General features: G+C 41.6%; 2 protein-coding genes across 3 annotated transcripts in view; one reads left to right on the forward strand and one right to left on the reverse strand.

Annotated features, from left to right (window-relative positions):
* Positions 1-1830: 1830 nt before the first annotated feature.
* On the forward strand, positions 1831-32313 carry LOC131973161 (scavenger receptor cysteine-rich type 1 protein M130-like). Its single transcript, XM_059335042.1, has 10 exons — positions 1831-2057; positions 3867-4193; positions 9398-9682; positions 16075-16371; positions 17862-18182; positions 23547-23876; positions 24850-25152; positions 27914-28243; positions 28804-29121; positions 31150-32313. Exons 1-10 carry the CDS (start codon positions 1958-1960, stop codon positions 31173-31175), a joined length of 2637 nt encoding a protein of 878 aa, XP_059191025.1. The 5' UTR covers positions 1831-1957; the 3' UTR covers positions 31176-32313.
* Positions 32314-38586: 6273 nt separating this feature from the next.
* patl1 (PAT1 homolog 1, processing body mRNA decay factor) overlaps positions 38587-72089 on the reverse strand; it is a 35836-nt gene continuing 2333 nt past the window's right edge. Inside the window, exons 2-20 of one of the 2 annotated variants that reach the window (XM_059335063.1) lie at positions 71556-71664; positions 69730-69960; positions 65170-65430; positions 63140-63228; positions 61717-61797; positions 60558-60758; positions 60239-60340; positions 58951-59037; positions 58372-58592; positions 50066-50210; positions 48097-48214; positions 47894-47991; positions 46288-46347; positions 46030-46175; positions 45663-45822; positions 43908-44033; positions 40967-41058; positions 40644-40793; positions 38587-38939 (exon numbers count right to left, since the gene is read on the reverse strand). In XM_059335063.1, coding sequence (XP_059191046.1) covers positions 38918-38939; positions 40644-40793; positions 40967-41058; positions 43908-44033; positions 45663-45822; positions 46030-46175; positions 46288-46347; positions 47894-47991; positions 48097-48214; positions 50066-50210; positions 58372-58592; positions 58951-59037; positions 60239-60340; positions 60558-60758; positions 61717-61797; positions 63140-63228; positions 65170-65430; positions 69730-69960; positions 71556-71664 — 2499 coding nt within the window. In that variant the 3' untranslated portion in view covers positions 38587-38917. Of the gene's footprint in view, positions 38940-40643; positions 40794-40966; positions 41059-43907; positions 44034-45662; positions 45823-46029; positions 46176-46287; positions 46348-47893; positions 47992-48096; positions 48215-50065; positions 50211-58371; positions 58593-58950; positions 59038-60238; positions 60341-60557; positions 60759-61716; positions 61798-63139; positions 63232-65169; positions 65431-69729; positions 69961-71555; positions 71665-72089 lie in introns of both variants that reach the window. The other variant, XM_059335054.1, reaches the window with a different exon arrangement.

The raw sequence follows: 72089 nt of genomic DNA on the forward strand, positions 1-72089 counted from the left end.
ACTTTACTTTGCCAAATGTTGAATATGAATTAATTACACAAACAAAAAAGACATTACAATTATTTCCATGTATATAGTCTTCCTTATTATCTTAGCTACTGTTAATTATTAAGCAAAACTTCCGATTAGTGCTGAACAAAGTTTGTTTATATAAAAATACAAACGATAACTCAATTAAACACTGAAATGTCTCATTAATTGAACTGAAGAAACATGGCATGATCAGACTGATGAACCTTAACATCAGGTTACCTACTGATAACATATACTATATTAGGTTTATACTGCATATAGGTTATGCAGATATAGAATACAAATTGCTGCATAATATATTTTCCTTGTCAAAGTAATCCTTTCGCAATACGCCTTTATAGTCCTTTATATCTTTCTCATTGCAACTGAGCTGCATTGTTAAGTGTATTTTAAGGCATATATTTCAATTAAGATTTTGTTTGTCATTGACGAATTACTTCTGATCAAAGCTAATGAATGTCAATGCATGAAGGGCTTGGGATGGATGGAACAAACAAACATGAACATTAAACCAATAGGTTGCTGTTAGCACCTTATGTAGAGTCAAATGTCAGTGTGGAGGGATTTATGAAATCAACCAGCCGAGTAGTTTTGATACTTAAACCTCACCAAATTTGGACTGTTTCTCAACATTAACCACTTGTTTAAACTGCAGTTTTATTCATAATCGCACCATTAACCACCTGTTTGAACAGCTACTAATCCTGGGAGAAAGTACTTTTTCCTAGCCTGGGTATACCCATACTGCCTTGCGCGCTCGATTTAATTTCGAACATTCAGACAGTTTGGTGTCTAAGGCCATTTCTTAGCCCTGTTTTAGGGATCCAATCACAGAACGGGGAGGGACGGCAAGACGGTGAGGCGTACTATTGGACAGACGGAAGCTTGTAGTTTTGTAGTTTTCTTACGGATCCAACATGGCTGCAGCAGACTCCAAGCTCTCTTTGGATCTAGCTGTAGACAGCGTTTTAGATAGTTTAGAGCCAAAGTTGATTTTAAAACAAGAACAGCGTTTGACTTTATACTCCTGTTTCACCTTGAAAAAGGATGTTTTAGCCTTGCTTCCGACAGGATTTGGCAAAAGCCTAATTTACCAACTAGCCCCGCTACCGCTCACTGCTGTAACGCTGGTGATCTCGCTACGAGCCGGGGGACAGCGGAGCCACCAGAGACCCCCAGCAGCTCGTCTATTGACCATAAAATCAGTGGATGTGTGGCTGAATGACATGAGGGGGGAATAAGGCGTAAAAAAAAATGTAACAATCTTGCAGAAAGCAAGAACTGGAGAAGCAAAGCAGCAAGCAACACTCTCTCACAGACACACACACACACACCAACACTGCCAGTAGACTGTGAGCAGCCAGAGCCAGAACATGCTGCAGAAAAACGATGCAGAAGCAGAATTGAGCATTTTAGTCTCAAAGTAGAGATGGGCTAGTCTGGCTATGTAAACATCCATTTCTGTCACTCTACATGCGTCATCTGGTATAACTGATACGATTGGCTAAGAGCTACCTACAGACGCTTATGATAGACATTCGTAGCAAAGAATAAACGGCTCTGGAGGATAGTAAACCACGCCTCCTCTACGGAAAAATGAATAGCTAGTATCCAGACTATATCTCATTTGTGATATAGTCTGGCATTAGCCAGGCTAACTTTTTTCTTGAAATGTAACTGAGGAAGCTGTTTCATGGCATGGGATTGCTGCTGCAGAGCAGTATTGAGCTGAGATGCATGCTGGGGAAAATGTAATTTGAGGCCATAGTTCATGTTGATGAGGCAAAAAGATAGGCTGCAGGGACTATGCAAACAAACTTAAAGGTACAAGAGTGCAGAGTACACCCCTGCTGTATTCACTGAGTCAGCTACTAAAACTGTATGTAGGTTCATTTGTGTTTAGACAAATCGGTACAAATTAAAAATGTTCTCAATACAGCGAAATTTAATTTTCAGATTATTATTATTAGTGTTTTGTTATTTTGTTCTGATAACAACAGAGAGTTCCAGTCTAACAACAAAAGGTAAGTAAGTCAGTTTAACTTTGCAAAAAATAAAAGAAGCATGGGTGAGCCGACATTACAGTATGATGTTGTATTTTGAAATGACTAAAAAGCTAAAACATGTCTTATGAAACGAACAGTACTACAAATACTACAAAACTGTGAAAAAAAAGTAACAAGCTTAAGGAGGAAAAGCACTGCAATGTGATCACTGTAGGCTATGATAACGTTACTGTTTACTGGACAGGAAGGAAACAGACATGCCGTTTGTAAAACAGTATATATCACACTACAAGTTGTCAATTAGGAGTTAGGTCTTAGAGATATGAAGAAGGTTTTGCCAATTCTTCAGTCGGAAAGCATTATATCATTATAGAAGAATAGGTCGCGACAAGATGATATACTTAAAAGAGAGCCAGACTAAGCTGAAATGATGAACAAAAACATATGATAGATATGATAATTGTGTTACATCCTACTTGTTCCACTCTCACCCTCTCTCTGTTTATCAGACAACAAAAGAGACATGAATTAGCCTATTACAGGGGTCGGCAACCTTTACTAACTAAAGTGCCATTGTTGGCCAAAAAAAGAGAAAAATATCATAATTTTGAGCCTTACTATGAAGATGAAACAGCCTACTAAGTCTAAATGAACCTACCCATAATACTAGTAGGTCATAATGTACCGAGTATACAGAAGCTGAACAGCAAAATATATTCCAAGTACCATTTGAGAATGCACTTGCATGCATTTAAATTTTTTGAGGCGATAGACTGTATGAATGTAATAATGAATGTAATACTTGCGATTTTTAATAACTTATTTGAATAATTTCTGATGATTTTTAATGATGTCTACAATGTTTCATTGTTTTTACATGATCATTGTTAAATTTTATTTTTTTTTGGACCCCAGGAAGACTAGCTCGTCCCATTTTAGTGACAGCTAATGGGGATCCTTTTAACAATAAACAATAATGAGCATTTATTAGTATGATTTTGTCAGAAGGCAGCCGGGACCCAAGTGCAAATGAGAGGCTGGACACCAAAAATATCTGAGGAGATTTGGAATTGAAGGAAAAACTCAAAACTAGGCTTGATGTTGGCAAAATTCAGAGGTTAAGATGCCGATGCTCTATGGTGAATATTTAAGTTGACTAAAATGTAAAAAATAACATAAAATGTAAGCAACTTGAATTTATCAGGCACAGACCCCAGGCAGTGCTGGCCATCATAGCGGGCTGGTGGCCAGCAGCAGCAATTTGTCTGACCAGCAGGGGCGGACTTACTTAATAAATAAGTAATCATGTATGGGTTGTGGGCCTAAATTTTAGAAAAAGTCCAGGGCCTTTCTTAGTCCTCTTTTAATCTCCCATAGAAATGTCTTTAAAATTATTTTCAATCAAAATTAGAATCAACAAAATTTGCTTTGCGTCATCTAAAAAACACTACACATACATGCACACACTCAATGATAAAAATGCTACTGTGCTCAAGTCGTTTAAGACACCAAATACGTCAGGTAGAATAATGCCAAGGACATTCAGAATATTTTCCACTAAATATCAGCAGAGATTATATGACCTATGGAAGTTGTATTGCTTACGTTTGACAACTAAACTCTAAAGTAATTATATGTTAAATACACCTTAAATTAGAATTTTTGCCTTTTCCAAATTTGGTTGTGTTTTCTTAATTCAGGTTTTATGTTTCAGAAAAAAGACTGAAGTGTTTGCTGACTCTTGCATAATTTCCACAACCTCAGTACTTTCTTGAATTTGGTGCACTGAAACTAAATCAGAGCTTCTATTTCACATTCCTTGTTCAGTGCCCGAAGATGCTCGGCTGACCAACAGTGGCAGCCTCTGCTCCGGCAGGCTGGAGGTGAAGCATCATGGAGAGTGGAGAGCTATGAACATCAAGGAAGGAGCTAAAGCCGAGGGGTATGCACAACTGGCATGCACACAGATGGGTTGTGCCTCTGTAATTTCTGTAACACACAGCACCAAAATAACTGACCAGCAACCAGCATGGGAAGTTGATTTCACATGCCAAGGCACTGAGTCAACTCTTAAAGAGTGCAGAGGCAGCACAAGACGTAGAAGAGTGCAGGGCATCGCTTCTTCTGCCTCCAGTATGGAAGTCATCTGCTCAGGTAATCGGCTACAGAAAAAGAAAATTGGCATCAGCCAGTATATACATGTTTCATTACTAAGGATCATCGGCATCGTAGTGTGTGTGTGTGTGTGTGTGTGTGTGTGTGTGTATATATATATATATATATTTTTTTTTTTTTTTTTTTTTTTTTATTATCTCTAATTATAACAAAAATAACTACAGTTGCCTGAATAAATAAACAAACATTCAAAATGGTTTAGTCCACCCTGCGCCAGTCAACTTGATTGATCTTGCAGCAGTCAGTCAAGAAAGCTAAGTGAGTAGCACCATATCTAGAAAGAAAGCTGGGGGAAAACAGCTTTTAACTATTTTCAAAAGACAGGTGAGCAACATACACAGTTTAAGAATAATTTAAGCAAATACCAGCAATGTCAGCCAGCAGGAGTCTAGCTGGCTGTATAGCAAGTTTAATATTGTCATAAATTACTCAGCATCATAGGTACAATCTCATATGACATTGTACTACTAAATACACGGTTGCCCATAAAGTTGGAATAATTTTGTTTTCAATCTGTTAATGTCAATTGTGGTTTAATTTGGATTGTGCCGGAAAGAGAGGGGGGTGGTACCTATACGCACACTGGAAGGGGGACAGGCTTGTGGCAGAGCTGGTGAGAGAATTGTGGGAGCATTCCACCCACAGGAGTTGCTGGGACCAGGCCGAAGGGTTCCGCGGCACCAGGCGCAGCGCAGAGCCAGTCTGTCCATTAGTCTGTGGGTGAAACCCAGAGGACAGACTGGCTGTAGCCCCCACCAGGCTGCAGAACTCCCTCCAGAAGACTGAGGTAAACTGGGGACCTCAGTCGGACACCAAGTCAGCTGGAAGGCCATGCAGGCGGAACCAAGGATGATGTGGAAACGGGAGGGGCCAAAGGACTTTTACATTACATTACATTGCATGTCATTAAGCTGACGCTTCTGTCCAAAGTGACTTACAATAAGTGCATTCAACCTGAAGGTACTAGACTTAGACCACAGGAATCAAGTAAGTACATAACTTTAAGAGCCAACTGTCATCTCTACAGGAGTGCTATATGTTGAAGTAGAAAAGAAGAAGAGCATTTTTAAAAAATATATATATATGTTAGGTGACCATGACTTAACTGAGGTATTGTTGGAAAAGGTAGGTCTTCAGCCTGTGGCGGAAGATATACCAGCTGTCTGAGGTCCTGATGTCAGTGGGGAGCTCGTTCCACCAATTCGGTGCTAGGACAAAGAAAAGTCTGGAAGTGGCTTGAGGCGAGTTGACCCATGCAGGGTGGGGGTTGCCAGCTGTTTGGCTGATGCAGAGCGGAGAGGGCGAGCAGGGGTGTAGGGTTTGACAAGGTCCTGGATGTAAGTAGGACCTGAACCATTAGCAGTGGAGTACGCCAGAGATAGAGTCTTGAAGCGTATCCGCGCAGCCACCAGTAGCCAGTGAAGGGAGCGAAGGAGGGGTGTTGTGTGTGAAAATTTGGGAAGATTGAAGACCAATCGAGCAGCTGCAGTGTGGATGAGTTGCAGAGGTCGGATGGCTTTGGCAGTAAGACCTGCCATGAGGGAGTTGCAGTAGTCCAGGCGTGAGATGACCAGTGCCTGGACAAGGACCTGAGCTGCCTTCTGAGTGAGAAACGGGCGGATTCTCCTGATGTTATGCAGCAAGAATCTGCAAGATCTGGTGGAAGCGGTGATGTTTGTGGAGAGGGACAGTTGGTTGTCAAGAGTCACGCCAAGGTTTTTAGCGGTTTCTGTGGAGACAACCACTGTGTTCTGGACAGTGATGTGGAGGTCAGTGGTGGGAGAGCTCTTCCCTGGGAGGTAAAGTAGCTCAGTCTTTCCCAGGTTGAGTTTGAGGTGGTGCGAGGACATCCACTGGGAGATGTCCGCCAGACATGCAGAGATACGTGCTGCTGCCTGTGTTTCAGACTAGGGAAATGAGAGGATTAGCTGGGTGTCGTCGGCATAGCTATGATAGGTTGATGAGGGAGCCAAGGGAGTTGGTGTATACCGAGAAAAGGAGCGGACCAAGGACAGAGCCTTGGGGGGCCCCAGCGGTGAGTGGACAGGGTCCTGATACAGAACCCCTCCAAGTTACATGAAAGGTGCGGTCCTTGAGATAGGATTTGAGCAGAGACAGGGCAGAGCCCGACTCCCAGGTGGTGAATGGTGGAGATGAGGATCTGATGATCAACAGTATCGAAAGCTGCAGAAAGGTCAAGTAGAACCACCACAGATGAGAGAGAGGCCGCTTTCGCCTTGTGGAGCTGTTCAGTCACAGCGAGAAGGGCAGTCTCTGTTGAGTGGCCCTTCTTAAAACCAGACGTAGGGGAGCTCTGTTGGCATGCACAGAGTCTGACAGCCAAGGGGCGGGGGAGGACTTGCGTACTTTCCGAGGAGTGAGAGGGCAGAGCTAGTCAAGACTTAAGGCCTCCGGAACGTAGAGGCAGTTAGGAGGACAGGCACTGGGACCAGCCTGCCCCCCTGTGGCCGCTCTTACCCTCTCCTCAATGTTCCGGGTAAGAGACGCCACCAAACAGGAGGAAGGGAGAATGTTGGCCGGCTCCTTCCCGCTGAGGTGAACCTAAGTTTGAGGGTCTTCAATTCGGCCTCGGCCACGGGGTTCCTGCGGAACGGGACCTTGGAGCTACTGAGAGCCGTGAGGGGAACAGCCACGGAGCTGTAGTTATGGATGAAGTGGCGGTAGAAGTTGGCAAAGCTCAGGAAGCATTGGTACTGTTTACAGGAGTCAGGAATGGGCCAGGAGGTGACTGCAGAGAGCTTTGGCGGGTCCATCTGGAGACTGCCTTTGGCCATGACGTACCCCAGGAATGAGACGGAGGATGCGTGGAACACACATTTCTCTGCCTTCACAAACAGGGAGTTCTCAAGGAGACGTTGGAGCACAGACTGGACATGGCTGATGTGCTCCTCTTGGGACTTGGAGAAGATCAGGATGTCATCGAGGTAGACAAACACAAATTGGTTAAGTATGTCTCGTAGTACGTCATTAACCAGGAATTGGAAGATGGCAGGAGCGTTGGTGAGGCTGAAGGGCATTTCGTGGTATTCGTAATGCCCCGAAGGGGTGTTGAATGCCCTCTTCCAATCATCCCCCTCCCTGATGCGGACCAATTGATAGGCATTGCCAAGGTCAAGCTTGGTGAAGATGGTGGCCCCCTGGAGCAGTGCGAAGGTGGACGAGATGAATGGCAGTGGGTAGCAGTTCTTCATAGTAATGTCATTGAGGCCTCGGTAATCATTGCAGGGCCAAAAGTCTTGTCTTTCTTGTCCACGAAGAAGAACCCGGCCCCCGCAGGCGAAAAAGAAGGACGGATGATGCCAGCTGCCAGGGAGTTGTTGATGTAGGTCTCCATCGCCTTCCTCTCGGGAGCCGACAGCGAGTACAGGCAATGAGCCAGGCTGGCGGTCGATAGAGCAGTCATATGGCCGGTGAGGAGGAAGAGACAGAGCCTTGGCTTAACTGAACACCTGACGAAGGCTGAGGTGGTGTACAGGAAGGGAATGGCTGGAGCGGAGACAAGGCTTGCTTCAGACAGGTGCAATGACAAGAGGTTCCCCACTCACGGATGACTCCCTGCTCCCAGTCGATCTTAGGGTTGTGCCAACAAAGCCTTGGGTAACCCAGTATGAGCGGCTGACAGCAGCATATGTACCTGGGCGGTCTAATGTGTGACGGTGCCTAGGACGTGGCCATTGAGAGCTCGCGCAGAAACTGGGTCAGACAATGGGACCCCCCTGAGCCCCAACTGCTGCACCAGCCCCTCGTCGATGATACTGGCATCAGCCCCAGAGTCAATTAATATGGCCAGGGTCTGGGTACCTTCAGGGAGGATCAGGTGGGCTGGAAGTCGTGGCCGAAAAGGAGTCAAAGTAGTACTAGGGCTCACCAGTATCTGTTCGATTACTGGCGAGCCTGGTCTTTTACTTGACAGGAAAGTCTGTAATGTCCAGCCCTTACACAGTACATGCAGAGATTTCCCTGTCATTCATCGGAGAAGGGTTTTGTGCTGGATCCATTCTTGGCCAGATTGCACTGTCACGAATCGGGCAGGATCCAAATGCAGTACAACCAAGATTGATAGCAAGGTCTCTTTTATTGTTCCACACACAGCAGGAAGCACAGGAAACAATAAACACGAACAGTCTTACAACTAGAGTCTCTGAATGATACAGAAATACCAAAGTCCTGAGCACGGCCCTGAAGCTGGGAAGGCGATGACACAAGAGACAATCTGGCAACTGGTGTTGGGCTGGTGGGGCGTGGCATGCTGTACCAGAGCCCATAACAGGAAGTATATCAGTTTGCTTTTCCACAGGCTCTAGATTCACGTCATTGCATCACTGCTAATGTTTGTACATGTCTCTGCCCTCTCGACAAGTATAATAAGAATGGTAGACTACATGTCTCTCTACAACACATCTGTGCTGCTCATCTTTATCACTATGGATTCCCAATACATTCTTATTAAGACTGAACGTAAGATGTTAACATTGGACTTTGTTGGAAGCTAATGCTCGCGGGCTAGTGCTGGCTCCATAGCCTGTATCAATCACATTGCAGTTAAACAAATCAAATAAATGATACAAGTTTTAGTTGGTCTCTCCCAATGGCACCTAGTTGTTCCTAGTCTTGCTAGCCCGCTAACGCTCGCACGCAATTGATCGCAGATGTGATTCATTATTGACAAATAAAGTGTATATCTTCTCAAAACTTTATTAAACAATCTCTTCCAAACACATCATAATGAAAATCAAACCACAATTGACAGAGGATTGTGTCTGAAAACAAAATTATTCCAACTTTATAGGCAACTATGTACGTAGTAGAAGTGACATAACATAACCCCACAAACTAATATAATTATTTGTTGTGCCTCTTGGTCTGAGATGTATCACTCCAAAATGACCCACAGATTAATCCACGTCTCTCACATTTGCTCTTCTTTTTGTTCTGTTTTTGTGTGTGTTTAAAAAGGCTGAATACCAGCAGCATGCAGAGAAATCCTAAACTTTTTCTGATCCTAAACAACTCTTGTTGTCACACCAAACAGTATGGGGTATATTTAAAATATTACCACATCTCATATCTATATAGTGATAGTGTAGCAATTGCTTGCTGAAAGACAATATTTACCATGTTTTTTAAAAGATGCAGCTTGATCTTTCTGTCTCTATTTTCAGAATTTGTGAAACTTGTTGGGGGATCAGATGTTTGCCGTGGCAAAGTGGAGGTGAAGTTTGAGCACAGTTGGGCCTCGGTGTGTGTAGATGGCTTTGACTCTGAGGCTGAAAAAGTGGTCTGCAGGGAGCTCGGCTGTGGATCATCACAGTACTTGATGGGGTCAATTATGAAAGAAGGGCCAGTCTTATCCAAACAATACCAATGTAAAGGCAACGAGTCTCATCTTCAGGACTGTGCCAGTTTAACCCGCAATGACTGCAGATCATCTGCGAGAATTTCATGCAGTAAGTATACATTTTATATCTTTCTTAACCCTTTTTAGCTTAATGTCAATTGATTTCTATGGTGTAGGTGTTTATCTACATAGTGTGTTTCATTGTTTGTACGAAAAATTTTGTCACTTTTACTTAGCCGTTGAGCTTTATAGGCTAACATGCTACCAGGCAGACAGAGCCTCAGTCATGGCAGGTAAAACGTGCAGTGGGGGAGTATGTGCGATGTCAAAATGCTGTGTTTAGGCGCATTTCCTAGTTCCCTAGTTGAATACCCGGAATGAGGCGGGTATCCTTCGCCATATCAATCCCAACTAATTTTTTCAAGAAACTAGAAGGTGCAATAACCAGGTTCATATGGAGGGGGAAAGTACCCAGAATTAAAATCAAAACGCTGTATAACACCTCCTATTACGGTGGTTTGAAACTCCCTAATTTCAAATTTTTTTACTGGGCTGCTCAGCTAAGAGCTATCTGGTTCTGGCAGACAGAGATGCCCAACCCTCCAGCTTGGAGGCAAATAGAGCAATTCCATGCAGCGGATGTGCCATTGGCTGGTATCCCCTTTATTAAATCCTATCATACTTTGAAGGATGGCACAGATAATCCATTTATCAACCATACGTCTAAATTATGGTCAATTATACAACTACGTACCCGTAGTGTGAAACTACTGCATAGCAACACCCCCTTTCATAATAACCCAGCACTCCCACCTGTACTAAGAGATGGTCTCACTAAGAGGTGGCACAGCATGGGGATTAAAACATTTGGCGACCTCTATGATAATAATATACTCAAATCCTTTGAACAGTTAGAAGATTCCTTCAATCTTCCTGCTGTACATTTCTTTAAATATCTGCAGGTCAGGCACTTTATTTGCTCTCAACAGGGTGGGCATCCAACCCCTCTAGAATCTTCTGTGACTGATAACATTCTGAAGGGCATTCAACACCCTAAGGGCATGGTGTCCGAGAAATACAGCAGAATACTGGATCTCCTGACAAATAAAACTCAGAAATCTAGGGCTAAATGGGAACAAGATCTTGATTTCACCTTTAAAGCAGTGGTGGGCCGTCAGGGCCAGCAAGGCCTTCTCTGCTGGCCTAACATAACCAGAAATCATGATCATAATTATGATAAAGGTTAATTTAATTTTTAATTTTCTTTCCCTAAATATCTAAAAGTATTCATATTCTCTTCATTTCACAGAGAGACTTGTTTATTGTGTCGCTGTCGCCAAAGTATAGCCGTCTTGTTAGTGTCTTTCTGAATTAAACTGCGATTTTGCAATGTATTGTACAATCTTGTTAAAGCTTGCATATTCTTTGTGGACTAATTTAATAAAACTTTTTGGAAAGATAATTTTAAAGACCCTTTTATTTTTAAGTTTTGACAGTAGCATACCAGATATGTTTTAATTGCTGATGCGCCGGATAATAGCCCATTTTGTACACAACTGAGGTGATGCAATGCCTAGTAGTGCTTAAGTGTGTTTCTAACTACTCTCCAGTCCTGGTGTTATAAATGCTGGCATAATGAAAGGTATTTATTGACTAAGTTGGACATCACTGAAGGCCTAAGTGTGAAATTCACCGCCCGCCACTGCTTTAAAGACTGTGATTGGGAAGCGCTGTGTAGCTCAGCTCAAAAGTGTTCGTATAATAGCCGTCATAGGCTTCTACAGATTAATCTCATTCATAGAATTTATCTCACACCAGAGAGACTCCATAAAATGTACGGTACTATTTCTGAACTTTGTCCAAGGTGTAAGATCACTACAGGGAGTCTTATCCACATGTTTTGGGATTGTGTAAATTTGAAACACTTTTGGGATCATATTCTGGATGCACTCAAGGGCATCACAGGGATTGAGATTCCTCACTCACCAAGATTGGTTTTGCTAGGGGATTTATCTGTTTTACCCACTAACAAGAAAATGAAAACACGTTTTCTTAGGCTATCCCTAATTGCTGGAAATAAATGTATTGCCATACTGTGGAAAAGTGAAAGTCCACCCACTGTCTCAATGTGGCTTAAGGAAGTTGCATCATACATGGCCTCTGAAAAAATTATGTTCAATGTGAAAAAGAAACCCCATCTTTTTGAAAAATGCTGGAGTGACTTTAAAACATATCTGGAGTTAACTAGTTGAGTACTGTCAATGGTGTAGCGGTAGTTGTTGGTTGTTACCACACCTGTAAGACCAAGCCAATATCATGACCTTTGTTGAATGTAATTTAATGTGCTTTGAACTTTCTTTATATTTTTTATGGTTTTCATTTATTTTTCTATTATTTACTTCTGCATTGTATTTATCTATCATCTACTTTACTATTACTGTTATTATTATCCTTTTTTAGGGACCGAGCACTAACGGTGCGAGGACCCTATTGAAATTGGTCCGTTTATTATTATTCTTCTTGTTGTGATTTTTGAATTGCCTTTTTTTTTACTTTATCATATTCAGAACTTTACAATTTTTGGAATATACGTCAATCTCCCGTGAAATTTACGTATTCTGGTATTCGCGGGAATGGACCTTGCAAAATGACTCACTAGCGCCCCCTTGAAATTTTCAAAAGAGCCTCACAATATAGGATTTTTTCACCTAGAGACACGAAATTTGGTCCATACATATATCATGGCAAGACGCACCAAAAAGTCTCAAGAACCCATACCCTAAAACGTACAGGAAGTCGGCCATCTTGGATCGAAAATGGCGTTTCCTGCTGTTTTGGGCCATTTCCACGTTGCATACTTTAACGAACTCCTCCTACAGATTTCATCCAATTCTCTTCAAACTTGGTCAGTAGCCTCACAAGGCCTTTGGGATCAAAAGTTGTATAAATCTTTACCGTCGGTCACACTATGTGGGCGTGGCATGGCGGCAAAATATGGCGTCTCGCCATAAAACACGAGATTGTTATAACTTTTCCATTCTTTGTCCCATCTGGTCCAAACTCCTCATGCTTCATCAGAGTCTAGCCCTTAACACTTCTACATAATAATATTTCATAAAGCCCCGCCCCTAATGCTTAATCCACGCCCCCTTTCATCAAATGATCACGTTGCATACTTTAACAAACTCCTCCTACAGATTTAATCCCATTGACTTCAAATTTGCTCAGTACCATCACAAGGGCTTTGGGATCAAAAGTTATATAAATCTTTACTGCCTGTCACACTATGTGGGCGTGGCATGTCGGCAAAATATGACGTTTCGCCATAACACAAGACACTGTATAACTTGACCATACATTGTCCAATCTGTCCCAAATTTCACACACGTGATTAGGGTCCAGCCCGGAACACACCCATGTGTCAATATTAACACACAGTCATAGCGCCCCCTGCTGGCTACAGGAAGTCACATGTTTTATACTTAGCCCTCGCAGTAGGCTTCACGTAGAGACACGAAATTTGGTACACACCTGAATCATGTGAAGACATACCAAAAAGCCTCTTGGACCCATATCTCAAACCCAACAGGAAGTCCGCCATCTTGGTTCGAATATCGCACAATTCATAATTTTTACCCATTTCCACGCTGCATACTTTAACGAACTCCTCCTACAGATTTTATCCAATTGACTTCAAACTTGGTCAGTACCATCACAAGGCCTTTGGGATCAAAAGTTGTATAAATCTTTACCGACGATCACACTATGTGGGCGTGGCATGGCGGCCAAATATGGCGTCTCGCCATCTAACACCAGACTGTATAACTTGACCATACATTGTCCAATCTGTCCAAAATTTCACACACATGATTAGGGGCCAGCCCTGGACACACCCACGTGTCAATATTGACACCCAGTCATAGCGCCCCCTGCTGGCTACAGCAAGTATTATGTTTTACACCTACCCCGAGCACAGTGGTAGGAGACACGCCATTTGGGACGCATAGGGACTCCCCCGACGTGCCCTACCCCGACGTGCCCTCCTCCGACGGCTCCACTCTGCGAGAGCCCGTTCAGTACTGCTTGCAGTCCTAGTTATTATTCATCATCTCCCAAATGAATTGCCTTTTTGGGGCCTTTATCATATTCAAAAACTCCTGATATTTGGAATATACATAAATCCCTTGTGAAATTTACGTATTCTAGTGGTCGTGGGAATGGGTGTGGCACAATGGCTCACCAGCGCACACAAACTTTTCTACCGTGAAGGCATTACTCCTACCCATTAAACCCTATCCACTTCTAACTTGGTCAGTTTCATCATGAAGCCTTTGTGATGAAACATACTCAAAATTTTGACGGACCGTCACACTATATGGGCGTGGCATGGCGGCAAAATATGAAAACACGAGACTGTATAACTTGACTATACATTGTCCAATCTGTCCCTAATTTCTCACACGTGATGAGGGTCCACCCCTGAACACACCCACATGTCAATATTGATACACTGTCATAGCGCCCCCCGCTGGCAACAGGATGTAACAACTTTTATGCCTAGCCCCAGCAGCAGGTTTCACGTAGAGACACGAAATTTGGTACACACGTGCGTCATGTGGAGACGCACCAAAAAGCCTCTTGGACCCATACCTCAAACCCAACCGGAAGTCCGCCATCTTGGTTTGAAAATCGCACTTGTCATTGTTTTTGGCCTTTTCCAGGTCGCATACTTTAACGAACTCCTCCTACAGATTTCCCCCGATTTACTTCAAACTTGGTCAGTACCATCACAAGGCCTTTGGGATCAAAAGTTGTACAAATCTTTACCGACGGTCACACTATGTGGGCGTGGCATGGCGGCAAAATATGGCGTCTCGCCACAACACACGAGACTGTATAACTTGACCATACATTGTCCAATCTGTCCCAAATTTCACACACGTGATTAGGGTCCAGCCAGGAACACACCCACGTGTCCATCTTCACAGACAATCATAGCGCCCCCTGCTGGCTACAGGAAGTAACATGTTTTACACCTACCACAAGCACAGTGGTAGGAGACACACAATTTGGTACGCATAGGGACTGAGCCAAAAGCGCTGCGTCCGATGTGCCCTCCCCTGACGGCGCCTCCCCCGACGGCTCCACTCTGCGAGGGCCCGTTCAGTACTGCGCGCAGTCCTAGTATTGTTATTATTATTTTATTTATTTATTTTTCATTATTATTATTATTAGGGATTAAGGCAAGAGTTGGCCTTTGGGGCCTGATTTGGGAGGGGGTGGGTTTGGGTGGAATTTGAAGTTCTACTGCCATTACTGATGCTGTAAACTGTATGAAAAAATGTTAATAAATAAATTGTTTTTTAAAAAAAAGAAAGCGACTGGAGACAAATCTCCTTCTTACTCTTCTTAAGGAGTCGCTAACGAGCCGGAGGCCGGCTTATTAAGAAGAGCTGCAGTTATTGGCAGTTAGCTACAGCTAGCTCTGTAGCCACTCTGTAGACTTTTCTCTGTCCTGGCACCCAAATGGTGGAACGAGCTCCCCACCGACATCAGGACCTCAGACAGCCTGTACATCTTCTGCCGCAGGCTGAAGACCTACCTCTTCCAACAATACCTCGGTTAAGTCATGGTCACCTAATATATATATCATATATATATATATATATATATATATATATATATTTTTTTTTTTAATGCTCTTCTTTTCTCTTCTTTTCTTCTTTAACATATAGCACTCCTGTAACTATGACAGTTGGCTCTTAAAGTTATGTATTTACTTGATTCCTGTGGTCTAAGTCTAGTACCCTCAGGTTGAATGCACTGATTGTAAGTTGCTTTGGACAAAAGCGTCTGCTAAATTACATGTAAGCTGCAGAGCCGGAGGGGATGTTTACCCCTCAGCATCCAGTCTGCAAATTGCTAATAGGCTAACAGTTAGCTCTGTAGCAGTACAGTGTGTATGTGCTGCTGCTGCAGGAGGTGTTCACTTCGCGATCTCTGTTTATTTACAACAAGCACCGGACACTCTGTGCACAGTTAGTGATGCCGTTAATTCACAATCACTATGTTTATGATCAGCGGAGACTCTGTGCATAATTAGCCATGCTGCTTTCAGCTGCTGACGTTGTGCACAGTTAGCGACGGCGAAAACCATACGTCACCTCCGGAGTCTCTAAATCCCTCTGGGGGCTAACTTGTAGTGGAGACATGCAGAGTGAGCGGACTTTTGAGAGGGTGTGGCCTGAGACTTTCCCAGTGGCCACTTCCCCCCCCTGCTGGAAATACGGCTATGTTCACTATTTTAACGTGTAAGAAGATTATTTTGTTACTGTGAAATGACCACAGTTTATAATCAAGGCATTTATTTTGATACATTTTTGACAAGTTATTTGTTTGTTTGTTTTCTTCTTACTGTTGTGTATCAAAATAAAAAGATTTGAGTAAAATTAGAAAACATTCATGTATGAGGTTTGCAATGACCCTCTTGTCTCTGTCCAGGGCCTTATGATGTGAGACTGGTGGGAGGAGAAAATCATTGTAAAGGCACACTGGAGGGAAAGAATCATGGAGAGTGGAGGCCCCTGATTGATTCGTGGAATTTCTGGAGATCAGAATACTCTGCCGAGGTTTGTAAGCAGCTAGACTGCGGAAACTTAATCTCAACATCAAGGAGCCGTCTTCCGAAAAGTCAACATGTGTGGCGGCTTACAACTGACTGTGATCTCGGTGGTTCCTCATTTTGTAAATCATGGATCGCGGATGGCTCAGCCGAAGTTTTAATGTTGTCCTGTTCAGGTAATTGTAAAATATAGGTGAATATCTTTTTGTTTATTCTTTTGTCCACTATTCTCCTTTGTTATGACAACTAGTTCGGATTACAAAACTCAAAATTCATAGAAGTTACCTAGAGACTCCAGTTCCATGCTATTGGGTTATGTATTAGGCAGAATAAGAATAATGATTGGAAAATTTGTACCAGTATTTATCACAGATAATATTCAATCAATAAAAATCATTTGACTTTGATTTGGCCAAAAACTATAGTGATTTCCATTTATCCTTCCTTTTGGGACTCGATCAGACCTTAAGCCAGTTCTTTAATACTACTTTTAAATCAGCTGCATCAACTTTAATGTGTAAGTGCTGCAAAATGTGCAGCTATGATGTTAGGTAGACACAGAGCGCATCAAGTGGTAAAATAAAAATATTCACCTTTGGGATTTTCTGCCAGCATTCGGTGTTCACCCTATTTGCAGTATCAGTGTTACTTTTTGCTGTAATGTTTTTCATATTTTCAATAGAAGACGGTGGACCTAAAGTACAAAACACAATGGCAAATTAGAAAACACAACAACAAATCAGAAAACACAACAAAACAGAAAACACAACGACAAATCACAAAACACAAGAACAAATCAGAAAACACAACAACAAATCAGAAAAAACAACAACAAATCAGAAATGCGACAACAAAACAGAAAACACAACAATAAATAAAAAACACAACAACAAATCAAAAAACACAACAACAAACCAAAAAAGACGGCAAATCAAAAAACATGTTTTCTGTATTGTCGTTATGTTTTTTGATTTGTTGTGTTTTTTGATTTGCACTTCAGGGCCACCGTACATAAAGGTTTTGTGTAGCGGATGATCTGGGTATTTCCAGATGGCCTGCAACATCTTGACAGTGCATCTCTCCACCACCTCAGGATGTCATAATTACGAGATCTTTTCTTGTAATTACAAGATAAGCTGTCCAATTTTTTATTTATTCTGTGAATGCAATGTGCTGCTGTAGGAGAGGCTCCAGTGTGAAATACATTAAAGTAATAGTAAAAGAACATTAGTGTCAGCTTGTCAGTACTACATTCTAAATACATTAGGCCCGGGGCCCATCTAATAGCACATTTCAGTAATGATCCTACACAATGAATGGCCTATTTTAGAAAAGAAAATTAATCTGCTGACTTCAAAGTGGAGTCAAAATATGTCACTTCAATGTAGTGGAGTAAAAGTAATACATTTACCAAGAAAGGGGTCTGGTCATACAAACTGAATCATTGAACTTCTGTAAAATAACTTACCACTTAGAAAATGTAAGGATTCTTTATTTAAAGAACAATCAGGCTGAAAAAAGTTGTTGTGTGTAACTGGCTTTTCTTCTTAGCATATACATGTAATGAACTGATTGAGAGCTGCTCTCAATGTTTCTGGATTTATTAAGATTTGTTGTGCTTTACAATCTGAAAATACTGTTATATACTGTATCTCTGTTTCTGTAGAGGCTGTGAGACTTGTAAAAGGGCCCAGCAGATGCTTAGGTGAGCTGCAGGTGAAGACTAGTCAGTCATGGATGTCAGTGCGGTCGTCTGACTTAAACCCAGAGACTGCACTAGTTGCCTGTAGAGATCTTGGCTGTGGGTTTCCTGATGTATACTATGGAAAGCTGTATTCGGACCATTTTCAAAATCCAGAACATATATTGAATCGGACCTTTAAGTGTGAAGGTAATGAGAAGCATCTTGCGGATTGTCCCTCCACTACGTTCAACGCCACAAAAGAGGAACTACAAGAATGTCTTCATACCTACCTGACCTGCATAGGTAATAGCCAAGGTTATTTTAGTTATGTTTCTAGAGGATAAGAGCTGGGGGTTTTGTGTGTCACAGGAATACAACAATGCTTTGGATAAAATAAAATGTGTATTCTTTTACACTGTCTTTGTCAGACAACAGTCAACAGATACAGTTTTTTACAACCGCTATGACCCGTTGTTCGATACTTTTAATGCTTTTTCAAAACTCTTCACACAGTTACCACAACATCACCCCCACACATTTTACACATTGAAAATTAGTTTTAACTCCTTTTACACACAAGCTCAATCAAGACCAAAACAGTAGTTGTTACCTGGTGAATTTTCAATTGCTTTCACATGGTTTGTCAAAACAGAAAACCTCATGTTCAAAACTAATGGATTGAAGATTACATTGATCACAGCTTCCGCTCCTTTTTCTTTTTGTGTATTTGACAATACTGTCACAGTTTCAGCTCTGTCTCCCTGTAATTTTCCACTGAGCCTGCCTCCTCCTCACTCCACCTGTCAGCCACTCCCTCCTCATCAGCCAGACTCTCTCCACCTGTTTACACAGCTGCCCTTTATCACTAATCAAGCCACTATAAAGACTCCTGCCTCACACACATTCACTGCCAGATTGTAAGTGCACCATGTCTCCAGTGTTTTTTCTAGTGTGCCTTTTGGTTTTGATTCTTGCCTCTGCCTCTGCCTTATCCCTTTGGATTGTTTGCCTGGCTTGCCTGACTGAACTCCCGTGTACAGAACCTTTGCTTGTGATTAGTGATGGCTGATCGAGGCTTTGTTGAAGCTTCGACACTTTATACAAAACATGGTTCATTACTCGAAGCTTCAATGACACACAGTGCTCCAGTAGGACATCTAGTGGTCAATAAAATGAAGTGCAATCGAGACGTGTCATTGATTGGTTCATGGATTTGTTTTCAACTACACTAGTTGACTGTATGTTTCGGGTCGATACAACAACAATATTGCTAGTAACGGGGCATCCCGGTGGCTCACACTGGTAGAGCGCGCAGCATTAAGGCAGAGTCCTTGCTGCGGCGGACCCGGGTTCAAATCCAGCCTGCGGTCCTTTTGCCGCATGTCCTCCCCTCTGTCTCCCCCTTTCTATCTATTACTGCATGAAAAATGCCAAAAAAAATAAGCTTAAAAAAATCAAATAATAATATTGCTAGTAATAATGAAGACATTAACTATTGAAGACCATGTTTCTTACTTGACCTGTCTGTTACCCTATATAGATTTAACTTTTGTGTTATGAAACATTTAAATGGTGCTGCTACATTCATACATTTTCACATGGGGCTGGTGCAAATACAGATTATATTATGGATTTTTGCAAAGAATGTTTTGGGGTTCATTGGTAAAGATGTTCATGGGTGGGTGGGGAAAGAGATCAGCGAGGTAGCGGTTCACTTCCACAATAGTGTTGGTGATTCGGTCACGTGACTCCTGACATTCGAAGCAGCAAAGTGCTTCGAACGTCACAAGTCACGTGACCAAACCGCGCTTCGGGACGTTTGCTTCATGAGCTACCGCGCATGTGTCGGAGCTTCAAGTGTCAGCGGACCATCACTACTTGTGATTAAACACTGGTTACCTCCTGTTTCTGCCTCCTGTGTGCTGCAATTGGGTCCATACACAACCCGTTACAGTACAATCTGGCCAATCATGGACCCAGCGCACACCTCTTCACCATCGTCCCGTTTCGAGAGGATCGAGGGAATTCTCCAGCAGCATGAGGCAACGATGGCCAACACCGCTGCTGAGGCACGTCAGTCGGCAGCTGTTCACGAACAGGCGCTGGCTACGCTAGCTGCTCAGGTCCAACAGCTAACAGCAGTCCTGACCCAGCAGGCAGTTTCAGCTCCCCCTCCTGCTCCTCTGCCGCCACCCCGAGCGCTACGCTGGAGAACCTGAAGGCTGCAACCCATTCATCACAAACTGTTCCATCCTGTTTTCCCTGCAGCCCTACACATTTGCCTCTCAGGAGGCTGAGGTGGCCTTTACCATCAACCACCTGACGGGCAGCGCATGACTGTGGGGCACCGCCGAATGGGAAAGACGCACGCCAGCCTGCTCTTCCTTCCTGGCATTTTCTGCAGAGCTTCGCAAGGTGTTTGGGGTGATCTCCATGGGACCTGATGCTACCGGAGGACTTAAGGGTCTACGTCAGGAAGACCGGAGTGTTTCTGACTATGCCATAGAGTTTTGCACTAGAGCACGCCTAAGTGACTGGAACTATGCAGCTCAGTGTGATGTTTTCCTGGCTGGGCTAGCGGAATATATAAAAGATGAACTGGTCTCCTTTGATTTGCCGTCCTCCCTTGATGGTTTAATTGAACTGACTTGCAGAGTGGATAGGCGCTTCCAGGCAAGGAGACGGGAGCGACGCAAGGGGGAGACCGATTGCGGCTCTTCCACCCGGCCTCGAGGTACTCCAGCAGCTACCAGCATCACGTCAGGGCCACAACCTGGGGGAGTGGAACCCATGCAGGTGGGGCGTACCAGCCTCACTCCTGAGGAGCATGAGCGCCGCCAGGGAAATCTCTGCCTGTACTGTGGCCAGCCTGGTCACTTTATATCCCGGTGCCCAGCAAAAGGCACGGCTCACCAGTAGTGGGGGATGTACTGGTGAGCCGAACCACAAGACTCCCCCACTCAAAGACCCCTGTGCCACGCTCGGCTCCTGCTCGCTAATGGATCCCACACCCTCACTACTTTCATTGACTCTGGTGCTGATGATGGCATCATTGATGAGGACCTAGCCCTTCAGCTGGTTATCGAGAGGGTACCCCTGCCATGTCCTGTTCCTGCCAGTGCCCTGGATGGTCACCTACTGGCGACAGTGACTCACCAGACTATGCCAGTCCGCATGCTCCTGTCTGGTAACCATCATGAGACCATCCAGTTTCTTATCCTGCGGTCACCCCAGCATCCACTTATCCTGGGGTACCCCTGGCTCCGCCGCCACAACCCCCACATAGACTGGGCAACTGGAGCCATCCTGGGATGGAGCTCATCCTGCCACCTGATTTGCCTGACTATCGAGAGGTATTCAGTAAGGTCAAGGCCACATCTCTGCCTCCACATCACCCCTACGATTGTGCCATTGACCTGCAACCAGCCACCACTCCACCCAGGGGTCACCTGTTTTCCTTGTCTACACCTGAAAGAGGCCATGGAAGTGTACATTCTTTCCTGCTCTTTCCAGGCCAGTGCCCCTCGCCTCTGGAATGCACTTCCACTGACCTTACGCAGCATAGAGTCCACTGACAGTTTTAAGAGGGAACTTAAAACATATCTCTTTTAGGCAGACTTTCCCCTGATGTTGATGTTTCCCGGGCATATGTGAAGTTACCTGTTGTTGTGCTATTGTGTGTTTTTTTTTGTTAACTCTATATTCTACTGCATTTTATCCCTGATGTAAAGCACTTTGTGATTGAATCTATGAAAAGTGCTCTATAAATACATTTTACTTTCTTACTTTACTTACTTACTTAAATTCCTCTCTGGCTGCTGGGATCATCCGCCCCTTTTCTTCACCTGCTGGTGCTGGGTTCTTCTTCTTCGTGGAGAAGAAGGACAAGTCACTGAGGCCTTGCATCGACTACAGGGGCCTCAATGACATCGCTATCAAGAACCGCTACCCACTCCCACTCATCTCCTCAGCATTTGAGTTGCTGCAGGGCGCAACCATCTTCACCAAGCTAGACCTCTCAACGCCTATCACTTGGTCCGGATCCGGGAGGGTGATGAGTGGAAGATAGCATTAAACACCCCCACTGGACATTACGAGTACCTGGTGATGCCTTTCGGCCTCACCAATGCCCCGGCCGTCTTCCAGGCCCTGGTGAATGATGTTCTGAGGGACATGTTAAACAGGCATGTGTTCGTTTACCTGGACGACATTCTAATATTCTCCAAGTCTCAGGAGGAGCACATCCACCACGTCCAGGCTGTCCTTCAACGCCTACTTGAGAACTCTCTGTTTGTTATGGCTGAGAAGTGTGAATTCCACTCCTCCTCTGTCTCCTTCCTGGGGTACATCGTGGGACAGGGCAGTGTGGAGATGGATCCTGCCAAGATGTCAGCTGTTTCGTCCTGGCCCGTCCCTGACTCATGAAAACAGCTACAACGGTTCCTGGGGTTCGCTAATTTCTACCGGAGGTTCATCCGTGGCTATAGCACTGTAGCTGCCCCACTCACAGCCATTACCTCTAAAGCCAGTTCGAGAGAGTCCACGGATTCCTGCTGCTCCGCCTCCACCACCGCCTCGAGTCATCGATGGAGGTCCTGCCTACACAGTTCGCCGTCTGCTTAGTTCCCGCCGCCGCGGGAGAGGCCTGCAATACCTGGTCGACTGGGAAGGCTACGGCCCAGAAGAAAGATCCTGGGTCCCAGCTCGACACATTGTGGACGCTCATCTCATCAGAGAGTTTCACCGCCACCATCCTGACCAGCCCTCCAAGACCTCTGTGCACACTGGGGCTGCACAGACAGCTACTGTGTCTCCTCTTCCATCGGTGACTTCTGATGACGAGGGGGATGAAGAAGAGCCGTCTTCTGGTGAGGACAACTCGCTCCCTGATGCTAAGGAAGTCGAGATGGACATGTCTGATGAATTTTTTTCTGACATGACTCGGTCACTTTTTGTACTGAGTGTTGTACAAAAAAAAGGAACAAAATTCATGCCCAACAAATGAAAAATAAAGAACATCATCACAAACATTAATTTACATGTATGATCAATACAATAATCTGTTGATTGTAAAAGAAAAAGGAAAAAAAGTCGATTTGACACATGCTAAGTGATTCAGTTTGTGTTATTCCATCAGTTGTCAGTGTTTTTTATGACCCTGTGCTGTGACTGACTAAATGTTTCTGTTGGAAGACAACGTGTGTCAGTGCTTTGGTGGATTTGGTGAACTGTCTTAGTGTGTTATTGTATTTTGGAAGCGTGATTTTGAGCATGAAATTAACTGTTTGGGGAATTGTGTGTTTCAGGTGTGATGTGCGTTAACAGTTTTGAAAAAGTTTTTAAGGTTCTGACAAACGGGTCATAGCGGTTGTAAAAAAACTGTGAAATTGCATAAACCTGGGGGTCTGAGTGGCTCACTTGTAGAGCACATACCATTAAGGCTGAGTCCTTGTTGTAGCAGACCAGCCTTTGAATCTGAGGTCCCTCTTCCCTCTGTATCCCCCTCCTAGCTACTTTCCAACACAGATGAAAAATGCCCCCCATTTTTTATTCTAAAATCTTTTCCTTTATTACAAGTGGGTATCCAATATCCATGCATATTGACTAATTTGGAAAGAATCTGAGTTGTCCCTTAACCTAACTTTCTCTTTATTCCCTGTTTTGCAGAACGTCCACATGAACCTTTTATTATCATCCACACCCAGCAAAGGGAAATCTCTGGGACTTCGTCAGAAAGCTTCAAGATTTTCAAGGGCCATCGCTTTGCCATCACTTGTGCCTATTCTTCACCTTACAATATACTCTCTATTCGCCTAAGATCTGGCGTTTACAGCCAACACCCCACTGAGCAGACCCAGTCAGCCGTGGATGGGAAAGCCATTTTCATCTTTCCTGCTGCAGAGGATGCCCACAAAGGGACCTATCTGTGCGATTACAACCATGATTTTGATCCGGAAACTTTCTCTAAGCCAAAAAGTTTCTCTCTCACTATAAAAGGTAAACTTATGTTTATCAGTGCAGCAGGGAGAGCATCCAGTTCATTTCCAAGTGATAGCCTGTTTTATCTTGTGACAAAGTTTTAGATTTCAATTTTGCTTTATTTCAGAGAAATAATTATATAAAAACCACAAAATCCAACTCAAAACCACGGTCTGCTTTGGATATATAGACTAATTTAAACATAAAAATAATAGAAATTATACATATATTTGATAGGGAAATTATTATCTAGATAGTGATGAAGTAAAAAAGTGAGAAACACTTTTAAATACATATATAAAATCAATTTGAGAATGTTTATTCACTGAAAACAAAATATAAAAGCTGAAAGAAGACAACAACATTATAGTTACTGCACTCTGTTTATCATTACTGTTAGAACCTTTAACAGCAAAACCAGAGTGCAGTAACTACGTTTTTGGGGTCAAAGGTCAAATAAATCATCATGATTTTTGAGCATAAAAATTACATTGATAATACATGTAGAAATAAGTGTCATATCAGTGACCTACCTATAACCCATTAGGCTGGCCTGTTAAAACACGTTAAAAAACTTTAAAGCAGTTTTTCTTAGTTTAACCTTTTGCGTAGTTACTGCAGTTAGACTTTATAGGGCAGTATTGCTCTACTGAAATTTGGTAGCAATATATTAGAGCTACATTCATTTTACAGGGTCGCCCGTAAAGTTGGAATAATTTTATTTTCACACACAGTCCTCTCTTGTGTTTTTTTATTTTCATTGTGATGTGTTTGGAAGAGATTGATTAATAAAGTTTTGAGAAGACATACACTTTATCTGTCAATGATAAACCACATTGTCACAATTATTTCATGGAAAGCGGTAAAAAGTATTTTATTCCAACTTCACGGGCGACCATGTAGTTAGTTGAACTAATACGTGTATTTTACTGGGACCACTACCCAACAAAGATATTCTGTTCATAGCTTGTAAATGCTAATATAATTGCAGATGCCAATAATGTGAGGTTGGTGAGCGGAGACAGTCATTGTGCTGGCAGACTGGAGGTGGAGCATCAGAAAGAGTGGACCCCAGTGAGCTTCGGGCACTCCTGGAGTCTCAAGGAAGCAGCTGTGGTGTGCAGACAGCTCAACTGTGGCTCCATTGTTACAACCAGTAAAGTAGACCAGCTGACTAAACCTCTACCCATGTTGCGATTTTATTCCGATTGTGACGGCTCTGAGCAAGCACTGATGGACTGTGGGACAGTGAAAAAGTTGCCTTCCTCTTCCACTGTTGAAGTGGTCTGCTCAGGTAAGAATGTAGCTGATTTGAGCTCAAGAACAGAAGTTTTATTTATATATTGTCAATTTTCAAAGTAACATAAAATACATACACGAATAATAATAATGATTATAATAAAAAGGTAAAGAAATAAAAACTTGACGCAAACTATGACATGTCAAAACAAAGTAAACATAATGTCGGAGTTGAATGTCCACTTGAGTGTAGAGTAGGTACTCTTCAAGAACACAATAATAGTTGTAATAAATAAATAGATAAAGAAAGAGAGAAAGAAAGAAACGAGCCAAAAAATTAAATAAATAAAACATACCAAAACAAATTACACACAAAGAGGCACAATATAATGTCAAAGTTGAAAATCCACTTAAGTGTACAGGAGGTACTCTTCAAGAAGACATGATAATAATAATAATAATAATAATTGTAAAAAATAAAATAGAATAAAGAAATAAATAGATAAAGAAATAAAGAAACAAGACAAAAAATAAATAAAAACTTGACACATACCATAACATACCAAAACAAATTACACACAAAGAGGCACAATACAATGTCAAAGTTGAATGTCCACTTGAGTGTGTCAAACATGTCAGAATAGGTACTCTTTAGGGGGCTAACTACAGTTCCAGGTGCTCCAGGATAGCTCTCCATACACCATAGAATTTCTGTAAGTTGCCAGATATCTCATATCTCAGTTTTTCAATGTGGAGGATTCCTACCAGCTCCCTCAGCCAGGCTTCCAACGAAGGTGGTGAGTCAGATTTCCACATTTTCAAAATGCATCTCTTCGCTATGACCATACCATAAGCCACCGACGTAGTAACATTTCCACACATGTTGTCCAAAGTGTTAGAGAAGGCAGCAAAGCGTGTGCTTTAGAGCAGTGATTCCCAACCGGGGGGGGGCCAACCCCCCCCCCAGGGAGGCGCCAAAGATCCATGGGGGGTTGCGAAGCCCGCTTAATTTAAGGGGTGTAATAAATCGAATGGGTTAAATATATACATCTTTGCCTATAAAATTGAAAAAAGCCAATCTACAAGCTCACAACACATGGCAAGGCTTCATGCAAGTTTGAATGTCTGCTTTTTTCAAAAGTAATTTAGCACATGAGTGTAAATTTAGCCTCTTAAAACCGAAAGTCCATACAAATTTGGTGTCCCGTGAAAGCAGAAACTATACTGATTACAAAGATATGTGTCACATCACTGTGCGGCGAAAACTTGGCGAGCTAGCCCCCAAAGGGTGGGGGTTCGCCAAAGTTTACAATGGTAAAAATGTGGGTCCCTCAAGAAAAAGGTTGGGAATAACTGCTTTAGAGCAATACTGGGCTTTATTAGGGCTGTTCCCACTACCGCAAAATACCCGGAATGAGGTGGGTCTCACTCACAGAAACGGCCCTAATTTGAATACGAGCAGTCTGGAGCGGACTTTTGTCTGGACTTTTTTCGTCCCTGTCGAAGAGCAGGGTCTTTTTTTCTGGTACGTCACATACGCGACGGATTAAACATGGGAGACTCAACTGTGGCAGAACGTCAGCAGCTGAAAGCAGCATGGCTAATTATGCAGAGTCTCCACTGATTATAAACATAGTGATTGTGAGTTAACAGCATCGCTAACTGTTCACAGAGTGTCTGGTGCTTGTTGTAAACAAACAGAGATCGCTAAGTGAACACCTCCTGCAGCAGCAGCACATACACACTGTACTGCTACAGAGCTAACTGTTAGCCTATTAGCAATTTGCAGACTGGATGCTGAGGGGTAAACATCCCCTCCGGCTCTGCAGCTGGGAGAGACTGCTGCTGGAGGACTGTGCTGCTTTGACTCGTTCTTACTCTTCGTTCTTACTCCAGCCCCCCGCGGCTCGTTAAGAAGAAAAAAGTCTCCAATAACACCAGAAAAAGTTGCTGGATTTGTCTCCGGTTGCTTTCTTGAAAAATTGTTGCTAAGGGGGTCTGAAAAGTCGCTAAATATACTAACAAAGTCGCTGAGTTGGGAACACTGCTTTGCCGGCTTTTACAAATGACGTGTGTTGCTGTGGTGTAGAGTACTACGTCACATCCTGCTTAGCGATCTATCCAATCAGTAACCAGGCTGTTTTCAGGGGAGAAAAAAAGACCCTGCTCTTCTACAGGGACTAAAAAAGTCCCAACAAAAGTCCGCTCCAGACGGCTCGCATTCAAATTAGGGGCGTTTCAGCGAGTGAGACCCGCCTCATTCCGGGTATTGGGCGGTAGTGGAAACAGCCTTATATGTGTGCTTGTGTGTATCCATCCAGGGCTGACATTTATGACTGTATGCTTAAGAATCTGAAACATCTAAACATCTGGTAGGGGGATTTTCAGTCTGCTAGACTAAAAACAAGCCTTACCTAGGCTATTGCAACAACCAAACCAAACCAAACCAAACCAAACCGTGTTTTAGATTAGATTCATGAGATTCCTTCTTGGGATGATAGAGGAAGACTGTGTTATTAATGTTACACTCAATATTCTCATGTTGTTGGCAGTAGAGCAATAGAATTCATATTAGTTTATCCAATATCTAATCATGTTAGCTATTATCATCCCGTGTTTCAAAGTGACAGAAAAACAGAACAAATGATACTGATTGCCCCCTCAGATAACATTTCATACTTCTACTAGACTACCCAGATAGCAAATATGCTACATTCAACAAAAGCAACTTAATGGACAATTCAACATCAATCAAGACAAAGGTTACATTTGCATCCGCTTTAAGTCACATTTCCAGTTCTTGTCTTTACTTGCAGACATCCTTCTTCAACCGAAAATGGACGTTTTCACTACGAACAGCGAACTCTTTGAGGACCAGCAGCAGGATCTGCTGCTCTACAAGGGCCACAGCTTCACTATCAACTGCTCTGTGAAGCCACAATACCCCGGAGGTCATTTCAGCCTCATCTTTAACGGTTTCAACCAAACCACCAGCCACACCCAACAAGCTGTCAACCACTCTGCCCACTTCATGTTTACTGCAGCAGATGAGAGCCATAAAGGGAACTACAGTTGTGTTTATCACAACTTTCTGTTCAATCATAACTTCTCTTCTGAGAGCCAGAGTCTCTCTGTTATTGTCAACGGTAGGATAATGGAATTCTCTACAATTTCTGCAATGATCATATACACATAACATATATCAAGGATGGGCAACTTAAATGCTGCAGGGGGCCACAATTTTTCATGGACACTACCACAGGGCCACATATAGGACCATGCACTTAACCAGATATGATGAAACTGCTATTTTAAATATGTTTACAGTGCAGTAACTTAACATATTTCATGCTCAAATGCATGTTTAACAGTATAAATATGAATACAAAAGGTTTGAAGCAAATAAAAAATAAACACTTACTGTGATTTCTTTTTTTTTTTTCAATGCAAGAACAGCAGACCAACATTAATTGCAAGTGATAATTTTGTGCATTTTTACACTGCACTTTTAAGATTTCATGCTCATATGCATGTAGTTGTGCTGAGGGCCACTTCAAGTGAGGGTGTGGGCCGTATGCGGCCCCCGGGCCTCCAGTTGCCCATCCCTGACATATATTATAACATACAGAGATGAACAATACATTGTTAGAAATGACTTCCTACTTGTATAAATGTGCCTGTGATTTTCCTGCATATCTCTGACTAGAGGTTGAAAGTGTCATGTTGGACGATGGGACGCTCAGGGACTATGAATTCACAGCCTGTGCTGGCAAGCTCTTTGTGTACGACGAGGAGTGGAGACTTCTGAGCAGCGAGTCCAAAGTGTGGGACTTGAAGCATGCTTCTGTGGTGTGTAGAGAGCTTGGCTGTGGCTCTGCTGTTTCAACCAAAGCAATTGATCTTCATAATAAGACACTTATGTGGCGATTTTTCTCCGACTGTGATGGAAACGAGTCTGCACTCCTGGACTGTGGAACTGTAGAGTCGTGGTTCTTCTCCTCTGCTGTTGAGATGGTCTGTACAGGTAAGACAATAACAAGTCCTTGGTCTTAGAAAATATGATGGACAGACACTCAAATGATAATGATTTATTAATTGATTGATAATTCCATGGCACAGACTTCTGACCTCCTTAACCCTCTGGAGTCTCCAAAAGCTCCAAATCCAGACTTCTTGATGACATCCAGACTAGAAAACAAAGCAGCGTGGAGCCCTACTGTAAATTTACCTCTAAAGTTCTGGCTGTAAACTCCATGAGGCCAGTTTCACTTTGATGATGATATACCAAGTAAAACTGGAGACAAGCTCAAATATATTTAGTATAAAATTATAGAACTGGATGGAACCCTCTTATATATTATATTTGCAACCTTTGATCACATTTGCAATATTTAAATTTTTTTATTGAGCATGATAGTGTTTTGAAAGTAAAAAAAATACATTTTTTTGTCAGACTAAAGGACTAAAAAGACACAAAAAATGTCCAAAAAAAGACACAAAATGACTAAAAAAAGACACAAAATGACCAAAAAAGACAGACACAAAATGACTAAAAAAAATACACAAAATGACCAAAATTGTTACGCTAAACACACAAGACACAAATAAAATAGTCCCACTAGAATAAAATCTTTTTGCTTCAAAATGTTGATCCAGTAAGTCAGAATAAAGAATCAAATATTCCGTCCTGCAACAGAGAGAGAGGAGCCGTCCACTGCTGTTTTTTTGGTCCATAAAGGTTTTGTGTAGCGGATGATCTGGGTATTTCAGGATGGCCTGGAACATGTTGACAGGTCATCTCTCCACCACCTCCTCCAGTGTGTCCAACCTGGCTCCAACCACAGAACCAGCTCTTTAGACCAGTCTGTCCAACCGCCTTCATCTCTGTGTCTGATGCTGCCTCCCCAGCAGACTGCAGCATAAAACAACACACTACCACCACAGACTGATAAAACATCTGCAGCATCTTACTACACATGTCCAGAGATCTGAGCTTCAAGAAGAAAAAGAGGAGGCTCTGCCCCTTTCTGTAGAGAGTGTCTGTGTTTAGGGACCAGTCCAACTTATTATCAAGGTATACATCTAGATACTTAGAACTTGGCACCACCTCCATGTCCACCCCACAGGTATATGGTCTTGAAAGAATATATTGAGTAAGCTTGTAAAAACTGACAGTAGAATTTTACATTTTGTGTATAAAGGTCTTACTGGCCTTAATCCACAAACCATCCACTTCTCCTGGAGGAACCACATTCATGAGAAGCTTCCTCTGGTTGGAGAAGCTTTTTGTTTTTAATGTCCTACCTACTGAAATACCTTGCCAGATTGCATCAAATGTGCTTTACCATTAACTCTGGAGTCTTGGGGTTTTTTTTACTTTCAAAACATGATCATGCTCAATGAAGAATTTGAAATGTTGCAAATGTGAACACAGGTTGCAAATACAGTAGTGTTCAAAATAATAGCAGTCCACAGGATTGCTAAAACCTAGAAACAGAAAAAGAGTTTGTAAAGTCAACGGCAGACACTGCTATTTTTTTGAACACACCCCTTTCAACTAATTGCCCAATTGCACAGCCTTAAGAGCTGCATATCACCAATGCTGGGTCTTGTTGGTTTTCTGAGAATCTACTGCACCTACTGGTACCTTGTTTGCCATGTAGCAATAAAAAATATACTAAAAACCTGGATTAATCTGGTTAGTCACATTGGACTGCTATTATTTCAAACACTACTGTATAACATAAGAGGGTTCCATCCAGTTCTATCATTTTATACTAAATATATTTGAGCTTGTCTCCAGTTTTACTTGGTATATCATCATCAAAGTGAAACTGGCCTCATGGAGTTTACAGCCAGAACTTTAGAGGTAAATTTACAGTAGGGCTCCACGCTGCTTTGTTTTCTAGTCTGGATGTCATGAAGAAGTCATGATTTGGAGCTTTTGCTGACTCCAGAGGGTTAATATGTATTACAGGTACTTTGAGAGAAGACAGAAACCATTCTTTCCTTGTTTCCTGCTGTAAAATAACTCTGTACTGTGTCTCTTCAGGACATAACTGGAATGGCACAACCTGAACATTCCTCACCCTGAAGACAGCCAGAGACAGCTCACAATCTACATTATTTAATCCTAACGATCATAGATTATTGTATTGATTAACCACAGACGGTGGGCAGAGAAGAGGGATTATTACCCAAAAAATGGGATTCAAATGGGACATTTTACATAATTACAGTGGAATAATCTATTCTTACTTTTTTTACACAATTATATCAAAACTTGTTCAGTATTTCATGCCATTAATTCAATCATATTAGCCTTAATGTATCAAATGTAACAAATAAAAGTACCTTGCATTGCCTTGGAGTCTACTCATTACTCAATGTTTCCAGACCACACCTTTCCAGAAAGCAGGTTCAATAAACAATGGGCCTCATTCACGAACCGTTCTTAAGAACAAATTTGTTCTTAAGTCCTACTTACGAAGATTTTTTTTTTTTTAAATTGTATTTTTTTGGGCTTTTTCATGCCTTTAATGGACAGGATAGTTGAAGAGAGACAGGAAACAGGGGGCAGAGAGAGGGGAATGACATGCAGTAAAGGGCCGTCCGACTCGAACCGGGGCCAGCTGCAGCGAGGACTGTAGCCTCTACACATGGGGCGCCTGCATAACCCACTACGCTACCGACCACCCCACTTACGAAGATTTTACGAAGACTGTGCCATTCATGAATTTTTTTCCTATCCCGGATTTTTCTTAGGTAAGAACAAATCCTAGGAACACTCAGGAGTACTCTTAAGCACATTTCAGTGCTGACATGTTGGCACGGTTGTGTTTTCTTCTTTTGTTAAGTTCAATAAAATACATTACAGTGAAATTTCCGTCATATTTATGTATTTATTTATTAATTTCATTTTTTTTTTCATTTTAATTAAATTAAATGTGCCAACACTTCAACATGAATCAAGTAAATTGTGTCACACCGCGGTGAGGTTTGTCTTGTTCGGGGTTTTATTTTGTCTTGTGACTTCCTGTTTTATTTTGAAAATTAACTCTCCTCTCGTTTCAGATCACTTGCCCTTCCCCTGGTGTCACTAGTCTGATTGTCTTCCCTGATTCCTGATTGTGTCCACCTGTTCCCCATTGCCCTCATGTGTCTTATAGTCTGCGTCTCCCTTTGTCTTGTGCCAGAGTGTTTCGTTCCTGTCGATCACCCAAGCCAGTTACCACAGTCCAAGTTTTGTCTCTGATTCTTCGTGAAGTGTTGTTTTCTTTTCCTCCAGGCGAGTGATTTTGTGTTCATAGTTTTCTTAGTTTGTACCTAGTGCCATAGTGTGTTGCAGCCTCCCTTGGAGTGATTTTTTGTTATTGTGTAGCATTTAGTCTTAGCCTCTGTTTTTTAGGAGTGCCTTTTGTTTTGTATCTTTAGCCTTAGCATTTTTTCCTCCCTTTGGAGTGATTTTCTGTTGGTTTATTTTCCTTTTGTGTCTGCTGTTTTGTCCCTCCCTTTTGGAGTGGTTTTTTGTTCTTATTAGACTCATAGGATTTTCATAGCCATTTATTTAATCACCGTGTACTGAGGATAAGAGGGATTAATAAAGTCCACACGAATCTTCGCTCTGCATCTGAGTCCTCCTTCATGTCCTGGCCTGACAAATTGGAAATCATGCCGTCCATTACTGATACCACCCTATTTATAGGTGGCATTTCTCCATCCACGGCCTACAAAACAATGGCATATGTATTGCTGCTGCAGGAGGGCTCTGTCCGTTCTGGTTCTGTTGCAAGTTGGATCTGCAGGGCTTCATGTGTGATAAAAAATAAATAAATAAAATCAAGCCAAGGTTGCAACCCCTCAGTCCAATACTAAAGACATATTTACATATTTTTATATATATCCATCCATCCATCCATTCTCGTCCGCTTATCCGGGGCCGGGTCGCGGGGGCATCAGGCTAAGCAGGGCATTCCAGGCGCCCCTCTCCCGAGCCACAACGTCCAGCTCCTCCTGGGGGACCCCGAGGCATTCCCAGGCCAGGCGAGAGATATAATCCCTCCACCGTGTTCTGGGTCTTCCCCGGGGCCTCCTACCAGTTGGACGTGCCCAAAACACCTCTAACGGGAGGCGCCCGGGAGGCATCCTTACCAGATGCCCAAACCACCTCAACTGGCTCCTTTCGACGCGAAGGAGCAGCGGCTCTACTCCGAGCTCCCTCCAGGTGTCTGAGCTCCTCACCCTATCTCTAAGGCTGAGCCCAGCCACCCTACGGAGGAAGCTCATTTCGGCTGCTTGTACCCGCGATCTCGTTCTTTCGGTCACTACCCAAAGCTCATGACCATAGGTGAGGGTTGGAACATAGATGGACCGGTAAATCGAGAGCTTTGCCTTCAGGCTCAGCTCCTTCTTCACCACAACGGTCCGGTACAACGCCCGCATCACTGCTGACGCCGCACCAAACCGCCTGTCCATCTCACGCTCCGTTCTACCCTCACTCGTGAACAAGACCCCGAGATACTTTAACTCCTTCGCTTGAGGCAGTACCTCTCTCCCCACCCAGAGGGGGCAGTCCACCGTTTTCCAGCAGAGAACCATGGCCTCAGACTTGTGTGCTGTCACATATATATATACACACATATATACATATATATATATATAATATACATATATATATATATATATAATATACATACATATATATATATATACACATATATATATATATATATATATATATATACACAGGTGCTGGTCATAATTAGAATATCATGAAAATGTTGATTTATTTCAGTAATTCCATTCAGAAAGTGAAACTTGTATACTGCATACATTCATTCCACACGGACTGATATATTTCAAGTGTTTATTTCTTTTAATTTTGATTATTATAACTGAAACTAATGAAAATCCCAAATTCTTCTCCTCTCTTCCTCCAGACTCTGGGACCTTGATTTCCAAAGGAAATGCAAAATTTACTTTCATCAGAGAACATAACTTTGGACCACTCAGCAGCAGTCCAGTCCTTTTTGTCTTTAGCCCAGGCAAGACGCTCCTGACGCTGTCTCTTGTTCAAGAGTGGCTTGACTTGAGGGATGCGACAGCTGAAACCCATGTCTTCATTCGTCTGTCTGGTGGTTCTTGAAGCACTGACTCCAGCGCAGTCGCATTGTGAATCTCCCCCACATTTTTGAATGGGTTTTGTTTCACAATCCTCTCCAGGGTGCGGTTATCCCTATTGCTGGTACACTTTTTCTACCACATCTTTTCCTTCTCTACGCCTCTCTATTAATGTGCTTGGACACAGAGCTGTGAACAGCCAGCATCTTTAGCAATCACCTTTTGTGTCTTGCTCTCCTGGTGCAAGGTGTCAATGGTCGTCTTTTGGACAACTGTCCAGTCAGCAGTCTTCTCCATGATTGTGTAGCCTACAGAACTAGACAGAGGCCCTGTTCACACGAGGACGCTCGCAGGTAAAAACGACAAAAATATTTTATCGGAAGTGCCTTTCGTTTAGACGGTGACGGCGTTTTGGGGGCTTAAAGACGCAAAAATCTGAAACCACCTTCCAAAGTGGAAAAGTTAAATTGCCAAGACACAAAACTCTGCTCAGATCTGCTCACGTCACGTATGTGTTTACGTCACATACATGCTCCAGTAAAGGAAAATAAACAAACGTGGGATTATTTCCATGCGTCGGACCTTCAAGCTGCTCTGGCAGCTCTAATAAACTTACAGGAGTCTTAACACCAAATGTACAGGATCTGTACAGATAGTATTAGTGAACAGAGAAGGATCTGGAATTACCTCTATCACATTTTGGATGCAGCAATTCGTCGGAGGCGAGCCAGACGGCTGTAAACGAGACCTGGGGGATCTAGTGGATGGTGGATAACTTTGTGGAAGGAGAAGCTGATGAAAATGTGTGCCGTGAAAACTTCTGCATGCCCAAAGATGCTCTTATGGCTTTAAGTGATGCCGCCTGGCATGCATACGATCGAATTTCACACACTTTTGCGTCATCGTATGCACGCAGATTTCCTCCCGAAAATGCTCGTCTAAACGAGGAATAAAAAGTGAAGACGCGACACCACTTTTGCGTCTTCTGTTGAGACCGTCCTCGTGTGAACGGGGCCTGAGAGAACATTTAAAGGCCTTTGCAGGTGTTTTGAGTTAATTTTCTGATTAGAGTGTGGCACCAGGGATCTTCAATATTGAACCTTTTCACAATATTCTAATTTTCTGAGATACTGAATTTGGGATTTTCATTAGTTGTCAGTTATAATAATCAAAATTAAAAGAAATAAAAACTTGAAATATACCAGTCTGTGTGGAATGAATGTATACATTATACAAGTTTCACTTTTTGAATGGAATTACTGAAATAAATCAACTTTTTTCATGATATATATATCATAATATACAGTATATGTATATTATATATATATACAGTATATGTATATTATATATATGTATTATTTCAGAAAATAAATTGTTTGTGTTGGTGCAACCTGCACTAAGGCTGCTAAATATAATTTTCTTCCTCCGAGTGATCTCCTGCAGCAGAACTTCTAGTTCTGAACTGCTAAAGTTTTTTTTTTCTTTTTACCTGTGCTCCAACGGATTTACACTTTGCTTTAGGCATTCTGTTGCTGTTTCCTCTCTGAGGCGTCTACACACGGCCCTGCACTCCTTTTTAGGGGCCCTTTTATGGGCATTAATGAGCGGTTACCTATGCTAATCCTATGTTAATTAGACTCACCTGGCACGAGGAGATGGCATTCATCAATTTAAGAACACAGCTGCGAACAATTCAGCGGCTTAAGAACACGTTGATGAATCTGATGTAGGGTCTTCTTAAGAAGAACTTATATTAAAGAATCTGAGAAGATTCTTAAGAAGATATTGGTGAATGAGGCCCATTGACCTTAACCCTGAGATGGAAAACTTGGTTCCAGAACAGAAACGTTTTCGGTTCCAAAAAGACTGTTCAAAATGAGTTCAAAATATTCTTCGTAGGTTGAAACTGACATAAAAAGCCTCTACTTTTTTCATTCATTGGGCATAAAGAAATTAATGCATGTAGGCCTATGTGGCATTTATCTTAAAAAAGTCAGAGCCAAAAAAAGAGTCAATAAATTGACATCAGTGTTCGAAATGGGCTGTTATTCACCAGTAAGCAAGTACCGGCACTTTTTTTGACTCTTTGTCGTAGGCTACCAGGATTGTTTTCTGGCATACCTGCACATCTCACAAGCAGCAGTTACTCTTTCCTGCACTCTATATCAGGTTTTTCGGGCGATTTAAAGGGTCCTCTGCCATCTCTCCACTTTGACGATGAAGCTGGAGCGTAGACAAGATGTCAATCACTCCCAACGTATCTAAACCAAATATACAACAGTGCGAAGTATAGATCCAACATGATCTCACAGGAATCCGTGAAATAGCCACGGATTTGCATTACTCAAAATCCGTGGAATAGCCACGGAATCACTCAAATTTCCGTGAAACTGACACAGATTTCGCTACACTGAGTGAATATTCATTAATCAATTATTCCGTGGCTATTTCACGGATTCCTGTGAGACCAGGTTCATAGAACAGTGGGCAGTGCCAACTGCCATTACAGGGCAGAATATAGCAGCAGCAGAACGCCTCTACCAAATGAATACAGCAGAAACTCTGGAAGCTCAGCTCCAAATGTTGATGCTGCACAGTTTGCTGTCTGCGGCTCCTGGTTAGGTAATAGTAGAAAAGGGTGGCAAAACAGAAGATTGTTTTGCCACGTGCACGGGCACTAGCTAATCCTTATATATTATCCTTAGGTTTCTTTTGTTCAGACAAAGGTAGGAGATGTTTCGACTGACAACTTCAGTCTTCTTCAGAGGTGTCAGCTGATCGCTGTGACGTGTCTTTAGTGGAGTTCCTTATGGGGCGTGGTCAACCTGACAACTGGAAGGTGTTAAAATAATTTATTATTTTCTATATTGGTAAATGATTTTATGCTTGATTTCTGCTTCTCTGTTGTTTGACTCCCTGGTGTCTGTCCCTGTGTCTGTCTCTGTGCATGACGCAGGTCACTATCAAAGGTCAAACCTTGGGTGTAATATCTCTCTCTATGCATTTATATTAAATCAGGCAATATGATTTTGATACGATTAGGTTTGTGTGTTAATGTTATAACATATATTTCATTGTCTGTTTCATATTTTTTAGACTTTTAGAATCCATGTGAGACAGTGAAAATCCTTTGGCTCTGTAAGACATACTATCTTTGTAAGACATAACAAGGCAGGAGGTTTTTGTTGAATGTTCTGGAGAAGAAGCCAGGTCAGGATGGCGTTGTCCGGGGCAGCAAGATCGTATGCCCAGGTGGCATGACGTGTCGTTTTGTATTGATTAAGACTGGCGAATCAGCGGATCAAGAAGGCAGAACTTCCTGGAAGAAATCGACCAGCATGTTTTGTAAACAAATGTTAGTATTTTAATGGGTTCAGAGAGAGAGACGTGGTTCAGACTTCACGAACTGAAACCCGTTTCAGTTTGTATTCAGGGAATCTCTGTAAAATGCACATTTTTTGACGTATTGTAATAAAACTATGTTAAACTGAGAAACTTGGACGTCTCCTGCTTTTCATTCCCCATCAACGATCTGCGCAGAAAAATGGTGAGGTTTTTTCTGTTGGTGACAGATTATTCAATTTTCAAGGTTTCCTCATGCAATTTTTCTAACGCAGGTCCGTCAGGTCGAAACATGTCAGGTAAAAAAACATCTCATACTTTCCTTTGTCTGAACAAAAGAAACCCAAGGATAATATTCAGAAGTAGACAAAATTAATTTGCTAGAAGTAATCCTTATATATGTTAAAATCTCCCTGCGTGATTTGCCCATATTGTTTGGTTTAAAATGTAATAAATGAATAAAAAGATCAGATTAACAAAACAGCAAGTTTGGAGGAACAGCAAGTCGCCAATAAACAGTTTATTAAGAGCACAGAGAATAGGTAGATATCCATATATATATTTTTATTTTTTTATTTTGCTTTTTTATTGATTAGCCCTAACCCTAAGCCTCTGTTGAGGTCTTTTGGACACTGCTGCTGCTGGCACTTAGCGGCGGATGGTTAAAAAATTGAATACCTTGTCAGGTGACGTTTATTATTTTTTATTGACCTTTTTTTTGGCTAATTTCACTACCTTTTAACCCTTTATCGGGCGAAGAACTATATTTGGTAACTTCAGTGGGTATCAAAATGGGATCCCCATGTCTCTCTGTGAGGTCGTAGAACCACATGGACTTGTACGAGGAGAACTAGAACTTGACGGCATATTAAGGCCAAGTGGGGGGGTTGCAAATTTACTACATTATAGTGCCAAATCAACAAGAAAAAAATGTGCAGATTTATGTGAATGTGACAATGTAATTAGTGGAGCAATTCATGTTTTACACAATGTTTGGTTCTTGCATTGAAAGATTGGACTACAGCACTAGAAATAGAAATACTTTTTAATTTGAAGTTTCATCACAGGCATAATCGTAAACAAGATTTTTAAAAATGCAGATTTTAACATCATCGTCATCCTGTCCGTCTCCCATGCACTGTCACAGTCATTCACTCAACAGACAAACACACAAGAGACTAAACACAAAAAAACAAAAGTGACGAGATTCTGCCGTATTAAAATTCAATCCATCGTGGAGTCGCCTCAAGAGCACATGCGCTCACACAAAAACACACATACAAGACTCTTCTGGTACACGCACGAAAGAAAGGGCTGCATCCGGCAGGGAGGGCTGGGATTGATGCCTGTTGTAACTTCTACCTGGACAAAGAAGAAATCCTGAGGAAAGCAAAGAACAAACTATCAGTTTAATCGCATATACAGTGGATACGGAAAGTATTCAGACCCCCTTAAATTTTTCACTCATTGTTTCATCATTTTTTTTTTTTAATTAATGTACACTCAGCACCCCATCTTGACAGAAAAAAACAGAAATGTAGAAATGTTTGCAAATTTATTAAAAAAGGAAAACTGAAAGGACTCCCAGACTATGAGAAATAAGATTCTCTGATCTGATGAGACCAAGATTGAACTTTTTGGCCTTAATTCTAAGCGGTATGTGTGGAGAAAACCAGGCACTGCTCATCACCTGCCCAATACCATCCCAACAGTGAGGCATGGTGGTGGCAGCATCATGCTATGGGGGTGTTTTTCAGCTGCAGGGACAGGACGACTGGTTGCAATTGAAGGAAAGATGAATGCGGCCAAGAACAGAGATATCCTGGAAGAAAACCTTTTCTGTGTGCTCAGGACCTCAGACTGGGCGGAAGGTTCACCTTCCAACAAGATAATGACCCTAAGCACACTGCTAAAATAACAAAGGAGTGGCTTCGGAACAACTCTGTGACCATTCTTGAATGGCCCAGCCAGAGCCCTGACCTAAACCCAATTTAGCATCTCTGGAGAGACCTGAAAATGTCTGTCCACCGACGTTCACCATCCAACCTGACAGAACTGGAGAGGATCTGCAAGGAAGAATGGCACAGAATCCCCAAATCCAGGTGTGGAAAAACTTCATTCCCAAGAAGACTCATGGCTGTACTAGCTCAAAAAGGTGCTTCTACTGAATACTGAGCAAAGGGTCTGAATACTTATGACCATGTGATATTTCAGTTTTTCTTTTTTAATAAATTTGCAAAAAATTCTACATTTCTGGGGGTTTTTTTCTGTCAAGATGGGGTACTGAGTGTACATTAATCAGGAAAAAAATGAACAAATGATTTTAGCAAATGGCTGCAATGAAACAGAGTAAAAAATTTAAGGGGGTCTGAATACTTTCCGTACCCACTGTAAATATTTGACCTGAGAACAGTGAGAATTTTTTTTCACATGGATTTTTAGTATACCATTGAATAATCACTGAATTCCTTAAGCTTAAGCAACAAAAATATTGTTTATTGTTCAAGTCCAACAGACCAGTGCAATTTTTGCTATTAAGTGTAGCAATAGCATATTTAGGCACTAGCTGCTATATGTTTTGCATTGAGGTGATACTTGAGGCTGGATGTGCTGCGGTGATATGTGAATTCCTTGTTGCATAGCAACACAACCATGCTCTTATCGACGCTTCCATCCGTTGGTTTTTAGTAACTAAATGTCCCATCATCCACGGGGCCAACCAAAGCGTCTCATCAGCTTCTTCCTTCATGTTCACTGTGGTTTGTTGTTGTCTGAACTCATGAACGCTAGTTGGTGCTCCAGTATAATCGGCCCGCCTGAAACTCATCCAGTGAGAAACGTTCCGCGGTGCAAAAATAAGTGCGTTATTTTAACACGTTAATTTTTGTGTAATTAATTAATCTTAATTAACGCGTTAAAGTCCCGGCTCTACTGAATACAAAACAAATACCCAAAATAAACAAACTTTATTTACAGGAATAACAGTGAAGGATTTTATCTGTTCAACCAGCTTGTTTTTCATTTTACTGGCTTGTCCAGTCAAAGCAACTCACAAAACATCCCTGTGTGTTGAATTCAACTTACTGTAGCTTGTCCTGTAACAGCTCCAGCCTCTGTCGATCGACGTAGCGTGAGAAGAGGGAGAGCAGGTTAGGAGGGGTGAAGAGGGGAGGAGAGAGGGATGTGCTGGGGATGCTGAGCAGCTCCCTCGTCACTGAAAACACCAACTCAGTCCTGGATGGGAAGAGAATGTCAGTGTTGAATGATGGCGAACAGCACATGTAGGAAGAAAAAGACATCTTTAAAGAAGCAACAAGAGTGAAGAGGAAAATCTGATTGTTTTTTGCCTCAGAGAACGGAGCCATTTTTAAATGCGTCATATCGAGGACACAAAAGAGAGAGCATACCATCGATTGTCATCCATGAGTTCACAGTTGGGGTCAGAGCTCTGCATCCTCTCTCCTTCGCTCAGGATCAGATACAGCAGTGTCACACCAAACTTCACAGAAACAAACACAGAGGAGTGTGTAACAATAGTAATAATACATTTTATTTGTAATGCACTTTACATTAGAGGAAATCTTAAAGTGCTACAGGTTAAAAGCATAACAGTCTAATTATAAAAAGGATTAAACTGCTAAAAACAGAAGAAAAGGTATACCGTATTTCCTCAATTTAAAGCCGGGCCCCTATTAATGACCAGCCTCATTTAGTAACCGGGTGTAAAAACTATTTTTAGTAAATAAAAGCCGGCCTCTTTTATAAGCTGGGTGTCTTACCGGTGTTATGTCAAAGTCTGTTCCCCCGTCGATATGTGTCCCCCTTACTTTGAGTGTCAGAAACAGCACAGAAACATTGTGTACGCTGTTTTTCCTGCACACGCCACATGTATGAAAAGTGAACTTGCCGTGAGAATGTGCGGTGGCACCGCAAACTTTTGTTTGGCAGAACCTACTGTCTTTTATGCTCTATTTAAAATGTGTTTCACATCTAAACTAAAACTACAACTGGCTTTGTGTTTACAGTTTATAGTTCTAAGACAATGGAGGAAAATGTTCTCCACCCTCAATAACTCCTTCTAGATATGAGGGGATAGATGATTTTTATTATCTATTATTATACCTTATATTTCACCTGCATACTGCTGCTTACTTGTGCAATAATAGTATGTTGAAGTCTGTATTGTTTTTAAGTCTTTTTTAGATTGTATATTTAAGTCTATATAATTTTGCCATTTCCACTTTTTTTATATACATAAACCGATTTCCCTTCGGGGACCAATAAAGTATTTCTGATTCTGATTAATATGGAGCACAATAAAAACCTAGTGACACAAATCTCTCCGACATAACCTTACTTAATCACTGTGTCAAAGTCCCGATCGCCACCTGTTTCCCCTTTAGTCCTTCCTTTCAGAATAAGTCAGATGTGGTGCATATTTGATCCCGTAGGCCGATGTGAAGTTTAATTTGGACAGCAAGTTAAGTGTGGCTTGTAAACTGATGCTGAAAATGATTCTGGCACGCATTACGCAAAGGCTGCTCTGTTGGCTCTGGAAGAGAAAGAAAACTAAGGAGTTTAGAAGAAGTGTGTGTTTAGGGACACTTCTACCATGGTTCGGGTCTCTGCACCTTGTTGCTGATCCCAGAGCTGAGGCACCAAAAAGCACATTTTCCTGCCTCCACCTGGTGATCAGCACGTCCACCTCGCGTGCAGTGGTAGCACGCTGATTTGCCATTATTTTTTTGATAATCAGCAGTAGGGGTGTGACGAGATCTCACGAGATTAAACTTGACGATATTTCTTGTTGCGTTAAAAATCAGACTCGTGAGATTTGTGAGTTATCTAAACTTCTATTTGTGACCTGTGGAGGCAGTAAAATGAAAAGAAGAAGAGGAGGGGAAGGAGGGCAAGCAGCAAGCAGCCAGAATGACGTCGCAGGAGACGACGGCTCCTTAAGAAGAGTAAGAACGAATCGAATCGGCACAGTCCTCCTGAGAGCCAGAGTCTGCAAATTGCTAAAAGGCTAACAGTTAGCTCTGTAGCAGTACAGTGTGTATGTGCTGCTGCTACAGGAGGTGTTCACTTAGTGATCTCTGTTTGTTTACAACAAGCACCAGACACTCTGTGCACAGTTAGCGATGCTGGTTAATTCAAGATTGTTATGTTTATGATAATTAGCCATGCTGCTTTGTTTACGATCATCTGCTGATGTTGTGCAGTTAGCGACGGCAGCCACAGTTGAGTCTCCCGTGTTTAATCCGTTGCGTGTATGTGATCACGGTCGAAACTGTCGCTAAGCGATTACGAGACGATCAAAAACCATACGTCACCTCCAGAGTCTCATTAGTCCCTCTGGGGGATTTTATTTTTTATTTATCTTATTCTATCTTTTATAAATTTTGGTTTTAGTTTCAATTTGTGAAAGAAGAAGTTTATTAAAAGCTCATGCTTACATCATGCATGTAAAGAGTTATAATAAAACATTTCAAAATGCATGTGCAACTCAGTTAAATAAAAGTCTGTTGCTCCAGTCATATTTTGTCATTGTAGTTTTCTTAAAATCTTGTCTTGTTCTCGTGAACCCAATATCGTGTCTCGTCTTGTGAGTATCGTCACACTCCTAATCAGCGGGCATGCCGGTGATTTATAGTCATCTGCATATTCATTTGCTGGAGGAGCCGGGGTGTGGCTGGTTCTTCATGCATGTGCACTCAATTTCGCACTGGTTGGGATGTATCAAAGAAAGATACAGAACCTGGCGTGAGAACAGTTTGATACATGTGGAGGTGAGTTTGCGTATGTACTATTCTAGTCTTGGGAGTACGCCATCTCTCAGTATGAAAGCTACGCACTCTTTGATACAATTCCCCTGGAATAGTAACATGACAGCTCCCCACTAGAGGCCAAACACCTCCATCTCCTCTGGTGGCAGGTTCAAAACCCAGCTCCTCCAGGTTAGTGAAGGGAAGGAGGAAAAATGAAAGACTCAAATAGAGTTCAAATAACATTTTCCCAAAGATGGTTTCTGTAATTAAATAAAACAAAGTTTGTTCAAGGGTTCAATTTTTGTTCTGATATGTTTGGTTTTAATTTGTTATTTGATGTAAATAATTTAAAAAAAGGGACTGCAATGTCATGATTAATGGGTGAAATTGATTTTCTGATTAGTCAAGCTCCAGGCTGCGTGTGACATCACCAGAACAAGATGGCTGTGGCGCCATCTGGGATTTTTAGTCCTCAATGAAATACAGTAGGAGACACATCATCCAGGTCATCATCGTCAATATAAGATACTGTCTGCCCTATCCATGAGGTAATATCGAGGGTGTGAGGGTGTGTGTGTACCTTGTTGTGCAGTACTGTGGCCAGTTGGCCCTCACTGCCCTGAAGCTCCTGGAGCAAATCTGTAAGAGTGGAGCTAGACAAGGACTGAATCACTGCAGAAACCGGCTCCACTAACCAGCACAGCACCTGAACAGGAGGACAGAGACAGAGGAGCAAAGGAAGCTGCTGGTTAACCAAACTGTCAAGTTCTTCTTCTCTTCAGCATTTCATAATTTATTCAACTGGTCCATTTCACCTTGCAGAATTTGTTTGGATGATTGATATTGAATGAAAAAACAAACATTATGCCTCCAAACTGTAGGTTATGTTTAAGTGACATGTATTTGACTTGAAACCACACATATACTGTGTATTATAATGGACGCGCCCTAGCTCACCCTCTCCCGCAAATGCATTTATATAATGAATGTGGCTTTTGTTTATGCCATTAAATATTAACCCTTCGATGCACAACATATTGACCCCCCTTCTAATGCACAACATGGGTCAAAAATGACCCGCATTCCCATGTTATTTAATGCTTGCTGTGTGTTTCTGTGCTCCATCTATTGATATCAACTTATTTTATGATTGAAAATTCTTTAAATATCTTGTTTTTGATAACAACAGATCATTATTTCCATTTTGCCTCTCAAACGTTTTTGTATTATTACATAGCCAACTACTTGGCTAAGTAGGTTGCTAAGCTAACTACTTAGCCAAGAAGTTAGCTAAGTAGTTAGCTTAGCAAGCTACTTAGCTAAAAAAATGGATATGGGTCATTTTTCATGTTTTCATGTTGTGCATTAGAAGAGTAGTTACACAAAAAGGGATTTTGTAAAAAAAAAATTAATTAAGGAAAACATAAAATTAGGATGTATGATGATCAAAAACAAACTAATTGAGTAAAAAACCTGGAATACTGAATGATGAAAATAATTTATTGCAAAGATATAGAACATAAAAACTCTGTCGGGTCCCTTTACACCCATGTTGTGCATCAAAGGGTTAGGTGAACTGATCATGAAGAAGGAAAAATATATGCAGAATTATCAACAGAAAAACCTCCAACATACTTGTCAACAGCATGCAGAACCCCACACCCCCACACCCACACCCACACAATTCATAAACTATTACATTACATCTAAAAACTGTTTAAAACACGTAATTTCCAAATTAATCATGCAAGTTTTCGTCAACTACCTCAGTGACTCAACAATATGTACTGCATTGTTTTATTGGACTCTATTAATGTAGAAACAACAGCAGTTTGATTGTGCATATTAGACACACCAGGGTTGGGTGCAAAAGTGTTCAAAACCCACTAGATTAAACCAGTGGCAGAGGGACATGATGAGACTGACTACTCCAGTCAACTTGATGGCAGTAATGCAACTCCAAGCTAGTTTGCCAACAGCCAAGGACAAGAAGGCTGCAGTCTTCTTGTCCACAGATAGGTGTGAATGTATAATAAGAACCAGATTGGATGCTGCCTCTCAGTCAATTTTTTCCAGTGGCCCCTGCAGTCCTGAAGGCATTTTCCCCTTAGACCACAATAGTAAAAAGAGACGTCTGTAACACTGTTGACTGCAAACAAGCTCAATAATTATGGTATCAAGTTCTAATAATACATCCATTCTAATACACATCTATTTATGCTTTCTACAGACACTGCTGTGGATGCTTACTGCTCCTACAGAGTGAGAATAGATGACAAATCAATATACATTTTGTGTGTGTGGACTTTTGTCTGTTGCATTGTGAACTGGTTACCTGGTCCTGCTTGTCCTTCTTGGCAAGGGCAGGGACGTTACGGGATATCGCCATGACAACGGCCGCGGACTGGGGTGGGGGCAGGAAGGGGAGGAGCCTGGAGATGAGCCGCTTGCCCTTCCTCACTGACATGATCATCACACATTGCTCATCATTCACTCTTATCAAGAGGAAGAGAGAAACTATTAGTGTGCAAATAGACACATGTTACTTGTTCTATTTATCCCCTCTTATTATCATACACTGCAGGTCTACATGCAGGTTTTGTACGTAGTTTAAAATTGTACTGAGACTCAGGATTGCCAAATGCAGGTCACATGGTTCAAGAATTCCCATATTTTGCATTTAATCTATCTCTCCCCTCTACCTGTTGTCCCACTCTTTCTCCCGCAGAGAGTTGCAAAGCTGTATGGTGTTGGCTTTATGCTGCTCTAGAAGAGCCTCTCTGTCCTCATCTGGCGCCTGGAGGAAGCGTTTCTCAAAGTCTTGGACCTCCAGCAGCAAACTGTACATCTGGAGGACAGAGACAGACAGAGAGAGGCTTAACATATGACGCATTTATGATGCAGGGGTGTTTCCATCCATATGATAATGTGCTCGACATGTACAGCTGTCTTCATCCTACCTTCTCCACAGTGTAGAGGATTTGTCGTCTTTTATTCCAAACCTGCTTCTCTCTTTTCTCCTAGAAGAGGACAGAGAGACAGGCTAACTGACTAGGACTTCAGAATGGACCAGAAAAAATTAGAATCAGGTATAGAATTAATGAAAGAAGAAATGCTAGAGAAATAGTTAGTTATGACACCACACACTACTGTGCTGTATTCAAACCAAGGTTATTATAAATAACAAAAACTATAATTGAAAAACATTTAACTGAAAATAGAAATAAAAACAAGAGTTTTTAAAGAAACAATAACTAATTGAAACTGTATTGTGTGATTACAAAACTAACTAAAATTATAGTGAAAATGTCCTTTGTTTTCGTCTTTGTCAACTTTTTTCATATATAATCCAGTGTTTCTATTAGAAAGAAGATTCTGTTAGTGTTCATGCAGGAACACATGGTAAATATGTTTACTGAGACTGGGACGTCTACACTTGAACCAAAATTCAAAACACCCGGAACTGTAAGAGTTAATAACCTTATTGGGGCTGAAATGGATAAACCAAAGGAAATAAAGGAAAAAATGATTATGACCTCTTTGAATCTCGCATCCAACATATAGTTTTAGTTTTTTTGTAATGGGCTAACACTAACAATAATAAAAACTAAACTACCGTAATTTTCGGACCATAAGCCACGCCTTTTTCCCCATTCCCTTTTACCCCGGCTCGGGGTCCTTCATATACTTTTAAGCTATTTTTCACTTGTCTGTGTGTATTTGTGTCGAAAGCTACTTAGTTTGTCGGAGTCGCCGTGCCGTAATCAGCGGCAGACGAAGGACCCCGAGCCAATCTGGCAGGGCGCCGGAAAAGAGTGAAACAGGTAGCACGCAAAAGTAAAAGTGAAACCGAGAGTGGTACGCGAGACAGAACGAGAGCAAGACCGACATAGTTTGTGCAAAGGAAGTTTTCATGCACAACAAACAAACAAACGTAGAAATGCATATGATGCAGCTTTTAAGTTAAAGACAGTCAATCTGGCTGTAAAAGAAGCTTCCTCAAGCAGACATCTCTTTCCCGACAATCCCCTCTGTGCACGAACCCTTACATATGGTAATTAAACATTAAAACACCTGCGGCTTATAGTCCAGTGCGGCTTATATATGTACACATCATTCAATTTAGCTGCTGCGGCTTATACTCCGGTGAGCCTTATAGTGCGGAAAGTACGGTATAAATAACCATTTTCCAAAAATAAAAACTAAACTAAAACTAGCAAACTCACTCTAAAAACTAACCAAAACTAACTGAAACAAAAATGTGTGTACATCATAATTCACAACGAAATTAAAACTAAAACTAATAAAAAATCCAAAACCATTATAACCTTGATTCAAACTCAGTCAGCTTCTTCTGGAAAACAGTCAGCACCATAATGTTGATAGCAAACACACTATGCCTGTCTTCATTTAAGAAATACCAATCTTCATTTAAGAAATACCAAAAACAAACAAAAAAAACAAACAATAATGACCACTAACCAATCACCACACTGCTGTTGTAACAACTTCTAAGAAAAAGACAACATTGCTAAACACTGTTTAGTTTCATGTTCACAAACAGACCTCGTCATCTGTGCGGGTCGTCACCACAGCATCAATCATCTTGCGGGGGTTGTTGACGCTGGAGACCGTCAGCTTACCAAGAGAGCCTGCAAACTGAACTGTTGACAAGCAGATGTCAGCATTTCCCAGAGCTCTCAGTATTGTGTGTGATCAAGTGCTATGAAAGTGCAGATAAAACTCTGGAGTATTCAGTTGTCATTTACCTGGTCTGTAGGTGTGTTCAACCTTGGCCACCTGTGGAGTGATCAGTTTTGTGGTGTGTTCCTTCTTGCTGCTGTCCCTTTCTCTTTCCTGACGTTTCTCCATCTTTTCATAGTAGTTCTATATATATGTGCAGACAGACAGACAGTGTTAGATAGATCGATAGATATACTTTAATGATCCCAAACTGGGAATTACTGTTACAGCAAAAATTAAAACGCTGAGCACACCATACAAAATATTGAAAAGTGTATAAGAATATCGAAAAAAAACTATCCAAAACAAGTTCAAGTAACTTTAAACAACTTGGCCGCCATCGCTAACTGTGCACAACATCAGCAGCTGAAAGCAGCATGCCTAATTATGCACAGCTTCTCTGCTGATCATAAACATAGTGATTGTGAATTAACGGCATTGCTTACTGTGCACAGAGTACAGAGCACAGTGCTTGCTAAGTGAACACCTCCTGCAGCAGCAGCACATACACACTGTACTGCTACAGAGCTAACTGTTTAGCCTATTAGCAATTTGCAGACTGGACGCTAAGGGGTAAACATCCCCTCCGGCTCTGCAGCTGGGAGAGACTGCTGCAGGAGGACTGGGCCGATTTGACTTGTTCTAACTCTTCTTAACGAGCCGGGGCTCTTCTTAACGTTAAGAAGAGTAAGAAGGAGTCTCCAATAACAGCAGAAAAAGTCACTGGATTTGTTGCCAGTCGCTTTTTTGAAAAATAGTCGCTAAATATAGCAACAAAGTCGCTAAGTTGGCAACACTGCTTTTACAAATGGCGCGTGTTGTTGTGGCGTCGAGTACTTAGCGATCTATCCAATCAGTAACCAGGCTGTTTTCAGGGGAGAAAAAAGACCCTGCTCTTCAACAGGGACGAAAAAGGTCCCGACAAAAGTCCGCTCAGGGCGGCTCATATTTAAATTAGGGGCGTTTCGGCGAGTGAGACCTGCCTCATTCCGGGTATTGGGCGGTAGTGGAAACAGCCCCAATGAGTAGGATTTGACTGTTGCTGTTGTTCCAAACAGTCGTCCCGTCCTCCACAGCTCAGCAACATCTAATTGAAGCCCCGCTAAGTCCCCCCCCTCGAACGCAGACGCAGAAGAAATGCAAGATATTTTCTTTGTACAGATTTCAAATGAATATATGTCAAATGATACTGTCAAATATGTCAGGATTAGCAAATTCTAGCATTCTGTTTTGTTTATGTTTTAGACAATGTCCCAACGCTTTTTAAATCAGTGTTGTAGCCATGAATGACTAGTAGGGATGGATACCATTCACATTTCAATCGATACTGGTACCTGGAGCATTTCGGTTTTTATGGTTTCTGGTTTTGATTTTATTTTTAAACAACCCTGTCTAACTTGTTGGCAGGTCAGGGTTTTCACAGGGTTAAAGACACGTACAGGATATTTTCTTTCACTTCAAAGATAGCCTCTAAATTGAATATTAAGAGTTGAACAAAACCTTTCACAGTCTGCATCACTACACCCATAACTGTAGTTACATGTAATGACATCATTTCAGTTTGATGCATCAATTCATGATTAACCATCATATATTGTTGATGGAAATTGAAAATATCAATGCATATCATTAACTTGAAGATATGCCTTAATTTCATTACATTCATATTTAGATATAAGTTGGTTCTATGGGTTCCCATGAGCCATGTTCACTGGACACTGTGCTTGGGAGTTCTGCCAAAAGAGTTGGAAAGCCAACTCAATAGAAATGGTTTTATAGCCATGCTTTTATCTAGGCCTCACCACCATTTTATCAGAGGTCTGAAGCGAGTTCCATGGACATCATGGTTTGGTTTTTGTCCTGATATGTAGTGTAAATTGTGAGATCTTACATAAACAGGTGTGTTCCTTTGTCCATGTCCAATCATTTTAATACATTTGAAATGACATTTATAACCCAATAAGTGTCCTGGAGCCACTATATATTAAAACCAACCTGATAGTAGTAGTCATCCAGGTAAGGGTCAGTACTTTGCAGCTGCATCATCTGGATCTTGGTGACCCATTCCTTCTCTTTCTGAGTCATTAGGTTACTGTAGGGGTCCCTGTTGCGCCGGTCCCCTCCAGTCCTACAACGGTCCCTACAAGGAGGTAAAGAGACAAAGATAAAATGGTCGTCTGTTAATCTGTAACCTGTTTAAGGACAGGTTAAGGATAATGCTGCTTGTTTGTTAGTGATCCAGGAGAACAGTGCTGTGTAGGCAGCTTTATTATTGTTCATATATACTCATCTAGTCGTAGTCCCCATAGGCCCAATAATGAATGAATGAAACCCAGAAATGTTAATAATTTTGTCTGTATGCAAATGAGCACATATTTGATGAGATATGGCCTCATTTGCATATGTAAACATTAAAATACAAAAAACGGGGGGTGGTATGACGTCACTGAGCTGAGAGGTCGGACTGGCACTGAGCTCCCGCTCCCATCGACCGTAATTTAAACTTTACCCACCACAGACTCATATCTTTATATTCTGCTGACCAACCTAAGCTTCCTAGCAATGTCAGGCAAGGAAAGTGGCTCGGTTCCGCCCGAAAATCCGAGTAAATCTCAAAGAACAACGAGGGGCCGAACGAACGTCGAGGCGCATGATGGCGGCTCCGGTGCTTGCGGCTACTCCTCACAGATAGTTCAGGAAGTTACTGAGAGCATCGGCAAGTTATTAGAGGAGAAGCTGGCCAACTTTACGAACACACTAGAAGCCATGACAGCCCGGGTGGAAGGCAACAGTAAAAGACTGGACGAAGCTGAGGGCCGAGTGTCCACACTGGAGGACATACTAGCTACCACCGAAAACAAGCTCCGGGAAGTCGAGGAGAAGTTACAAACTCTCACTGAAAAAGCGGACGACATGGAAAACAGGACGAGACGGGATAACATCAGGGTTGTTGGCTTAAAGGAAGGAGCTGAAGGTGAGCAACCTGTTGCTTTTTTTGAACGCTGGTTGCCGAAAATATTGAATTTGGATACTAAACACGGCATAATTAAAATCGACCGGGCACACAGAGGTCTCGGACCCGCTCGCGGCGACCGCCCGAGACCCATCATCATCAAACTGCACAACTCCGGGGACAAACAGCGGATCATGGCTGCACTGAGGGAGAGACGGCAGCTGACATATGAGGGACAGAAGCTGTACATCCAGCAGGATTTCTCGGCTGCAGTGAAGGAGAAGCGGCGCGGCTTTAACAAGGTGTGTGAACGTCTGATCGGACTGAACATCCGCTTCTTCATGCGGTTCCCCGCCGTCCTAACCTTCACGTACAACGGACAGAAACACGCTTTCCAGTCACCCCGAGCTGCGCAGGGATTTGTGGATGGACTGCCGTGAACTATGCAACGATTACCATTGGGTAAATACACAGTATATTCTGTGAGTGATCTGTAATTATAGTTTGAGCTGCTGTATTTAAGTTTAAATTCACTTGTGCACAATATATGATAAGTCAGGGCTGTAAAGGCTGTGATGTTAACTTAAAAGGTTAAAAGTGGAGTTAGGCTTAGTCTGGTTTAAAAATGTCTGTAAATTGGAGCTGTGGCTAGAGCATCATGACCCCTGAGGAGCAAGGGGTCTGACATAATCCTTCTTTAATTATTATTTTCGGGCTCTAAAGCGATGTGAATCTATTTGAGTCGTGGGGGCGGGAGTTTCTTGAAGAGGTTGAAGCTGTTGCTCTTCTTCGGTGTTACCTGCGCTTTCAGCGTCATGCAACTCCTTGTACAGTCAGGTCCGGAAATATTTGGACAGTGACACAATTTTCATAATTGTGTCCCTGTACGCTACCACACAGATATTGAAATGAAATAATTGAGATGCAATTGAAGTGCAGAATTTCAGCTTTCATTTGAGGGTATTTACAGCAAAATTGGAGGAAGGGTTTAGGAATTGCAACAATTTTCATACATAGACCGCTCATTTCAAGGGACCTAAAGTAATTGGACAATTAACTCAAAGCATTCTCATGAGCAGGTGTGGGCTATTCCCTCGTTATTTCATCATCAATTAAGCAGGCAAAAGGCCTGGAGTTGATTTCATGTGTGGCATTGTCATTTGGAAGTGTTTGCTGCGAATCCACAACATGCGGTCAAAGGAGCTCTCAATGCAAGTGAAACAGGCCATCCTCAGGCTGAGAAAAAAGAAGAAATCCATCAGAGAGATAGCAGAAACATTAGGAGTGGCCAAATCAACAGTTTGGTACATTTTGAGAAAAAAGGAACGCACTGGTGAGCTCGGCAACCCAAAAAGGCCCGGACGTCCACGGAAGACAACAGCGGTTGATGACCGCAGGATCGTTTCAATGGTAAAGAAGAACCCCTTCACAACATCTACTGAGGTGAGACAGACTCTCCAAGAAGTTGGCGTATCATTATCCAAGTCTACCATAAAGAGAAGACTTCACGAGAGCAAATACAGAGGGTTCACAACAAAGTGCAAACCATTCATAAGCCTCAAGAATAGAAAGGCCAGATTAGAGTTCGCCAAAACACATCTAAAAAAGCCAGCCTAGTTCTGGAACAGTATTCTTTGGACAGATGAAACTAAGATCAACCTGTACCAGAATGATGGGAAGAGAAAAGTATGGAGAAGGCTTGGAACGGCTCATGAACCGAAGCACACCACATCATCTGTAAAACATGGTGTAGGCAGTGTGATGGCTTGGGCATGCATGGCATCTAATGGCACTGGGTCATTAGTGTTTATTGATGATGTGACAGCAGACGGAAGCAGCCTCATGAATTCTGAAGTCTATAGGAACATTCTGTCTGCTCACATTCAGCCAAATTCAGCAAAGTTGATTGGACGGCGCTTCACCATACAGATGGACAATGACCCAAAACATACTGCGAAAGCAACCCAGGAGTTTTACAAGGCAAAGAAGTGGAATATTCTACAATGGCCGAGTCAATCACCTGATCTCAATCCGATCGAGAATGCATTCCACTTGCTTAAGACAAAACGTAAGGCAGAAAGACCTGCAAACAAACAACAACTGAAGACAGCTGCAGTCAAGGCCTGGGAAAGCATCACAAAGGAGGAAACCCGGCGTTTGGTGATGTCCATGGGTTCCAGACTTCAGGCAGTCATCGCCTGCAAAGGATTCTCAACAAAGTATTAAGAATGAACATTTTATTTATGATTATATTCATTTGTCCAATTACTTTAGGTCCTTTAAAATGAGGGGATTATGTTTGAAAATTGTTGCAATTCCTAAACCCTTCCTTCAATTTTGTTGTGAATACCCTCAAATTAAAGCTGGAATTCTGCACTTCAATTGCATCTCGATTATTTCATTTCAAATCCATTGTGGTAGCGTACAGAACCAAAATTATGGAAATTGTGTCACTGTCCAAATATTTCCGGACCTGACTGTAGCTGCTACACAAAACTGGTTGTGGCTGTGTTTTTTGTTCTTTCTTAGGCCTGTTGAGGTTTATGTTAGTGTTAGATGCCTGTCGTTCAGAGGCAGATTTTTTGTTTGTAGTGCTCTGAAATGTAAGACCACCTCCTCACCACCATTATACCCTGCCGAACATATATGTGTCTTCTCATTGCTAACGACCCCAAACTTTATTTGGCCCGTGCATTATTGGCTTATCTTATTTTCATCTAACATCCATGAGTGACATTAAGATTATTTCTTTAAACGTCAAGGGGGTCAGCCATGTTGTAAAAAGACAGAAGATTATCTCTTTATTGAAGAGAGAGAATGCACAAATCGCCCTTCTACAAGAAACTCACCTGACAGATTTGGAACACGTTAAATTAAGGAGAAGCTGGATAGGCCAAGTGTTCTACTCATCCTTCAATTCACACAGTAGAGGAGTAGCCATTCTCATTCATAAGAACTTACCGTTTACTCTAGATGAGGTTATTAAGGACGATGAGGGACGATATGTTATTATCTCAGGTTTCCTTTATGGGGAGCGAATCCTCATCGGCTCTGTCTATGGTCCTAACGCATTCGAACCCTCTTTCTTTTCTAGACTGCTTGCAGCGGTGTCCTGGCATTTAACCCCCTTCACAGTATTCGGAGGAGACTTTAACTGTGTTCAGGATGCTAGTGTTGACCAATCTCCATCAAAACCTGCTTTTATATCAAGAAAGACAGCGAGGCTGAAGGAGCTGTGTGCGGATTTGGGTCTCTATGACGTTTGGAGAATTATAAACCCAACAGCAAAAGACTACACGTTTTACTCCCACCCACACCAATCTCTATCAAGAATCGACTATTTTATAGTGTCTAGAGAGGTAGTAGATAGAGTGCAAGCATGCTCAATTGGAATACGCACGTTGTCTGATCATAACCCGGTATCTATGATTATATCCCCCCCCTATCTCGAGCCCTCCACATACCACTGGAGACTTAATTCTACACTTTTAAGTAGCCCCTTATTTTTGGACTTTCTAGAGAAGCAATGGGAACTTTTTATGGCAACAAATAACACACCAGGTATAAATCCTTCCCTGCTATGGGAAACGGCTAAGGCGGTTATGAGGGGGTCCATTATATCTTACTCAGCAGCTCATAAGAGGGATACAATCAGGAAGCAATTGGAATTGGAACATTCGATACAGGATTTAGAGAACACGTTTAAAGGATCTCCATCTAAACAAAATCTTAAAAAGTTAGAAGCAGCAAGATCGGCACTTAATCAACTCTTAACAAGCAAAGCAGAGGCTTCCATCCTTTTTGCCAGACAGAGGCTGTATGAACACGGCAATAAGCCTGGACGCCTTCTTGCCCGCCTGGCAAGGGGCAGAAATTCCATTAATTCAATACCATCACTTAAAGATAGTAATGGAGACAAAGTTCATGAATCAAAGAAAATTAACAATGTTATGAGACAGTTCTATCAGAAGTTATATTCCACCGAATGCAACTCATCGGATGAACTAAGAAAATCCTTCCTGGATCAAATTAGTCTCCCCTCTCTTACAGAAGAACAACAGGAGCTCTTGAATAGACCGGTTACCAGGGAAGAGGTCCTGGATGCTATTCGCACACTTCAAAGTGGGAAAGCACCAGGGCCGGATGGCTATGGGCCGGAGTATTATTAAAAAAATGAGCAGAGTTGTGGTGGGCCCTCTGACCGATATGTTTTTGGACTCCTTTAGGAATAGACGTCTCCCTCCCTCTCTAAATCTAGCCAATATCTCTTTAATCCCGAAGAAAAATAAACCATCAGATGAGTGTGGTTCTTATAGACCTATTAGCCTCATAAATGTGGACAGCAAGATACTTTCTAAAGTGCTGGCCAGAAGATTGGAGAATTATTTACCTTCACTTATAAATGACGATCAGACAGGTTTTATCAAGGGGAGGCTCTCGTACTCTAATGTGAGAAGACTTCTTAATGTGGTACAGTACTCCTCGGGGATGCAACACCGGGCACTAGCTATATCATTGGACGCGGAAAAGGCGTTCGATAGGGTGGAGTGGAGGTTCATGTGGGACGTCCTGGGCCGGTTTGGATTAGGAGAGGAGTTTATAAACTGGATAAAACTCATTTATCATTCACCAGAGGCCTGTGTCTTGACCAATGGCATGCGCTCTTCCCCCTTCCCGCTCGGTAGAGGAACAAGACAGGGCTGCCCACTCTCCCCCCTCCTTTTTGCCCTCACTTTAGAGCCATTGGCGGAAGGCATCAGGAATAGTAAGGAGATACATGGCGTTACTTTAGGCAAGACCACTCACAAGATAGCATTATATGCTGATGACATTTTACTTTTTCTTTCTAATCCTGAGGTATCAGTCCCGGCCACTCTGTCAATTATCAACTAATTTGGCTCCATATCTGGTTACAAAGTAAATTACACTAAATCTGAGGCCATGCCCCTGGGGAATTACAGTAGCACAAGCTTAGATACGAATTTTCCGTTCAGATGGGCCACTTCAGGCTTTGTTTATCTTGGTATTAAAGTGTCACCTAATGTTGAGGACCTGAGGAGACTTAATTTTGTGCCTACAGTCAGAACAGTTAAGAACGACCTTGAGAGGTGGCATGACCTTCCCCTCTCCTGGATGGGCAGAATCAGTCTCATAAAGATGAACGTACTCCCCAGGCTGCTTTATCCTTTGCAGATGTTACCATTATGGATATCAAAGAAGGTGATCTTAGATCTAGAAAGGGCCCTTTCACGATTTATCTGGCACAATAAAAGACCCAGAATCAGAATTAAGACTTTACAACTGCCAGTGGAACGAGGAGGCTTAGCCCTACCCAATCTGAGATTTTATAACTGGGCCTGCCACACCCGAATAGTTTGGGACTGGCTCCAGTCTCATTTAAAATCTGAAGCAGGTGTTGATGAATGGTTCTTCTCCCCCTACTCCCCGCTGAGTAAACTCACTGATTATGGGAAAAAGAGGTCGCCAGACATTAAGCGTAACTCTATTATTTACAACACTATCAGAGTCTGGCGAGACATGACAAGGCATTTTGGGGAAACCGCTTCATCCTTTGCATTAACACCTGTGACTAGGAATGAGGAGTTCGCCCCAGGAATTAATAATAGTGTGTTTGATAGTTGGCATAGGAAGGGCATCAGGCTTATCAGGGATGTATACCAGGGTAATACACTGATGTCCTTCCAACAGCTTCAACAAAAATACAACATTGCATCTGAACACTTTTATGGGTACCTCCAACTCCGTAGTTTTATTATGTCAAAGCTGAAAAATCTCCACACAGGCACTCCCTCTCTCAGTGATATAGATTCATTTCTACTGAATCAAAAAGACACAAGACACTTTCTTTCTCATTCCTATTCGCTGCTCTACTCCTTAGATCCGACAGATATAAGGAAGGTGATACAGAAGTGGGAATGTGATCTTGGGGGGCAATTCATTGAAGATGATTGGCATGAAGCAATAGTCTCTGCCAAAACCACATTTATTTGCAACCGAATGAGAGAGACCCAATATAAGATACTGCATAGATCCCACATAACACCGTTCATTCTTAACAGGATGGATAACCGGACCTCTCCCCTTTGCACCAAATGTAAATTGCCCGTTGGGACATACATTCACTGCTTTTGGGAGTGCCGTCTGATTGCAAGGTTTTGGAGCAATGTAGCCCAGGAATTGAGTAAAATTTTCTCACTTAAAGTTCCAAAGGATTCTGGCCTCTTCATATTAAGTCTGCCTTCAAAAACACTATCTCTGAGCAGGACAGATTTTAAACTTTGTGACAAACTTCTGCTTCTGGCTAGGAGATGTATTTTAAAGCAATGGATAAGTGATAAACCTCCAACTGTCACACAGTGGTACCAAGAAACGTATAAAGTTCTACCCTTAGAAAGACTTACTGCGCGAATGAAAGGGGACGATAACTTGTTTGAGGGAACATGGTCGGCCTTTCTGAGGTACTTACCCGCGCCCCTCCGGGACACTGTAAATAAGGGGAGATATGCTTTTGACTGGAATATCTCCACTGGATGATTTATGTTATGATATCTGCTAGTCTCTGGATCTCCCCTTCTCTGCATCTGCTCTGATTTTATGTGACTATTTAATTGTATATGTATGTATGTACAGTATATGTGTATGTGTATGTATATATATATATATGTATATGTGTATGTATATGTATATATATATATGTATGTTTGCTGTACTGAATTTATTTAGGTATTTTAAATTTAATTTGATTGTTTATCTGTTTTTATTTCAATTACTTATCCATGTGTATTAATATCACCCACCCTGTTATTGTCTCGGGTATTTCTTATTTTTTATTTTTTATTTTTTTACTTTCACTATATATGGGCGAGAGAAGGCATAGTATGTGTTTAGGGTGACTGATACGACAGTTAGGGGTGGCTGTAGGACTCTTCTTTTGATGTCTTTGTGAATACAGAGAGCACTTGTATGTTGTTTATGTTTTGTTGTGAGAAAAATCAATAAAATCTATTTAAAAAAAAAAAAAAAATACAAAAAACATGCAATACATTTTCTCATTTTAACATAAGTAATCAACTGAGAAAGTTTCATGGTGATATCTATTATTTCATTTTTTTTACCCTATTCACCTGTGGTGTCTTGACTTTATTGGCTTATTATGATAATTATGCAAATTGCCCAAAGTGCAACTTTTAGCAACCAAGTTAAATTCCATCCATTAGGCCTATAGATGACATTTCTGCAATAAAACTTTAGGGTACTCAACATTTCTGGGTTCTAGAAATCACGACTAGACTATACTGTTTGAAGACAGACATAAACACTTGCTTACCCTCCCTGGTTCTGCATGCGCTGGGTGAGCATGCGACGGTGCTGGGGGTGGAGGTGGGTGGTATTATGCCGGATGGGTGGTGTGTGGTTGGGGGGGCCGTGGGGGGGTGGCGGGCCCATTCTGTGGCCAAGTGGAGGAGGTGGGCCGCCAAAGAATGGCCTGAAACCACCACTACCTGGTAACAAAGGAGGCGCTGGACCACCATGAGGAAAACCAGCCACCTGGAGGAGGAGGGGGGGGGTTATATGATGTAATGAGTCAATTACATTATTGCAGTACTGAAGAACTGCTGTGTTAGTATTTCTTCTCTGAGAAGCATATTTTTGTCCCAAAGTTCTGCAACAATAGTTAGATTGCTGTATTTACACAGTGACATAAGTCGGATGACAATCTTTTCATCCCAATACAGCTGGACTGAAAATTATTTTAGTTTTCTGTACTGCATTACTACATCCACATTTCCCTGGAGAAATCATTACTGTTACCATATACTCTTGGTATTACCTAAATTGTATTGTACATATAAGAAAAAGGAAGTTATCTGCACTACTTTTAAGATTGTGTGTTGAGGAAACCAACCTTAGAGTTGAGCAGTTGGGCCCGTTGAATCTGAGACAGGACAGGACCAACTCCAGGAGGGAACGGGCCGCGACACAGTGGAGAGTTCTAAACAGAAACACAATATATTAAATGTATATAACCCCCGGATAATGAAAATGGAAGTTGGTTAATTTGCTTTCTTGCTAAAATTAGAGGAGAGGGAAAAAAATGACTGGTTACACCAACTGACACTGGGTTGGATCACGTCATTGACCCAAATATTAATCCACCCACCAGCCGCCCACTAATGAAAACATAATACATTATTTGTCCTTATAAATTGGAAAGTAAAAAGTTACAATATTCTTTCACACCAATTAGGGGGATCTGACCCATCATCAACCTTTCTTTTGTTAATTCAAACCGAGCCAATCAACACTGGTTGATGACAATTCAGATAGCAGCAATGAATACCAATAACCTGATGTGCTGCACATGGACGGGGTTTATATGATGTAAATATAGTTCCAGACATGCAATAGATGTCGTTGTACAGGACAGATCACATAGTAGAATAGAGCAAATAGAGTGTGAGGGTTGAGGTTTGAGAGGGGGAGAGAGAGAAGAACAAGATGAACAATGACAACAGTAATAGCACTAACCCTACAGTCAAGTCTGTGACTAATGAAGGAAGATGTGGTGCTTGTATGAAAGGGGTATAAGTATCACACAGACGGCAACCTCCATGTCTGAGCAGGGAGGTAAACCAGGAAGTGCTTTAAGCTGCATTCTACCGAAAATTCCAGCAGGAGGCGCTAAATTTGGCTGCAAAATACAAATTTGGCCATTCATTTCAGTGCAAAACGAGAAAACTTCTCACTTGATTTATTACCTCAGAACATTTTTTTAGGACAACACTAGTAAAAAATCTTCTTCAAGACAATCTGATGTTAATAGTTCTAATAATGGCCCCATTTAGAAGAAAATAGAACATAAAGAATCGTATGATTTGGGGCGTGGCTACCTTTGATTGACAGGTCACTAACAAGGCGAGCCGTCATCAGGAGAGAAGCAGAACAATGCGTATCCACGGCAACATGTCAATAAAGTTATATATAACATTATATAGATATAAAATAATGTGATGATAAGTGTGATTACCATTCGGTAGACATTGTTTATATCAAAGATATAACATTTTAGTAAAAGGTCTTTCTGATTTAAATCACAAACACTCATTTGTTGACCTGTGTTCTTTGCATTTAATGTGCATACAAAGCTGAAAGCTAAAAACCTGAGGGGAGGATGGAGGAGAGGAAAAACTCACAGCTATATTGAGGAGGGTGTTGGGTGACACACGCTCAGGGAAAGGAGGAGGGTATCTGTGCTGGAGCGGGGCTCTCACATGAACTGCTGTGGGATGGTGGATCTACAGAAACAGACAACAGCAAAAGCCAACTACATGTTAAGTCATTTCACAACCCAATGCAGTACACCCCCTACTACAACCCCCAATTACAAAAAAAGTTGGAACGCTGTGTAAAACATTGTCTTTAAAAACAGAATGCATGGAATCAAAATGTAAACATGTTAAACATATCAATCCAGAAGTTCTGTAGAATCAGAAGAAGTTTTTCAATATTCACCTGGTGATTCAGGGCATGGCTCAATGGCTGTTTGGGCGGGGTCCCAATAGGTATGGCCCTCACCGGAGGGGAGCCAATCACAGGAGAAGAAGAACGTGGAGGTGGGACCCTCTCTGACAAGTCCCGTCCTTCATCATTCCTACCCTGAGGAGGTCGTTTAGGAAGGCCAACCTCCTTTATTATAGACATGAGTGGACTATCCTAAAGAGGAAGAAGAGGGAGGATATAATATTACACAAATACGTATGCTTGGTCTAAAATCAACAACTTGGTTAGATTTTCCACAATGAATCCATGCTGGAATTGAGCGCGCCTGCAGGAGCCACCTACCCTACCGGTGCTCCTCTCATAAATTGCGATGAAAATAGAATGCAAACGACTACAAATATGATGCCGTGCCAACTTGTTGTCCAAAGAGCAACCAGCTGATTGCACATACAGTTGAAACCAGAAGTTCGTACACAATATGAAAAGACAATCTTTTTTTTCCTCACTGTCTGACATTAAATCAGATTCAATTTTTCCTGCTTTAGGTCAATTAGCCCATTTAGGCCTAGAACGCCTGGAAAAAATGCCTGTACAACCTCTGGGTGATTTTAAAATAATCCCCTAAAGCCTGAAGTTTTTCTGGAAATTCAACAGAAGTGTCAATGGCTACTAAATAGTAGATTTTTCAGCCTCTGTAGCAGATCAGAACATCTGAGCTCCCTCCACTAAAGTCGTCTTCCGCCATGATTTCAAAGTTCTGGAAAAGTCCCATGTTGCATTGTGACACTCCCACATGTATTCTGATGCATTTCATTGGCCAAGAGACCGAAAATTGGTGGAAAAAAAACTACAAATACTACAAAACAACGTTCGCTTTCCCGGCTTTAATGGTAGAACACAACAACAGCACCCTCGGTTTTAATGGTAGAAATGTGGTAATGCTTTCCTGGATTAAATAGATATTGAAACAAAACTTAAATCCTATAATATTTACGCTGCATAATTAAAGAATATACACAAACATTTTTGCACAAATATGTCTATGGGAATGCCCTAAGCATTTTATGAGCTAATCTGCAGGCATTGCTCTGCATTGTTCATAAAACACACAAGCAAGTTGGACCAGCATTTAAACTAGAAAAGGATGGCCAGTAGAGTGAGCGTTTCTCACCTCAATGTGTGCAGCCAGTCCAGGGGTAATGCTGACCGGCCCAAAGCCCATACTATTCTCCCAGATATTGTGAGAGTTCATCTAGAGAAAAAGAGAGAAATATAATGTAATGTAATTCAATGGTCCCGAAAGACTTGACACAAGCAGAGTTTGAAAAGTGAGCTGGTTGCTCAACTAGCCAGGGATACAACATACATTTGACAGCTTGACCTGAAATGCAGGGAATCAGAAATTCAAACTAATTTCCACTTTCCACCTGTTCATTTTTCTCTTTTTACTGCCATTAAAATAGCAATTCCAAGTGGAGCTCCAGACTGTATATGAGTAAACCATTTTCCAGCAGAAGCCAAGAAGCAGCCTGTTAGTAAATTATGGAAATATAAACCTTGAATGCTATATGGTCCAAGGCATTATATCACATCATTTAAGTTTTATAAAAGGTCTGATAACACAATTTGAGTGGTGCCCAAGGGAATTGAATAGGTTCCCAACCAAATTGTGTTTTACAAATTGTAATGCTTGAGCTCACAGGGTTTTATTCATTGGTCCTATTCTATTCTGGGCTATAGCCAATCCCCTGGACACTTAAACATATTCTGGTCATGACCGTTGTGGGGGACAATACTGAGTTTGTAGCCTTGAACGCTGAAATAAATAATGAATTATTGTCTGTGGAGTTCATGTCAGTGTGGGTGTCAGTCCAAAGGTTAGGTTGGTTGTGACCATAAATGCAGGGTTGAATGAAAGACTTTTAAGACAATTATGTTTTGCAATTAAGAACTACTTCAAAGCCATATAGGAAAAAAAACTAAAACAATTAAGTATCTATATCAAGGTGAGAGTTCTAAAGTGACTTGCAAAGTAAATTGATTCAATCATATTACCTGAAATTACAGTCAAAACTGAAAAATTTTGCAATTATTTACATACTAAAAAGGAGGACATTTCACTAAACCACACCAACAGCAATGGTTTAACACTTTTAGGAGGAACGGTCTTCATTTCAGATAGGCTACTCATTATTTTTTACATTGAACATGTGATTATCTATAGTCTATAGATGGATATAGTCAGACTGCAAGAGAAATACAGTAAGAATTTCAAGCATTTACAAGCACTTTATCCAAAATACAAGCACTTTTTAAACCTTGAAAATACAACATTTAAATTCAAGCATTTTCAAGGATTTCAAGCACACGTACGAACCCTGTGCAGTGATCACACCTAAACAAAACCACAAAACAAACGTGGAACTACATCCGAGCAACCTGTACAGTCCGGTCAGAATAGATCCAAACACACTGTTGCATGCACAAAATACTTTAAAAGTAGTAGTGTACAGAATATAAAAGTAGTAGTATACAGAATATAAAAGTGGTAGTATACAGAATAGTACACACAGGTAGTGAGTTCAAAAACTAACCTGGGCCATAGGAGCAGTCCCTCTGCGCAGCAGGTGCTGCTGCTGTTGGTAGCTGAGCATGGATGTGGGAGGAGGGCCAGGAGGAAGGCCTGCTGTAGGACAGATATAGCAGGGGAGCAGTATTAGATAGGACAGGAGGATCAACCACATTGTCACAAAATAGCTGAAAATAGGCCGTTGTGTCTTAAATTAAAATAAAAGCAGATTTATTCTAACTGGGGATTTCCACCGGACGCGTTACTGCAGCAGCACGTCTCCACAGCGTTTTTGCTGCGTCTTGTCAATTCACACCGGACGCGTTACTGCAGCAGCACGTCAGTTTAGCGAGCCGGCCGCATACACGCGAGATAACGAGATCATGCGATAATCCTGACCATACGGGAGACCGCAAGCTCCCGTGATAAACTTTAAACTCTATTTATACAGTCTATGGATAAACTGTGTGTATAAAGTAAACAACAACAACAAAAACCAACTTACTTTGCTTCTCTGAGGTGAAAGATCTGTTGATCTGACCATCTATCCTTATAAAAACAATATGTTATGTCATAAATGATTGTATGATGTTCCACTTCAACAATCAGTCTCTTGTCTTCCGTGTCGCCGATCCTCTGAGACCCTTTGATTGATTGATTGCCGATCTGGTGCCCCGGTCATAACATAACGTTGATGTGAAGTAGTTTTAGGCTGCATGAACTGCGTATTGTGTTTTATTTTGAAAGGGGCGGAAGTGTTTTACGCTGAATCTGAGTCGGACTTCCTGTCTGGTGCGATCTGCTCTGTTGAGATTCACGCGAGTTGGCAGCGTCTCGCGGAGAAATAGAAGTCCTACCTAATGCTCGCGTAGAGACGCTGACGCGACGCTGCAGTAACGTTACGCTACGCGCCCGGTGGAAATGCTGTCATTGATTAGAGTGTTACCTATTTGCAACGTCATACGCGACGCTGACGTTACGCTGCAGTAACGCGCCCGGTGGAAATCAGGCTTAAGCCAAACAATGACACTGCACTGGTCAGACTGATCAAAAGACATGAGGAACTACTTTAATCACTGCGTGTGAGGACAGGTCATGAATTCAGAGAAAACTAATTTAAAAAAAAAAAAAACATATTTATCCATCCATCCATTTTCCTCTGCTTATCGGGGCAGGGTCGCAGGGGCATTCACCTGCCCGAGGCGTTCCCAGGCCAGACGAGAGATATAATCCCTCCACCGTGTTCTGGGTCTTCCCCGGGGCCTCCTACCAGTTGGATGTGCCCGGAACACCTCTAACAGGAGGCGCCCGGGAGGATCCTTACCAGATGCCCAAACCACCTCAGTTGGCTCCTTTCGACGCGAAGCAGCAGCGGCTCTACTCCGAGCTCCCTCCAGATGTCTGAGCTCCTCACCCTATCTCTAACACTGAGCCCAGCCACCCTACGGAGGTGTCTTTTTTAATTATTTTGTGTCTTTTTTTGGTCATTTTGTGTTTTCTGTGTTTTTTTGGGTCATTTTACCTTCTCATTTTGTGTCTTTTTTGGTCATTTTGTGTCTTTTTGTGTCTTTTTTTGGTCATTTTGTGTCTTTTTTTGGTCATTTTGTGACTTCATGTGTCTTTTTTTAGTCATTTTGTGTCTTTTTGGGGCCATTTTGGGCCTTTTTTAGTCCTTTAGTCCAACATAAAATGTGATTTTGAATTTTTTATTTTTTTTTTTACTTTCAAAACACTATCATGCTCAATAAAGAATTACATTAAATATTGCAAATGTGAACAGAGGTTGCAAATATAACATATAAAAGGGTTACATCCAGTTCTATCATTTTATAGTCTCCAGTTTTACTTGGTATATCATCATCAAAGTGAAACTGGCCTCATGGAGTTTACAGCCAGAACTTTAGAGGTAAATTTACAGTAGGGCTCCACGCTGCTTTGTTTTCTAGTCTGAATGCTTTGGCGCTTTTGGAGACTCCACATGGTTAACTGCAAAAAAAGTAGGTTGCTAACGTCAGTTTTTACATCATTAGAAATAAAAAAAAGATTCATTCTGACCTGAGGCGGAAGGCCCAGGAGGCAACTGGTGCTGGGGGTGATGGGGATGCTGGTGTGGTTGTGTGGGGTGTGGAATGGAGGGCTGGGGCAGGACTCTGGGTTGGTCCAGGCACTGCAGAGCAGACAGGCTGGATCCTGAAGAGCTGGGGCTTGGACCAGGTCTCTCAGCTGCGCCGACCCCAGCGATGGCAGGGTCCGCCTCCAGGATGAGTCTGGCCAAGGACTCAGCCAAGCCAGGATCCCCTCCGCGGTCCTCCACATCTGAAATTAGTTCAACTTTGGATTTTGCAACCAGCCGCATTTTTACACATATTATTTCTCTACATATTACATCTAAAAAAAACAGTCAAGGAAAAGGGTGTAACCAGCACTTGACCCTTCGCCAAGCCCCTCCCCAAAACAGCCACAATCCTACATTTGCAACTGTCAGTTTTGGTCAAAACTGAGTTATAACTAAAAATGAACTCCTTGATGTCTGTTTTATCTGGTGACAAAGTTTTAGATTTCAATTTTGCTTTATTACTGAGAAATAATTATTCAAAAACTACAAAATTCGAACTCAAACCAAGCAGTAATTGCACTTACCACGGTCTGATTTGGATACAGTGCATACGGAAAGTATTCACAGCGCTTCACTTTTTCCACATTTTGTTATGTTACAACCTTATTCCAAAATGGATTCAATTCATTTTAACCCTCAAAATTCTACACAAAATACCCCATAATGACAACTTTAAAAAAGTTTGTTTGAGATTTTTGCAAATTTATTAAAAATAAAAAACGAAGAAATCACTTGTACATAAGTATTCACAGCCTTTGCGATCAAGCTCAAAATTGAGCTCAGGTACATTCTGTTTTCACTGATCATCCTTGAGATGTTTCTACAGCTTAACTGGAGTCCACCTGTGGTAAATTCAGTTGATTGGACATGATTTGGAAAGGCACACACCTGTCTATATAAGGTCACAAAGTTAGCAGTGCATGTCAGACCACAAAACAAGCATGAAGTCGAAGGAATTGTCTGTAGACCTCCGAGACAGGATTGTCTCGAGGCACAGATCTGGGGAAGGGTACAGAAAAATTTCTACTGCTTTAAAGGTCCCAATGAGCACTGTGGCCTCCATCATCCGTAAATGGAAGAAGTTTGGAACCACCAGGACTCTTCCTAGAGCTGGCCGTCCCTCTAAACTGAGTGATCGGGGGAGAAGGGCTTTAGTTAGGGAGGTGACCAATAACCCGATGGTGCCTCTGACAGAGCTCCAGCGTTCCTCTGTGGAGAGAGGAGAACCTTCCAGAAGGACGACCATCGCTGCAGCACTCCACAAATCAGGCCTGTATGGCAGAGTGGCCAGGCGGAAGCCACTCCTTAGTAAAAGGCACATGGCAGCCCGCCTGGAGTTTGCCAAAAGGCACCTGAAAGACTCTCAGACCATGAGAAACAAAATGATCTGGTCTGATGAGACAAAGATCAAACTCTTTGGCGTGAATGCCAAGCGTTATGTTTGGAGGAAACCAGGCACCGCTCATCACCTGGCCAACGCCATCCCTACAGTGAAGCATGGTGGTGGCAGCATCATGCTGTGGGGATGTTTTTCAGCGGCAGGAACTGGGAGACTAGTCAGGATTGAGGGAAAGATGAATGCAGCAATGTACAGAGACATCCTGGAAGAAAACCTGCTCCAGAGCGCTCTTGACCTCAGACTGGGGCGACGGTTCATCTTTCAACAGGACAACGACCCCAAGCACACAGCCAAGATATCAAAGGAGTGGCTTCAGGACAACTCTGTGAATGTCCTAGAATGGCCCAGCCAGAGCCCAGACTTGAATCCCATTGAACATCTGTGGAAGGATCTGAAAATGGCTGTGCACCGACGCTCCCCATCCAACCTGATGGAGGTCGAGAGGTTTTGTAAGGAGGAATGGGCGAAACTAGCCAAAGATAGGTGTGCCAAACTTGTGGCTTCATATTCCAAAAGACTTGAGGCTGTAATTGCTGCCAAAGGTGCCACAACAAAGTATTGAGCAAAGGCTGTGAATACTTATGTACATATTATATTTTCGTTCTTTATTTCTAATAAATTTGCAAACATTTAAAGAAAACTTTTTTAAAGTTGTCTGTATGGGGTATTTTGTGTAGAATTTTTAGGGAAAAAAATTAATTGAATCCATTTTGGAATAAGGCTGTAACATAAAGAAATGTGGAAAAAGTGAAGCGCTGTGAATACTTTCCGTATGCACTGTATATATACTAATTTAAACATAAAAATAATAGAAATTGAGTTTACTTGAAAGGGAAATTATTATCTAGATCATGGGTCTCAAACTTGCGGCCCTCGTGACGATATTTTGTGGCCCCCACCTTGATATGAAAGTTAAATGTTATATGAATGGCTCTTTACCGTGTTGTGTGTGTGGAAGGTCCCTTTATTGCTCCAGCTGGAGCTTTGTTTTACTTGTTTCTATGACGACGTTAACAAAAAGAAAGGCAGCTGCTACCGGAATGTTTATTATCTGCCGTGTTGTTATTACCGGAAGAAGTGGAAATGTTATCATTTTGTGTCTTTTTTGTTATTTTTTTGTCTTTTTTTAATAATATTGGGGGTTTTTTTGGTAATTTTGTGTCTTTTTCTAATAATTTTGTGTCTTTTTTAGTAATGTGTATTTTTTTGGTCATTTTGTGTCTTTTTTAAGTAATTTAGTGTTTTTTCAGTCATTCTGTGTCTTTTTTGGTCATTTTGTGTCTTTTTGTAGTCATCATGATTTTAGAGCATAAAAATGACATCATCAATAAATGTAGAAATAAGTGTCATATCACTTATCTACATATAACCAATTTGGCTGGTCAGTTAAAACACGGAAAAAAACTTTAAAGCAGTTTTTCGCAGTTTGACCTTTTGAGTAGTTACTGCAGTTAGACTTTGTAGGGCAGTGTAGTTCGAAGGCTGCTTTGAAGCAGCAGGGATAAGGATACAGCTCTAGTTTGTTTTTTCTTTGTCTCAGTGATCAGCACGTCTTTGTGATGCTGTCTAATAAGTATTAGCATGTTTTTCGTGAGGCTTTCCATGATGTTTTTATGAAGCTACAATGCACTGTGCCCAAATTTGCCTTTAGAAACAATAAAGTTTAACGTAACCTAACCTAACCTAAGCATGTGGAATGTGTTTCTATTCAAATCGTCTTATACACAACTTTCTCCATTGTTGTGTTAGCTGATGTAGCTTAAAGTTTCTGTACTGAACTAGGGCTAAAAGATATAGATATATTTTTTAAATGCGATGTGGAATTAAACCATATCGCATATATCGATATAGTTCAATTTTTTTTAACTTTCTTTATATATAAATGCTGCCCTTACTAGGGTTTGTCATGTTTAGTTCTTTTGTAATGTTCATTATTCTTTTCTCATATAAATATATTTATTTCAGAAAAAGATTGGCCTATTTTATTTTATGGGCTATTTTTATTTAAGATATTTTTTTATTTAAATGTGCACTTTTTATTGAGCTATGATTTTTAAAAAGGTACTCCTGTTGTTATACAGTATTTATGTTCACTTAAATAAATGATTTCAATAAACTACTTGTGACATGTCATATTTGGCTTTGACTGAACATTTGCTCTCACTTTGCCATAAAAATATCGCGATAGATCGTATATCGATATTCAGCCTAAATATATCGGGATATGACTTTTGGTCCATATCGCCCAGCCCTACACTGTGCCCAAATTTTCCTTTAGGGACAATAAAGTTTAATGTAACCTAACCTAGCCTAAGCATGTGGAATGTGTTTCTATTCAAATTGCTTGTCTTATACACAACTTTCTCCATTGCTGTGGTAGCTGATGTAGCTTAACCCTTTAATGCACAACATGGTCTAAAGTGACCCGACTAAGTTTTTATATTCTATATCTTTGCAATACATTAATTTCATCATTCAGTATTGCAGGTTTTCCTCAAATAACTTGTTTTTGATCATCATACATCCTAATTTTTTGTTTTCATTTCTTACTTTTTGAATAAAAACCCTTTTTGTATCACTATGCTTCTAATGCACAAGGTCGTTTATGAACCATGTAATAATACAAAAACTATTTTCTTCATAAAGTATGAAAGGAAAAATGGATATGATGATCTGTTGTAATAATAATAATAATAAAAAAAAGATATTCAAACACACAGCCAGCATGAAATAACATGGGAAATGAATGCGGGTCATTTTGGACCCATGTTGTGCATTAGAAGGCGTTTATATGTTGTGCATCAAAGGGTTAAAGTTTCTGTGCTGAACTTGCACTTGTGAACTTTGGTTTCACTATCCTGATCTAATGCATATCGTCAACACGAGAGGCATTTGGTCAATTATTTTAAATAAATAGATGTTAGATGTAATTATTTTGAGATTTGACAATGCAATGTCAGAAAAAAATCCTACATCTCATGTCTAGCATTTTTAAGAGTTAAAGATTCATTTAAGTTAATGAAGGCCTTATTGGTAGAATAATTACTTTAATGCCTTTAACAGTCTCGCTGTTTGCAGAATCCTTAATGACTTCACTGACCTGGAGGAGGTAATCCAGAGGAAGACGAGGAGAATTTGAGTGAATGGAGGGAAGATAGAAGGGGGAGATGGCCTGCAGAAGAAGGGGGGTGGGCGGAGGATGAGTCCTCAGCTCCTCCTACATCTGATTCTCCACCCATCCCACCGCCTCCTCCCATCCCCAGCCCTGCTCCTAGCCCGTCCCTCACATCAAGCTCAGCAAGGCGTTTGTGTTCCTCCTGCCAGTCATCATCTGGAAGAGGAGAGGAGCAAGGTTTGATATGGCAGGAAATCACTTGTGCTGCAATGTTATGTATAGTTCAAGAGAAAATCACAATCACAGTGGAGATGACCGACAAAAATAAAGATCATCGACAGGCGCAATTCAATCAACATCGTTTTGACAGCCCTCTACACTGGAAGGTCTCATGTTCCACAATACGAATGTAAACCTCAGCACATAGCATTAGACAGTTTTATTCAAATCAAACCATATACGAGAGGGGCAATATCTAAACTCTATGGAATCATACAGAATGTGAATAACACATTTTCGGACAAATTTAAAGAGGCTTGGGGGAGAGAATTAGATAGGGAAATCTCAGTTGAGAATTGTATCAAGAATATCCATGGTAGCTCAATCAATGCAAGACATAATTTGACACAATTCAAGGTAGTACATAGATTACACTATTCTCCCTCCAGATTACGGAAAATATTTTGGGATGTGTCACCCCAATGTATTAGGTGTCAAAGTGAAGAGGGAACACTATCCCACTTATTCTTGTCATGTCATAAGCTTCAACCATTCTGGTCATCCTTGTTTGAGTTTTTCACTAAGGCCCTTAATCATCCATGTAACCCAGACCTGTTCACCGTGTTGTTTGGAGTGGCCAATCCAGATGGTGTGAAAAGTAGTAATGAAGCTAAGGCTATCTCCCTTTCAACATTGTTATATTTTTCTGTCATGAAAATAATAAAAATAAATACACACTGTAAGGTCGTGCCTTGTCTGCTCGTTTGTTCCTTAGGTCATTACCCTCAAAGATAGCTCAGGGCTTTTGCCTTTTCTTTCCCTTTATTTACCCAACAATTGGGCCTGGGCGATATATCGATATTAAAGATATATCGATATAATTTTAAATGTGATATGGAATTAGACCATATCGCATATATCAATATAGTGCTTTTTCTTTTTATATAAATATTTTTATTTCAGAAAAAGAGGCCGATTTTATTACATAGGCTACATTTTTTTTAATTTAAATGTGCACTTTATGGAGCTTTAATTAAAAAAAAAAAAAAAAAAAAAGGTACTCCTGTTAAATAAACAGTGTCAATAAAACTTCTTGTGACATGTCATATTTGACTTTGACTAAACATTTGCTCTCAATTTGTGATAAAAAAAAATATCGCAATATATATCGTATATCGCTATTCAGCCTAAATATATCGGGGTACGACTTTTGGTCCATATCGCCCAGCCCTACCAACAAATCAAGGGGGAGATGGTGAGGAGGAGCCCACTCCGAAGGCCGGGAGGCAGCATGGGACCGTGATTTTGGTTATTCTTGTTGGGTTTTTTGTGCCTTGTCTGTTTTTCTCTGGCACAGGTCCATGTCATTGGTAGATGGGGTAGATGATTTGGAGCAACTATTATATCACTATTTAAGATGTGACCTTAGTCCTCTTTCAAAGGTTTAATAAAAGTAAGTGTGACTCTTGTTAAACCACCTTCTTGAAAGTGAAGTCCATTAAAAATTGAGTATAAACGCCTTAATCATGCATGCCCAATAGTATAGAGATTTAATGGAAAAACATTTCAAATATATTGTAGAGATGACTTACCGATGGCCCCAGCTCCGAAGGTGTCGTCATTGAACTGATCAATTTCATCTTCTTCTTCTTCTATCTGTCCCTCGTCTTCCTCCTCCAATGTACAGTCTTCATCCAGGGACTGCAGAGACAGCAGGGAAGACAGATGAAGGGACAAGAAGTGAGGAGAAGGTGGGACATAGGAAGGACATGAAGATGTGGTGAAGGAGTTGGGGAAGTGATGGAGGTTAGAGAGGCAATGAAGGAAAAAAATGAAAACATAAATGGTGAGAGGAAAAGGAAAGGTGAAATAATGACACTAATCAGTCCATTCTATCAATTGCAACATTGGACTACAATATGAGACTTTAGCATTGGGCTGATGGACAATGCAATCATCCATTCCAGTGGCTGAAAGTCATCATCCACTGAGCCCAGCATCATGATTTAAAAGCCCCACCTTCCATCCACACTTAAGGCCCCCACACACCGCCCTGACGGGACCCGACTCCGACGAGCTCTTGTCCGACGATTCTGTCGCCTCTCGTCGGACACAGTCGGGTGAAA

The sequence above is a fragment of the Centropristis striata genome, chromosome 1, assembly GCF_030273125.1.
Source record: "Centropristis striata isolate RG_2023a ecotype Rhode Island chromosome 1, C.striata_1.0, whole genome shotgun sequence".
NCBI lineage: Eukaryota > Metazoa > Chordata > Actinopteri > Perciformes > Serranidae > Centropristis > Centropristis striata.

Excerpts from the sequence above, each read along its gene's own strand:
- LOC131973161 (XM_059335042.1), top strand. The coding sequence starts at position 1,958 with ATGTTCTCAATACAGCGAAATTTAATTTTCAGATTATTATTATTAGTG. Across the intron at positions 2,058-3,866 it reads TTCCAGTCTAACAACAAAAG|TGCCCGAAGATGCTCGGCTG; the intron begins GTAAGTAAGTCA and ends TTCCTTGTTCAG. Across the intron at positions 4,194-9,397 it reads TATGGAAGTCATCTGCTCAG|AATTTGTGAAACTTGTTGGG; the intron begins GTAATCGGCTAC and ends CTCTATTTTCAG.